General features: G+C 47.8%; 3 protein-coding genes across 3 annotated transcripts in view; 2 read left to right on the top strand and 1 right to left on the bottom strand.

Moving 5' to 3' along the window:
• CD6 (CD6 molecule) overlaps positions 1-518 on the top strand; it is an 11,437-nt gene extending 10,919 nt beyond the window's left edge. The window contains exon 12 of the mRNA XM_026650517.1: positions 421-518. Within this exon, the coding sequence (XP_026506302.1) occupies positions 421-518 (98 nt within the window). The remainder of the gene's footprint in view (positions 1-420) is intronic.
• Positions 519-31,829: 31,311 nt separating this feature from the next.
• CD5 (CD5 molecule) lies at positions 31,830-57,219 on the top strand. Its single transcript, XM_029911229.1, has 10 exons — positions 31,830-31,881; positions 47,164-47,202; positions 49,637-49,927; positions 50,332-50,385; positions 51,578-51,892; positions 53,300-53,578; positions 54,171-54,302; positions 55,315-55,368; positions 56,575-56,697; positions 57,134-57,219. Exons 1-10 carry the CDS (start codon positions 31,830-31,832, stop codon positions 57,217-57,219), a joined length of 1,425 nt encoding a protein of 474 aa, XP_029767089.1.
• Positions 57,220-62,287: 5,068 nt separating this feature from the next.
• VPS37C (VPS37C subunit of ESCRT-I) lies at positions 62,288-67,325 on the bottom strand. Its single transcript, XM_026650532.2, has 5 exons — positions 67,209-67,325; positions 64,732-64,846; positions 64,461-64,632; positions 63,884-63,966; positions 62,288-63,603 (listed from the first exon to the last, which is right to left on the bottom strand). Exons 2-5 carry the CDS (start codon positions 64,822-64,824, stop codon positions 62,860-62,862), a joined length of 1,092 nt encoding a protein of 363 aa, XP_026506317.1. The 5' UTR covers positions 64,825-64,846; positions 67,209-67,325; the 3' UTR covers positions 62,288-62,859.
• Positions 67,326-67,932: the final 607 nt, after the last annotated feature.

Below are 67,932 nucleotides of genomic sequence, written 5' to 3'. Positions count from 1 at the left end.
GGAGGGATGAGAGGTGGCTGTGGGGAGGGATGGAAGGATGAGAGGTGGCTGTGGGTGTGGAGGGAGGGAGGGAGAGGTGGCTTTGGGGAGGCAGGGAGGGAGGGAAGGAGGGATGAGAGGTGGCTGTGGGGATGCAGGGATGGAGGGATGAGAGGCGGCTGTGGGGTTGGAGGGAGGGAGGGATGAGAGGTGGCTGTGGGGATGGAGGGAGGGAGGGATGAGAGGTGGCTGTGGGGAGGGAGGGAAGGAGGGTTGAGAGGTGGCTGTGGGGATGGAAGGAGGGAGGGAGGGAGGGAGAGGTGGCTGTGGGAATGGAGGAAGGGATGAGAGGTGGCTGTGGAAGGAGGGAGGGAGAAGTGGCTGTGGGGATGGAAGGAGGCAGGGATGAACTACGGGAGTTGACGGGATCTGTTATTTCAGAGTGGCCAGCTCTCTCCCAGCCGTTGGGGAGCTGTGAGCCTGGGAGCAACGACTCGGAGGGCAGCGATTACGATGATGTCCAAGGCCTGGCGTACTAGGAAAGGGACATCACTGCAAGTCTGTGCCTCCAGCCCTCCCTCCTGCCTTCAATACAGTGACAGCAAATCAGTGGGTGATAACTGAACCTCACGTCCCTGCACTGAATGTGTTTGATTAGCACAAGGTCAGGCTTGGGGGGGAAGGTTTGTCAGCGGGTCCCAGAACCAGCCCTGGACTGACCAGCATTTCCCAGTGCAGACCCTGTGGCTCCAGAAGGGGCTACACTCCTCTACCAACTGACAGCTCTGACCCTGAGAAATCCACGGAGTCCTTCCAAGAACATCCCCTTCCCAGCCCACGTTCTCTGCTGATGCCCAGCTAGCCCTGACTACTCAGGCCCATAAGTGAACCCCCGGTGTCTGGGGGGTGTCCGGGACTCCATCCTCAGTGCTCAGGACACAGGCCAAGCTCTCCAGGATGGCTGCCAGGGTCATGGGCTCTATTCCCAGCCAGGAAAGGTGCTTGGACACATGGTGATGGGCGCAGCACAGAGACCTAGCTGGAGCCCTAGGGATGGTAAGCTGGAGGTCAGAAGTCCTAGGGGAGCAGCCAGACTGCTTGGCTCCTTTTCGGACAGTGACTTATGGGGCTGGGTTCAATCCTCGGTATGTAGATTCCCCATGGCAATAACCAGTCCCCAGTGATTAGCCTGCAGACAGGAACTGGGGTGCTCAGATTCAATGCACAGGGGGTAGCTCCTCCCCCAGGCCTCTGGCTTCATCTCCACTGGGCAGAAGCAGCTAGGAGGGGATTTTCCATAGCTGGGTTCCAGCAATGACTCTTTCCTGTCGGGGGAGTCTGTACATCACAGGCCAAGCAGACTATGAGATCCAAGCCCCTGGCTTTGAGGGGAAGCACTGTGGTTGAGGCAGTGCCTGACACTCAGGAAAGCTGGGTTGCATCCCTGGCCTTGCTGCTACCTCGCTGTTGGAGTGTGGCCAAGTCACCTCCCCCGTCCCTCAGTTTCCCTGTTGGAGATGGGGATCATGGTGCCCCGTGCGAGTCTGCATTAAAGGAACGGCATTGAGATCCTGAGATAGAAGGTGCTGTCAATGGGCAAAATATCCTCTGAAGAACTGTGGGTGATGGATGAGGCCATGGAGGATGGTTCTTCCCTCTCCCCTAAGCAAGGGGCTGCTGGCAGTGCCAGCGGATTCACAGCTACTGCCCATGCTGTACCCGCCTCCAAAGCTGTCACTGGAGAGAAGAGGCTGGCTCCAACCTTCTATGGAGGGCTAAGGCTTTTAGGGATTTTTTTTTCCCTTGGAAAGTGTAGGTGAAAATGGAAAAAAAAAAATTTTCATTGACATTTTTCCCTGAGATCTTCCTAGGTTTTCATTGAACAGAATCATTATCTTTCCCCGCATAAAACCCCAAACCTTTCAACAGAACCGGCCTCTGCTGGGGGAAAGCCCTTTTTGCACCAAAAGAAACGTGTTGACAGGAGAATTCTGAGCAGCTGTAAGAGTGAAAATGAGAGGCTCTGGGTTGCTTTCACTGGGGAACCCCGAGCGGCCGGAACTGTAAAGTTTCCCTGCCGTCACTTGTTGATCCTCCCCGCGGCCCTGCCAGGTGGCTGAGGATTACGATCTCCATTCTACACGGGGGGAAAGCAAGGCACGGCTAGATGAAATGACTTGATCAAGGCCATCCAACGAGTCAGTTGCAGCTCCTAGCCCTATGCTTGTTCCTCCAGCCCCCTGGGACACTGCTTCTGTGGTTTGCTCAGGGAGCATTTTATTTAGCTAACAATTTCCTGCAACGTGGACCTGGGACCCTGAATTGGAACCTTCCCCTCCAGGCCTGGAGTGGGGGCGGGGTGAGGGGAGAGGAGAGGAGAGCTGCATGGAAGGATGGCAATAATGAATGTATCTTCCAGGATCTGGGAGCACAAGCACTGTGTAAATAGTGGAGCAGCATGTGGCTGCCGCGTACGGCCGCTCCCTTGCTCTCCCGTGCGGCAGCACCATTGCAAGGCATGTTGTGAGATTAAAAGGCTTTGACTAGAGGGGCTGGAAGGAGAATCTTTTTATTTAAGCTTTTAAGAATGGTGGCTGTGGGGTCAGAGTAAAATTCCAGGACAGATCCCAGCTGGTGTAAACCGGTGTCTCTCCATTGGAATCCATGGGGCCAGATCCCACATGGGCAGTGTTAATTGCCATCAGTGGAGGATCTGGCCCTTAGTGTGTTTGTGAGAGAGCGAAGCCTAATTTGTAGCCAGGCTGCCTGTCAGCCTGTGATACCCTAGGGGCCTCACCATGCACAAGGCCCTGGAGCTCCTCCCAGATTCACTCTGGGTCAGACCCCTGGGCCTGTGTCACCTTTGCGTTGGGTTGTCAGATCATTACACCAGGGATTGGGGTCACAGAATGTAACTGTAACAATGCTGGTTCTGGCGGGACCCAACTGAGAGCATCAATTCAGGACAAATTGCTTAAAGCAGGGCAGTTACAGCCCAAGGCTGGGGTTTCTGTGCACACCAAGGCAAACCAAACCAGCCAAAGAGAGAAGACTTTGGTTTTATCCCACTGGCTAACCACAAGTCACACAATCAATTCCCTTAGACACTCCAGTTTCCCAGTATCACCACCAGTGCCACTCGTTATAGGGACAACTGGTTATGAAAACCAATGTCCCAGTAAAAGAAAAAAGGTTCTCTCGATCCCAAAGGACCAAGCCCCAGACCCAGGTCAATATACAAATCAGTTCTTACCCACAAATCACACTGTTGCCAATCCTTTAGAATCTAAAATCTAAAGGTTTATTCATAAAAGGAAAAAGATAGAGATGAGAGCTAGAATTGGTTAAATGGAATCAATTACATACAGTAATGGCAAAGTCTTGGTTTAGGCTTGTAGCAGTGATGGAATAAACTGCAGGCTCAAATCAAGTCTCTGGAGTACATCCACAGCTGGGATGGGTCATCAGTCCTTTGTGTAGAGCTTCCGTTTGTAGCAAAATCCCTCCAGAGGTAAGAAGCAGGATTGAAGACAAGATGGAGATGAGGCATCAGCCTTTTATATTCTTTTCCAGGTGTAAGAAAACCTCTTTGTTCTTACTGTGGAAAATTACAGCAAAAAGGAGTTTGGAGTCACATGGGCAAGTCCCTGCATACTTTGCTGAGTCACAAGGTGTATCTGCCTTCTCTCAATGGGTCAATTGTATAGCTGATGGTCCTTAATAGGCCATCAAGCAGGCTAGGCAGAGCTGACACCAACTTGTCTGGGGTGTCACCCAGAAGCATAGCTTAAATTCCAAATACAGACAATATAGAGCCAATATTCATAACTTCAACTACAAAAATGATACACACATATAGACAGCATAATCATACCCAGAAACCATAACCTCTCCATAGACCCCTTACACGACAACCTTTATACAGTATTTGCTGCAAATATATAACAGTGGTCGCAACAGTGATCTATACGGTTACATATTATGTCAATAATGTCACACCCTCATTCCTGAGCTGCGCCGTATCTGAGCAGGACTGGGCCCAGGTAAGCTCTGCCTCAGGGAAGATGCTCTTGTTTGCCATCCAATCCTCTGGGCTAACTCCACTTCCCATTGGGAACAGGGCTTGATCCATAAAAATAGCTTGTAGGCGGTAACAGAAAGGAGGTACTGTTACCCTGAAAGAGGCCCTTCAGCTCACCCAAGCACTAATTCCCTTACCACCCCCTGCCTGACAGCGAATCCAGCAGTGACTGATACCAACAAGGTCATTCTGAAGTGAATCGGTTAATACTGAGCTTGGAATAAACACCAGAGCCCACAGCTTCTCTCTGCTAATGGAGGCCAAGGCGGTCCCACTAGTGCCGCCAACTCCCAGGACTTCAGCCTCAGTCTCACAATATGTGGGGTCAGGAGCGCCGCCAGCTTTTCTGCCGCCCTAGGTGGCGGAAGGTCCCGCCCCGAAATGCTAACGCCCCCCCCCTCCCCAGAGGCGGCGGAAGGTCCCGCCGCCGAAATACCGCTGCGGTCACCGCCCCTCAAATCGTACTGCCCTAGGCGACCGCCTAAGTCGCCTAATGGGTTGCGCCGGCCCTGTGTGGGGTTTTCCTCCAAGCTCCTGGTCTCATGTGATTTTGGGGAGCATCTCAGCTTTTCTTTACAAATAAAAGTAGGTCTCTGGCCCTCATGGGTGTGGGGAAAACCTTAGAGGAATCCCAAAGGCTCAGAAAGCAGAAGGCAAAGAAAAAGAAGCCAACATTTAATAGATTAGCTTAAAAATCATGAGATCTAAAAAGAAAATCTTGTGATTATTTTTGGAGCCTGCCTCATGATGTGCTGAACACTTGGGGTTGGCCATGCTATCTCTGCCAGAGGGAGATCTCGGCTTATCAAAGTTAAGGATTAAATAGTCCTGCTCATCATTATACACATTGTAGGGATATCCACTGGAGAACAGCTACCAGCTGTTACTTAGAGGTGGCCAGATGCCAGCTCAGGTAATTGCAGCTCGGCCTTGTTAATTTCTCCCCAGTGGTTTGAGCTACAGCAGTTGAACTCCTCCTGGGTGTATAGCCAACTCTCCCTGGAGAGAGAGAGAGAAAGAAAGAGGCCAAATGTTCAAGTCCTTTCCTAAACTCTCTGATTTGATCTACTGCTTTAGCATCCTCAGGGAAGAATGATCCCTTCACAGGCAATATCCAAGCTACCAGATGTGCAGCTTTAGAGATCTGCTAGAACGGGGAAAGTTTGCAAGCAAGATACAAACCCAGTTTGCAGAGCTCACTCCCATCTCCCTTCCTCTCAGTGTTGAGTCTCTGCAAAATAAATGTAAGAAGAGACTTCACCTCAGGTATAAATGATATGTGGCATGGGGACCCAGAGAAAGGGGCTTTAACAAACATGGGCTATCCTGCCACATGGGGCGTAGATCTCGTCAATATGAACGTGCCGTTTTTATATCATCGCTTTACAACAGAACTGCATGTCAAGTCACCTAGCAGAGAAAGCCCAGGCTCCAGGGGAGTGTCCACGTGGGGCCAGACTGATATCGTACAGTACATCTCTTGCTTGTAGGACTTATGCTGAATGTCAGCCGAAGGGGCTGTCCACGAGTTGAGTATGTTCAGCTGATGTGTGGGCAGGATCTGAATCTCTCCTATTCAGAATGAAGTACAACGATGTGTGTGCAACAATGCACCACACAACTAGAATTGCATGTGGGTTTTTTTCCAGTTTTTTTTTTCTGCCAAAACATGCATTTTTCAGGGTCCAAAGCTATTCTTCAAATTCAACGGAGAGTTTCGACTGGGGAATTTTTTTTTGAATGCGTTGAAATGTTTTGTTTCACTCTTTTTGTGTTGAAACGGCATTTCCAGTGTACAGTCAGACAGTTTAAAAAAATAAAACTCAAAAAGGCTGACAAACATCTTGTGATATGGGTAGTGGGGCCTAGGGGTTGCTCCACCCCCATGATAGGGAGTGGCCCTTTAAGATTTTCGGAGGTCTAAGGCAGACAAGGACCTAAGAGATAGTGATAGAGAGAAAGTAGTGTTTGGAAGGCAGGGTTGCCGCCTCTGAGGCACAGAAAAACTGGCCACTGGCTCTGCCCCACTTCCCCAGCCTGACCTCTCAGGCTCTACTCCCCAGCAGTCTGACCATTCTGGCCCATGAACCCCTACACCCATCCCCTCCCAAGAGCCTCAGTCCTTGAGGGAGCCCCCCTACCATCCCTTCTCAGGAGCCCCTGTGTTCTACAACACTCTCCGCCAGCAGGGAGAGTCTTACCCTCTGGGTCCCATTTCCCAACCAGTCCCCAATGCCGAGAGGCCTGGCATGCTGCACACTCGCAGAATGAGACCCAGGTGCTGGCTGGGCCAGGGCATGCCCCAGCCGTGACATGCGCAGCCAATAGTTAAGACCACTGAGCACACGCCCACATGCACGCAGCAAGAAAACCAGCGCATTAGATCTTTTGACCAGTGTGACATACCAGGATACAATCCAGACTAATAAGTAGCGGTGTTACCCCTGCCCTCTAGCCTGGGGTTACAATGCTTTGCTGCGGTAGCCTCCATCTTGGACTGCTCACAAACAGCCTCCCTCATGCAAGTCACTTCCAGCTATGGCTGTGTGTATGCTGCAGCCAGCCAGTCACACCTTAGCTCTTACCAGCCTGGGTTATACTGCAGGACGACCCCCAACTCATTCACAGTCTTAGATTTCCCCCCCCAGTTATATGTCCTGTACTGCCCAACCCTCTCCTGGACAATACAGTTTATATAAGGTTCATTATTGCTTTAATAGAAATAATATGCACACATCTTGTTACACCAAATGGAGTTTCCCAAACACTTCAATTTAAACACACTGGATTAGATAAAACAATAAAACAAGTTTATTAATTACAAAGAGAGATTTTGTGAATACAAGTAATGAGACATAAAAGTCAGAAATGGTTACAAGAAAAATAAAGATGAAATGCAACTAGTGCTTAACGCAACAAATTATGTTAAATTCAAAGTAAAATTTTCTCACCTCATGCTCTCAGCTGTCTTACTGACCAAACTTCTTAGGAACTTCTCAGGACCCCTTCCCCAGTTCAATGGCTGCTTTCTTTGTCACTTCTGGTACCATGAATGCAATGGGCAGGAAGAGAGATGGGGGATGTCTTGGGGTGTTTGTCCCTCCTTTTTATAGTGTCTGTCCTGCTTTTAAAAAACATTTCCAGCTGAGCTTCAGGAGACAACGAGTCTATAGGGAAGGATGATCCCTGCTGCTTTTCCTCACCTGTTGGAGCGTCTTGTTTCCCTTCCTGCTTGATTATTCTTGTTACTGCTTAAATACAAATTAAGCAGAGCACACTGTTTGAGACAGGCTTGTTTGCCAACCTCAGTTTGGAACATGTGTTAAGAGCATCATAGAGAGGAATACTATAACTTCATGTACAATGTTGCCCCACACATTTTATGAGGACAATAATGACCAGCAAATTATGAGTTTTCAAATGATACCTCATAAGGCATACTTTGTACGAATATTGTTACAATAGTGTGTAGGGTGGGACACAGGGATACATTCTGTCACAACCAGAAACCATCAAGGCAGTAGAAAAAACAGCCAGGCTGGTCAAAAACTGGCCAAATAGCACCCCTTTTAGCAGGAAATCCTGTTACTGTTTCTTTAAGGGTCCAGGACCTTTCAGAGTAGGCGGGGCATAGCACCCCTCTCTCCCAGCCAATTGGAATGAGCTTTGGGAAGGGGACCAATATGTATGCTGCCTCTTCTCTTATACAGCAGGGGAGACACTGGTAGGAGAGGGGTGATGTGCTGGATCTCACAAGCCTGAAGGGGAAAGGGCTGACGGAAGGGCCAGCTGGAGGAGAAGCTGGCTGAGGGCCTGCACTTGACCTCAGTGAGAACCCAGCTCTAGCACGAAGGCTGGAGGAGCTCTGAGCTAAGGAGAGAGCTAATAACTGCCTGAAGTGCAGCCCAGTCACCAGAGAGGTGGACTTGAGGATGCTCCTCAGCAGCTGGCTGGGAAGAAGCTGTGTGAGGAGACAGCTCCAGGGCAGGAGCTGTGGAGCCTGCTGCCTGTGAGAGATGCTGACAACCAGGGAGACGGTAAGAGCACAATACTGATAGTAATCTATTATCACATTTACACATCAAAACATAGACAAAGTCCAACAAAAACAACAACATTCAGCAGGTAGAATTATGGGTAAGCTGATATCATTGATGCAAATTAAGCTTGGCAGGGCTGGATTCCCCCTCCTCTCTGCCCCCCGCCCCAGAGGAAGCAGTGAGTTGCTTGTAAACATTCACACTCTGATTTCCTTGCGGCAGGCATTTTCTTTGAGCTCAGCCCAAAGGTTGATATTTCTGGAAAGCTATTGGAAAAATTGGTGTGCTGTCATTAAATTATCTGATGGGGAGGAAGGGAGGAATTCACTTTCCAAAGATGTTCCTACTAGAAAAATAAAAAATGACTTATTCTAGCTTCAAACATGGCTTGCTTTAGAGATCTCACTGGAGAAAGGAAAACAATCCAAGTTGGAAGGAAATCAGCAGCTTTAAAGTTCTGAGAGTGTAAAGATAAGCTGCTTGGGACTTTTTCTTTTTCATAGATTCCAAGGCCAGAAAGGACCATTGTGATAATCTAGTCTGACCTCCTGAATAATACAGGCTATAGAAGTTCCCCAAAATGATTTCTAGAGCAGATCTGTTAGAAAAACATGCCACCTTGATTTTAAAATTGTCAGTGATGGAGAATCCACCACAGCCCTTGCTAAATTGTTCCAGTGGTTAATTACTAATTGTTAAAAATTTACATCTTATTTCCAGTCTGAATTTATTCAGCTTCAGCTTCCAGCCATCGGATCATGTTATACTTTTATCTGCTAGACTGAAGAGGCCATTATTAAATATTAGTTCCCCATGTAGATACTTGTAGACTGTAATCAAGTCACTCCTTAACTCTTTGTTAAGCTAAATAGATTGACTCAAGGACCTCAATCACTATAAGGCAGGTTTTCTAATTCTTTAATCATCCTTGTGGCTTGTCTCTGCACCTTCTCCAATTTATCAATATCCATTGAATTGTGGGCACCAGAACTGGACCCATTATTCCAGCAACAGTTGCACAGTGCCAAATACAGAGGTGAAATAACCTCACTACTCCTACTGGAGATTTTTGGTTTATGGTGGCACCATTATCTAAAGCAGTTTGGAATGCTATGAGCCAGATCCATGGCCCTTTGTCCTGCTCAGACAAGGCGAAGAAGCCAGAAACCTGCCTTAAAGGAGGAGCTAGGGATTCATGTACTGTAAGGGAAACCCCAGGTGGCAAAGAATCAGCCATGCCAGCTCCTCCCCACCTGTTCCCCATGTTAGAGGTACGAAGCGGTCTTGATAGGGATAGGAGACAGTGGGACCAGTAGCCTCTGTAGAGGACCGTTCTTACTGGCAGAGTCATCCCTAGGGTATGGCAAATCGGGGCAACCGCCCTGGGCCCCGCGCTTTGTGGGGGCCCGCGCTTTGTAAGGAGGCGGGCGGGGAGGTGAGATGGGAGATAGGCAGGTGAGTGGGGGGAGCAAGGAGGAGCCCCCCTACCAACCTCCCATTCCCCCCAGTGCCTCCTGCCTGCCTGCGGGCCCCATCAATCAGCACCTCCCCCTCCCTCCCAGCACCTACCACCAATCAGCTGTTTTGTGGTGTCTGGAGGTGCTGAGGGGGGGATGAGCAAGGACACAGTGCACTCGGGGGAGGAGGTGGAACTGGGCAGGGAAGAGGCGGGGCGGGGGTGGGGACTTGGGGGAAGGGATGGAGTGGGGGCGGGGCCTGGGCGGAGCTAGGGGGAGCACCCCCCACCAGATAGAAACTCGATGCCTATGTCCTGGGCCTCGCACCCCCGTAGGGACAGCCCTGCTTACTGGTGTCACTTAGAGCAGCCCTTAGGCTGCTCCAAACTTCACAAGGGGCTTAAACAACCCCCCACAACCAGCAGCTGGTCCCAGGATCACTGGAGCAGAAAGATGGCTTAGACTAGAGCCACCTTTTCTCATCCCCCCCACCCAATAGTGCTGTGCATAGCTCAGCCATCACCAGAGATCTGGCCTAGGATGTGCATAGCAAAGGTTGCCTGAGTTAAAGATACCATGGTTAAGGACAGAAGGCCTCTGTTCAGGGTGGACTGTTGCTAAATTGATTGATAGCACTCAGGTTGTTCCCAAGCATTTAGCCAAGGTTTTCTTTTTCCTCAAATTCCATCCCCCCACCCCATGGAAATGAAATACCAAAATGAGTGTTAATGGCAAGGAACCAGAAGATGGGTCCCAATTCAACAAACAAGGACTCGTTGCCAACACACAGCTCCATTTCTAGCCTTTCCCTTTATTAAATGCAAAGCATAGGTGCGGTATTACAGGGGAAAACATAGGCCATCAGACAGCAGAGTCACCTTTACCAGCGATGCACTGAACATTTAGCAGACGATGAAATGTGCACTGCTGGTTTTTACCTTGTCTCTATCCCCCTCCACATAGACACACAAAGCCCCCCCTCTCTCCCCAGTCATTGTGTAACCGTCACAGGATGCGGTTTCCCCTTTCACTGTCACCCGCCGGCCAGCGTGTGTAATAGCTATGCTGTGCCATGCAGAAGCTTGGTCGAGTCTGTGCCCGACTAGGGACAATAAGGAGATCCAGACTCTCATGTTGATCAGTGGACGGATCATCTTAGCACCTCCAGGGTCCAAACTAGCAAGGTGCATGGGCTGCTGAGCCCTCTCATCTCTCCCTGGGACCCATGGGAATTGAGGGCACTCAGCGCTTCAAAGGGTTAACCCCCTGGTTGGCATTGCTCTGGCTCTACCATGACTCTACAGAACTAACCCTGCCCTGGAGGGGTCCCCTCCTCCCCAGCTCCTAGGTGATCTCGCTGCACATTCCTGGAGTTAGCAACTTAGGGGCTGATCTAAAGCCCATTGAACTCAATGGGAGTCTATCCAATCAACTTCAAAAGGATTAGGATCAAGGCCTCTCAGAAGAAGCACGACAGTCAGAAATTCCCTCAGCCGTTCCTGCCATCTACAGGCCAAGCTAAGAAAAAGCAACATCCCTTTTATGCTTTCACACACTAAGGCTGAGCCTGGATTGGCATTATAACCTTAACCTCCTATCACTGCTGCTCTGCTAGGTGTGAGCTCCACTCCCCCTCCCCATCTGCCAGTGCTTTAACCCCGTGGTATCTATCTGCCCCAAGCAGGGTTGAAGAACATGGCAATAAAAAGACCAGCAGTTGACCTGATACTTGCGGAGGCTGTAAGAAATATGCCAGTGCAGCCTCAGCCCTCTGCTTGTAGCTATGCTGTTTAAAATCCTTCCAGCCCAGCTGTAGCAACCTAATCTCATTCCTTTCCAGCCTTTACTAGCAGGGGAAGAAAGCAGAATTGCAATACAATGCAGTGCACTACAGCTGCCACAATACACGTTAACACCATCTAGTGTACTGCATTATAATGGATTATGATCAAAAGCATCGCAATACACTGCAGCATAGTGCAAGCCAATGCATTGAAAAGATACATTGCACAGTAATGTGTTCTATTGCACCACATTCTAGTGTTCTAATCCAGGGCAGATGGTGTATATGTTTTCCCATATACACCATCAAACTCACTGATCCACAAGCAGGGCCGGCTCCAGGGTTTTGGTCGCCCCAAGCAGTCAAAAAAAAAAAAAAAAAAAAAAAGCCGCGATCACGATCTGCGGCGGCAATTCGGCGGAAGGTCCTTCACTCCGAGCGGGAGTAAGGGACCGTCCGCCGAATTGCCGCCGAATAGCTGGACCTGCCGCCCCTCTCCGGAGTGGCCGCCCCAAGCACCTGCTTGCCAAGCTGGTGCCTGGAGCCGGCCCTGTCTACAAGACAGTGTGCTGTAATACAGGATCCAGTACAGAAAACTGCATTACATGGCAAAGCTATGCCAACATTAAGGTTGAGTGTGTAACCTTAACTCTGACTCCCCCCACCCCACCCATGCATCTGCCACATTAGAGCATGGTCTGTATTTCCAGGATCACAGACTATTTCTCACATTGTGTGGGATTAGGGTACCTGTGGGCAAGAGCGGCACATGGAGCCTCCTGACCTCCCCCCCTCCCACCTCCCGGCTAGGTCCCGGACCTGCTGACTGCTTCCGGGGAACGCACAGCGCGGTGCTAGGACAGGCAGGCAGCCTGCCTTATCCCGCCCCGCTGCGCTGCTGACCAGGAGCTGCCCGAGGCAAGCTCGCGCCCCAACCCTGAGCCCCAGTCCCCTGCCCCAGCCCCAAACCCCCCAAAACCGGGAGCACCCTCTTGCACCCCAAACCCCACATCCCCAGCCCCACCCCAGAGCCAGCACCCCACCCCAGAACCCTCACCCCGTCTCACACCCCAACCTCCTGCCTCAACCCGCAGCCCCCTCCCGCACTCCAAATCCCTTGGGCCCACCCCACAGTCTGGAGCCCCATTCTGCACCCCAAACCCCTCATCCCCAACCCCGCCCCAGCGTTCACACCCCCAGCCAGAGCCCTCACCCCCTCCTGCACCCCAACTCCCTGCCCCAGCCCAGAACCCCATCCCATACCCTGAACCCCTCATTTCTGGCCCCACCCCAAAGCCCCAGTTAGAGACCTCACGCCCTCCCACACCCCAACCCTCTACCCCAGCCCAGTGAATGAGGGTGGGGGAAGAGTGAGAGAGGGGGAATGTAGCGAGCGGGGGCGGGGCCTCAGGGAAGCGGCAGGACCTCGGGGGAAGGGGCGGGGCTAGGATGTTCAGTTTTGTGTGACTAGAAAGTTGACAACCCTAGTGGGGTGGTCCCAATCCCGAGAGCCCCTGCACTAGGCCTTAAAAGGAAGAATGGAGAAAGATCTCCAACCCAGCTCTGTGATCGCCTGAGCAAAGCCGTCCCAGGTGTTTCATGTACCGTGTGCTGGATAATAACAGGAGAGGACTCATTGTTTCTAAAACTAAAGAGAGTCTTTATTAAGAGAACTACTTCCAAAAATGTTGCAACTGCAGCTAGCATTCCAACCATGTGGATGCAGACCCAACTTCCTGGTGTCTCATCCAAAATTCTTCCCTCCTGCAACTTGTGCTTCTCCCATCAAGTTCCACACAGGTTTACACCAGGCAGCTGTGGAGTTGCATAGATTCAAAGGCCAGAAGGGACTGTTGTCAGGGCCGGCTTTAGGAAGTGCGGGGCCCGATTCGAACAGTTTCGACAGGGCCACGGCAGGGATGACTAAAAAAAAACCCCACGTAAAAAAACACGTGGGGCTTGTACTCACTGGGCGGCGCTCCTAGTCTTCGGCGGTGGGTCCTTCACTCGCTCCGGGTCTTCGGCGGCACTGAAGGACCTGCTGCCGAAGTGCCACCAAAGACCCGGAGCGCCACCGGGTGAGTAAAAATTAAAAAGGAGCCTCTAGCCAGGGAAGGGATTCTCAGCCACTTCTCCTCCCCCCCCCCCCCCCCGGGGGCCCTCTTAGGCACGGGGCTCGATTCAGGGGAATTGGTGGAATTGGCCTAAAGCCAGCCCTGACTGTTGTGATCATCTAGTCTGACCTCCCGTATAACACAGATCTTCCCCAAAATAATCCCCAGAGCAGATCTTTTAGACAAACATCCAATTTTCATTTACAAATTGTTAGTGATGGAGAATCCACCCCGACCCTTAGCGAATTGTTCCAGTGGCTAATTACTCCCACTTTAAAATGTATTCCTTAATCGCAGTCTGAATTTGTCTAGCTTCAGCTTCCAGATATTGGATCATGTTCTATCTTTCTCTGCTCCCCTTCTGCTAAGGGGGACGGGCGTCACTTGCTGCTCTCTTTATAAGCATATAAATTAACGCCCCTTGATGCCTGTGGAGCCCCCACTGAAGACATCTACTGTACAGGAGTAGTTAGGATTAATTAGGGGTTAGAATGGAAACTGTTGTGCAGCCTTAACTATGGCAGGTGGCACGCAATGCCCCGTGATAGCAACACCGTATTCACCTTAAGGCGGTGCATGCTAATGAACTGCAGCCAAGTGCAATACAGCAAAGTACCATGCAGTGCATTAGAATCAATGACCAGCTCGCTCTCTGTCCAGGATTTTCCACCAGCCCCATCACTATGGCACCTGAGCACATAACACTACACACTCAGCAGAATACATCACAGTGCTGTAGGTCAAGGGAGCTGTTTCCACTGGAAACCTAAGCCCTGATATGGATCTCCCCTCTCCATGCCCTCAGCTCTTTTATCAGCTCCATCTGTGGGTTTCCATTTCCCTCCCCGGTGGTACCATCCCCCTGTTGTGTGTGCTGGGAGAGGAGTTCATTTCCTCTTGCTTAGACCCTTCTCCCCGTCAAGCTGTTTTGAAGCACTAACATTCACTGGGGTTGCTCTGCAGGGCGGGGACGGGGGGAGGGAAGGGGGAGGGGAAGAAGCGACGTGGGGGGTGAGTGAGGGAGACCTACCTTGACGGGACTAGTTCAAACCAGCCTTAGTGGAAAATTCACTCTCTGCCACATCCTTCAGCTGTTTACCAATGCAAAGAGGGTCTGGCAGCCCCAGAACAAAGGAGATTTTGCCCTACACCGCAAAGCTAGAGGAAGCACCAGAATAGCAACAAAGCTGAAGCAGCCTGCAGTGAAGAAAGAAAGAAAGAAAGAAAGAAAACGAATGGCAGGGTGGATGGGGTGAATAGGTAGGATGGATGGATGGACAGATGAGATCAAATGGAATGATCAGCTGGACTGGGAAGGGATGGGTGGATGAAATGAAATGGGGTGGAACGGATGGATGGATGGATGAATTGCTGGATAGGCTGAGGGTGGGTGGAAGGATGGATGAGATTAAATGGGATATGCAGTGATGTTGTAGCCATGTTGGTCCCAAGATATTAGAGAGACAAGGTGGGTGAGGTAATACCTTTCATTGGAGCAACTTCTGTAGTTGAGAGAGACAAGCTTTTGAGCTTACAAGAAGAGCTACCTCCCCCACCTTGTCTCATGAAATGGGATAGATGGGATGGGGTGGGATGGGTGGATGAGATGGGATGGATGGATGGCAAAATTCTTCCCAAACCCTTGAAATTGTGGCGCTTATTTGTGGCAAAGATTTAGAAAGATCCCAGTCTGTCAGGTGCTTAGAGGACAGAGGCTGAGACCTTATCGGTAACATAGGAGGCAAACTCTCCCTCCCCGGGCCATGCTCTGACCTTTATCGTGTACCTGTTAGTACATTTTATTGGATGATGATTTAATAGCTGTTGATCCCATACAGACACCAACACAGTCAGGTAACGTTTGTTTTGCTATCTACATAACAGTCAGCTAACTGTAATCCTAACCTTAACCCCAACCCTAACTTTGATCATGGGGCTGATTCTCCTCTCATTCACAGTGGTATAAATCAGGAGTTAAATGCTGAATCAGATGGATATACAAATAATAAAAAATACTAACAACACACAATATTTAGTTGTGGCAGAATTCCATTTTTTGTTTATAATTCTGACAGATAACATCGATGTTCATTTCTAAGCATTTTTTCTGACTTATCAATTTAAAATTTTCACACTTGCAGAAAATTATGGGGGAGGCAGACAATGGGGGGGTCACACAATAATTATTTATGACAGTAGATGTTGAGATTCAAAAAGCTAAATGTTTATAATAGGGTTGTCAATTAATCCCAGTTAACTCATGTGATTAATGCAAAACAAATTAACTAGCTTTAAAAAATAGTCGCAATTAATTGCACTGTTAAACAATAATAGAATACCAATTCAAATTTATTATAAATATTTTTGGATGTTTTTCTACATTTTCAAATATATTGATTTCAATTACAACACAGAATACATAGTGTACAGTGCTGAATTTATATTACAACAGTGCCATGCGAATGCCTGTTCTCACTTTCAGGTGACATTGTAAATAAGAAGTGGGCAGCATTATCTAATGTAAATATAAACAAACTTGTTTCTCTTAGCGATTGGCTGAACAAGAAGTAGGACTGAGTGGACTTGTAGGCTCTGAAGTTTTACATTGTTTTGTTTTTGAGTGAAGTTATGTAACAAAAATAATTCTACATTTGTAAGTAGCACTTTCACAATGGAGATTGCACTATGGTACTTGTATGAGGTGAATTGAAAAATACTATTTCTTCTTTTTTTACAGTGCAAATATTTGTCTCTTTCACCCTCCCATACCTTGTCTCTCTGTCACCATTTACAAATGAAATACGCCCCTAATAAGTTTTCAAGCAGCATTTTCTTTACTTTGCTTATCTGCCCGTTTGTTATTATCAGTTAAAATATTTTTTTCATTGGTGTGTGTGTGTGTGTGTGTGTGTGTGTGCAGTGAAACCAATGTTTACTCACATTTACCAATAAAAGTCAAAATTTTCCAAGCATAAAATCAACACACACATTTGTTAGCACCAACATCATTACGTCTCCATTTCAGAGAAGCACTGAAAGCATCATCAAACCTAAATCTCAGGCCAGATCCCCAGCTGGGGTAAACCCATATATCTTCATTGACTTTAATAGAGCTGCATTAATTTATACCAGCTGCAGATCTGGTCTCAGACTGCTCTTTGCAGAGGGAATCCAAATTCCGATGTGACTGGAATCAACTCACCAGCTCCCTCAGTCTACGTAGCTCTTCAACCCATGTCGGTTTCAGGTTCTGAAAGAGAGACATCAAGACCAAAATCTATTTTACAATTGCTCCCAGGCACCAGAAGAAATGTAGTTCCTATTTACAGTAAGGTTGCTTTTCACTCACTTTAAGGCCTCTTTATGCGGTAAGAGCAGTGTAAAGTTGCCTTAGTGTAAATGAGAATCAGGCATAAATACACCATCCACCCGAAGAAATAAAAGGCCAAGCTGATCTGCATTTCAAACCCAATTGAAAGGGACACTAACATTCAAACCCATATAAGGTAAAACCTTATCCAAACCCTGGTTAACTAGATTTCAGATCACCTAACGTTTGTATTAACTCTCCAGCTCTGAAATTCATATCCAAAGTGAATTTTGTTCACCTGGGCCCAGATCCACAAAGGTATTTAAGCTCCTAACTTCCAGTGGTTTGTGGAACTCCAAATATTCCAGGTTTCAGATGTCCCCTCAGACATTTACAGAATGGGTTGTTAAAATACTTTTGGGGCCAGAGCCCCAGCTGGTGTAAACTGGCATAACTCCATGGAAATCAATGGAGCTGGATTGTTACACCATCTGAAAATCTGGCCCAGTTCCTTACTAGGATCTTGCATTATTCCAACTACAGAAATTTAAAATATTCAGTTCATTATTCACCTTTTAGTCTGTTGGTTTAATTTTTGCTTTTCACTCTTTTGTACAATGAAAAGAGGAGGTCAGTTTTTCGTCGATTTCACTGTGCATTTGGCATAGCTAGCATCACACTGTTTAGGTTGGTTGAAAACACTGCTGGGGAAAGTTAAGGCAAAAATACCCTGTTTTCAATGAAGTGGTTTGTTTTGGGTTCTTTTTGCCTTGTGAGAACATTGCTATTAATACAGGGGTTTGCAAAACACTTATTTTGAACCAAAGCTGAATTTTGGTCTTAAACTACTTGAACTGCACAACTGAACAGGAACCTTTTCAGTGTTGACTTGAAAACTGTAACAGATCCAGCTTTCAGATGGTCCATAAAAAGGCAGTGCCATAGTTACAGGGTATAAATTCAGAAAATAAGTGTTTCCAGCATTTCTAGATGATAATTAGGGCAAACCAATAATTCAGGCGTCACTGATGCAGAGTGGAGCACAAGAAAAAAAGCAAGCAATTCTTTTGGTCTGGGCATGCTACACATGACTAGCATTGAAAATTATTAATGACTTTGAAAGGACATTTCGATTTGACCTTTTAATGCAAACATTTGCTCACTCTAGCTCAATAGATTGCTTATAATATAAAGAGTGACTGATGTACTTATAACCATCTCTAACACATGCTACTCATATCTCTAATATGCTTATGGGATCTATTAATTATTTAATTTTATAAATTATTTATGAATGTCCCCTTATTATAAAGTATGATCAAACATTAAAATGTTAGAGCTTTGCTAGCTCAAATAGTTACAAAATGAGCATATCACTTGAATTTTCAAGTAGCTACCCCAAGTGTATATAACTATCCAATAAGCAAGCAAGCAAGCAAGCAAAGTGGGGGGAGGGATAGCTCAGTGGTTTGAGCATTGGCCTGCTAAATCCAGGGTTGTGAGTTCAATCCTTGAGGGGGCCACTTAGAGATCTGGGGTGAAATCAGTACTTGGTCCTGCTAGTAAAGGTAGGGGGCTAGACCCAAAATCAGTACTTGGTCCTGCTAGTGAAGGCTGGACTCAATGACCTTTTGGGGTCCCTTCCAGTTCTGAGATAGGTATATCTCCATATATTAAATTGTGAATTACTTAGGATTTTGTCGTTAATAATGTACCCTGAACTAACAAATAAGGGATCAGAAAGGATAAACATGGTTTGATTATGTAATTAGAAAACTAAACAATTTTCTTCAGGAAGAATCACCATTCAAATTCATTTCAAATGAAAATATTTTGGCTTTTCCACAGGAATTTACATTTAGAATCCAAATGAAAATTTCCATTTCATTTTGACTTAAACTACTGTTTATGGAAATAGAAAGATTTTTATTTCCATTTCAAATTTGAAGATTTGGGGATATATTTTCCCCTTTTCTTTTCCTTTTTTATTTTTAACCCTTTTTTCCACTGGAAAAATTTGAAAATAGTAAGAGAATGAAAAGTAGTGGGAAACCTACTTTCTTAGTGTTTTCCAATTTTTTCCAGGTGGAAAATAGTAAAAAAGAAAAGGTGTGAAAAATTAACTTTCCCCCATTTTCACACACATTCTTACCCTTTACTCCTTATTACAGTGTGTGTGTGTGGGGGGGGGGGAGAATGAGGTTGGGATAAAATAGAGGGACAAAGGGGGGGGAATAACCCTGAAAACCCCAAAATTGAAAATAACCCTCTCCAAAAATTTTCTCTTTCCAAAAACTGAAGCAAAACTACATATTAAGTTGCAGCTAAATTTGAGTCAAATTGACTTTTCACAATGAATTTTTTTCAGTTTGAATCAACATATCAAAATGAAAAATTCATTTAATCTTGAAATGATTATTCAAAATAAATTCTTTCATTTTGATTTTCTCTATCAGAAAATCAAAAAAATCACATCTGAACTGACATCTTCCCGTGGAAGACGTTAATTTCAACACAACCATATTTTCTGATGGGGGAAGAGGGAGAAATTCAGCTGAAATTTTTTGATCAGGTGTTTATGTAGGCATCTAATGTGTGAAATTCACCTTTATGCAAGGCTGAAGTGGGACATTGATGTATAAGCCTTGTGCTAAAGGGTTAATTTTCCCTCACATAGGTGATGCCTACTGTGATGGGTTGGATCACAGAAACCCCCTTGGGAGCTGCCACCCGATGTGCCAAGACTACCCCTGCTTCTGTTTTCCCTGCCAGCTCAGGGCTCCAGCACCCTGTCTTGCTGAGCCAGCCACTCCTGTCTGGCTCCAACACAGACCCAGGGTCTGAATCACTTGTCCCAATGCTGCAAGTTTACCCAAAAACAGCTCACAGGAGTGTGCTTGTCTTTAGCACTCAGATGCCCAACTCCCAATGGGGTCTAAACCCAGATAAATCCGTTTTACCCTGCATAAAGCTTATGCAGGGCAAACTCATAAATTGTTCGCCCTCTATAACACTGATAGAGAGATATGCACAGCTGTTTGCTCCCCCAGGTATTAATACATACTCTGAGTAAATTACTAAATAAAAAGTGATTTTATTAAATACAGACAGTAGGATTTAAGTGGTTCAAAGTAGTAACAGACAGAACAAAGTAAGTCACAAGCAAAATAAAATAAAATGCGCAAATCTATGCCTAATCAAACTAAATACAAATAATCTCACCCTCAGAGATGCTTCAGTAAGTTTTTCTCAGACTGGACACCTTCCAGGCCTGGGCACAATTCTTTCCCCTGGTACAGCTCTTGTTCCAGCTTAGGTGTTAGCTAGGGGCTTCTCCATGATGGCTCCTCTCCCTCTCTGTTCTCTTCCACCCCTTTATATATCTTTTGCATAAGGCGGGAACTCTTTGTCCCTCTGGGTTTTCACCCTCCCTCACTGGAAAAGCACCAGGTTAAAGATGGATTCCAGTTCAGGTGACATGATCACATGTCACTGCAAGACTTCATTACTCACTTGCCAGCACACACATATACAGGAAGACTCACAGGTAAACAGCCATCTGCAGACAATGGGAGTCATCAAGATTCCAAACCATCATTAATGGCCCACACTTTACATAATTACAATAGGCCCTCAGAGTTACATTTTATATTTCTAGTTTTAGATACAAGAGTGGTACATTTATACAAATCAGATGATCATACTCAGTAGATTATGCACTTTGTAATGATACCTTACAAGAGACCTTTTGCACGGAGCATATCCCAGTTGCATTATATTCACTTATTGTCAAATTTTTATAAAACTATCCCAGTTACATTATATTCACTTATATTTTTATAAAACCATATAGACTGCACAATGTCACACCTACACTTTAGTGGGGGTAAGTTGTACTCCTTTTGAATCTTTGCAATGCACATTTCATCTGCAATCTGCAGGCTGAGACTTGTTTGCTGAAGACACTTGTGAATGAGATTCCAGCTAACAAACACATCTGAGAATTTTACCATCTGTCTGCAGAAAAATTGTGAACAGGAAAATAGGCAAAAATCATTGAAGAAGTTGTTACAAATTATTTATCCAGCTCTAATCTGGACCAATAGCCTCAATGCACAAATAAGCAAAGAAATTTTAAATGAGATATAGTTGTGCAGTCCTTACTCAGGCAAAACTCCCACTGGCTTTGATGGGCTGGTACCCAAATCAGTACAAAATTCAGAGGGTAACAGCTCAATCAGAGTAAAACGATCAAATGATCTAAACATAGTACAGAGACAAGGAGAGTGAGCTCATATCTTTTATTGGTGAAAAGGACACGCTTTTGAGCTTATGCTGAGCTCTTCTTCAGAGCTGGGAAAGGTACTTAGAGTGTCACAGCTAAATACCAGATGGGACAGATTGTTTAGCACAAGTAGTTAACACCTTGTAAGAGATCATTCAAGGTGAGGTGGGCAGTTAACACCTCTGCAGTTTTAGGACAAAGCAGGGTTAGGGGGTTACAGATTGTTATAATGAACCATAAATCCAGCGTCTTGATTGTGTCTGTGATTTTTAGTGTCCAGCAAAATTATGAATTTAAGCTTCCAATCTTGAGATTAGGCTTTTACTAAACCTAGTAAAAATTCAGAGAACAGCATTTGTGAATCAACCACCCATGCAGCCTGTTAGCAGCTCAGACCAGCACACCTGAAAATCATATTGGGTCAGGGGAGAGAATAATGCTATCAAAATAAGAATAAGGACCCTTATTCTGGACTGGGTCCAATTGAAGTCAATGGGTCCAATGTGTGGATCCAATGTGTCAGTTACACTGGTATAAAGCTAGAGTAAGGCTGTTGGCATCAGTGGACCAGATCCCCAGCTGGTGTATGTCATTGTCGCATGTCGCTCTGTTGACTTAAATGGGGCTCTGCCGATTTACACCAGCTGGGGAGTTGACCCAGTCATGCCAATCTGGCTTTACACAACTAAGCTCAGAATCAGGCCCTCCTGACCTGCACTGGTGTAAGTGAGAGCAGAGTCTAACTTATTGAGCCTGCTCGCATGAGTAAGGGCTGACAGCAGAGCCTCTCAGAAAGCAGCTAGATACAGCGTGAGTCTGGCAGTCTATTGTATGACTCCAGTTTTACACTGGATTCCATGGCGTTACCCCAGTGTAAAAGTGGTAGAACACAGGGCAAAATCAGGCCCTGGACGTTCACTCACTTGCACCAGCTTCTCATTGGTGCAAATTACTCTGGATTTACCCCAGTTACTCCCATTTTACACCAAAATAGGCAAGAGGAGAATTAGGGCCATTGTGATTAGGTGCCTGTCCGTTTTGTTATTGGATCAGGCTCTGAAGAGCACTTGGATACATCAGCATTTCTGGAACTGAACTGCCTTCTTACAAAAGCCCTGATAGATTTAGGGCCAGATCCCCAGCTGGTGCAAATTGGCATAAGTCCATTGGAGTCAGTGGGCCAGATCCCTGGCTGGCATAAATGGGTGCAGCTCCACTGATTTCGGTGGCGTTACCAGGTGTACAACTGAAGTAACACAGTATCAAACCAGCCTGGCTGTATATACATCTACCCCGTAACACCTATGGATTTCCACAGAGCTGCGTCAGTTTACACGTGCTGAGGATCTATTTTTTTTTCTTTCTCCAGCAAATACTTTCCTCTTCAGAGTAATTTAATTCTAGAACCGCCAAAGCACTGGACAAGCACGGGAACAAACCCATTGACTCTGGTGGGTAGACAAAATCACCCCAGAGGATCTATTCCCTGTCTCTCTAAGTTCTGTGACTTTGTCACTCAGCCGTGCTTGAAGAAAGAGCTGAGGGGAAAGGGGAGCAAGCGTGGGTGGGGGGAAATCTGTCCCCAATTCTGCAGGCTTTGCATCGTTAAAAACCTCTTGCAGCTTGGGTTTGTCATGAGCCACTTCCTGCGGCAGAGCAGTTGCTGCTGCAAAGAATCAATACCCGCACGCCCACCCCCCAGGCGTGCAAAAACAGCAGCATCCCCAAAGCACACTGTCGCTGCAAAATCCTTTGGGGTCAGTGGTGTTACTAACACCCATCAGTCATTAGGTGAATAGCTTAGGCATGACTGTGCAGCCAGAGCTGTGCAATAACAACCCCTCTCTGTTTAATGCTCTAAGGGCCCAATCCCAACACGTGTCGATGACCGGCACCTGCCTTTAAAGTCAAGGAAGCCCTGACTCTCTCAGGATCAGGCCCTAACTTCAGAGCAGTGTTCTATACGATCCTGATATGAAGGTGGGAGCTTTTCTCTTATTTCGCTTTTAATGGGTCAGGCTGGCGTACAAACCCTTGACTTCAATGTTGATTTACACCAGTGGGGGATCCGCCCCATGAATCCGTCTCTACTGATCACATGAAAAACAAGTCAGGATGGAACTCGGCTGTTCTCAGTGGTGGCAGATGATAGAACAAGGAGCAATGGTCTCAAGTTGCAGTGCCGAGAGGTCTTGGTTGGATATTAGGAACAACTATTTCACTAGGAGGGTGGTGAAGCACTGGAATGGGTTACCTAGGGAGGTGGTGGAATCTCTGTCCTTAGAGGTTTTTAAGGCCTGGCTTGACAAAGCCCTGGCTGGGATGATTTAGTTGGGGTTGGTCCTGCTTTGAGCAGGGGGTTGGGCTAGATGACCTCCTGAGGTCCCTTCTAACCCTGATATTCTATGATTCTATGACCCAAATAAAAAAGCATCTCCTCTATGTCCGCTGGGGATCAGCTTTTAGTATCAGCTCTTTGAGTTTCCTTCGGCCCTGATTTTCTGGGACTAATGTCCCATGGAATTATCCCCATGGGATAATTAACTCATTCATATTCCCCAGAGCTAGAACTTTCACCTCCTCCCCATTTACTGAGGCTAAAGCCCAGCCTAATAAGGTCATTTCCACCTGTCAAGGGATCTGGCTACAATTAACAATGTGATGTGCATCTGATGGGATCAGCCCATGTTTTAACTGTGCTCCCCAGTCTCCTTGCAGCCAGGCAAAAGTCTTAAGGGCCAAATTTGGAGCTGTGGCTGTGTAGAAACTGCCAGATCCCAACTTCAAAAGAGCTGAGTAAAGGGTCCCAATCCTGCAGCCTTTCCCACTGAAGTCAGTGGGCTTCAGGCTGTGGCACCGAGCCCTGTGTTGTGCTGTCTTGGATTTTTGCTGATTTGATTTGTTGGTAGGATGATTTGTGAGCAGCCGTCACCCCAGCAACCCCACTGGATTTCATTAGAGCGGCTGCAGCTGCTGCTAAATTTAGACCCAGCCAAGGAAGTGGGAGTGAAAGATTTGTTTGGAGATTTCTGCGGCTGTCATTAACTATTTCATTTATTAGGAAAAGGGGTGTGTGAGAAGGACGAGAATGACACAGCAGGCAGGCTAAGGTGCTTCATGCATTGCAGAGATCAAAGGGTTTGAGCCCAATTGTGACGGTTTTCTGTTTCTTCATAAAAGGCAATTCAGCAACAGATCACATAGAGATAGGAGCAATGCAGTGAGAACATTAGGGCAGAAAACAGCCTCTGCCTTCCCTCTAAGGATCTAACGCTGCATCCCATTGGAACATGCCACTAATTGTACAGGGATGGATCCCCAAATGGTTTAAATTGGCCGCAGCTCAATTGGGGTCAATAGGCCAGATCCCCAGCTGGTGTCAATCCAGCATAGCTCCACTGGGATCAATGGGCCAAATCCCCAGTTGATCCAAATTGACTGACGTCAATAGAGTGACACTGATTTACACTAGCTCAGTATCTGTCCCACAGAATCAATTCTGCTGTCCTTTGCATGTAAACCCCACCGAAGCTGCTTCCACCAGATCTGAGTTTGGCCCATGGGTGCTATGGCATTGTTTTACCATTCTTCCACTCTGGTGTGTGTTGTCCCTTAGGAGGGAAGAAAGAAAGATGGATTACAACATCTGCCGGACAGCTATGATAGTGATGGATGGGAATACGTACAAACACAGATAGCTCGATTTCACAAGACGGTGATCACTTTGCTTGTGTGTTACATCCCCTTCCTCTCACCCCTCATCTGTTGCTGGCTATTTAGCATGTACACTCTTAGGGGAAGGGCCTGTGTCTTCATATACGATGATGGGAAACAGACAGGCAGGGAGGTGAAACGATTGCCGGCCAGGGCCACCCGGGGAGTAAGGTGCAGGTCTCAGCCCTATTCTGGAGGGCCACTGATAAGGAGCCAGAGGGGAGTTGGGTCTCCATGGCCCATTACAGTGGCTTCATGGAGCTTCACCCATTGACCCCAAGGATCTGGCCCAGTGTGGGAGACAAGCCTGCACCAGACCCCAAGGGATTGAATTGAAGCTAACAGATCGTTCCCATCTCTAGGGCCTGGGCTACACCTAAAATGTAGGGCGACCTAGCTACGTTGCTCAGGGATTTGAAAAATTCACACCCTGAGCAACATAGTGAAGCTGACCTAAGTCCCTGTGTAGACACTGGGAGATTGACGGAAGAATTCTTCTGCCAACCTAGCTACTGCCTCTCAAGGGGGCTGGATTTACTACAGCGATGGAAAATCCCTTTCTAAGCAAGTGTCTCCAAATACAGCAGTGCTGCCGTAGCACTTGTAGTGTAGACAAACCTTAGTAGGACTCCACAGAGTTAGACGTGTTTTGAGACTTTCTCTTAACTTCAAACAAGGCCCTGAGCTCCAGGGAGATAGACACAGAAGCAGGAGGGAGTGGATCATGTTCTTGGTTGCCCTGGTGTAAACCAGGAGTAACCCTATTGACATCAGTGCAGTTAATCTGGATTTACTGTGTTCACATGGCAGTGAGAGCAGGATCTGTCCCATTTCAGCACACGTTGAAATACAGACGCTGGGCTGAACGCAGAGCAAGTTTGAAGAAAGTCTCAGGTCAGCCTAGAAGGCGTGACAGTGGGTGACACACACACCTCAGATTTGGGTTCAATTCCTGGCTCTGCCCCAGACTCCCTGTGTGACCCTGGGCAAATCACTGAGTCTCTCCGGGCCTCCATTTTCCATGTGGGGATAACAATGCTCCCTTTGTCTTGTCCAGTTAGAGTATCGGCGCTTCAGGGCAGGGACCGTCTCTTAGTGTGTATGTGTGTGCGCAGTGCCTAGGACAACAGGCCCCGGATTTCTCATGGGGTTTTTGGCACTACAGGAAATAATAACAATTGCTAATCATGTTATTAGACTCCCTGAGACAAAACCCTCCCCAGGGTAACTCCACTGACTTCAGGGAAGTTACCCCGAGGGATGGATTTGGTCCTATCCCACTTAGATTCATCCCCTCTGATACAGTATCACCTCGCAATCTGCCCCCCCCCCAGTCCAGGGGCTCACTGGAGCTGAAGGACTGGGAGAGAGGAGTGCCACAGGGAAAGCCACTCCCATGTGGGGGCAAGGCCGAGCAGCCCCCTCCCTGCTTTCAGTTGCACTTTTGTCTGTTTCCTTGGCACGGAAGCTCACGCACAATCTCAACCAGGTCTGAGGGGAGACTGCGGAGTGCAGGGGGTCTGCCTTACACCATCTCACATGCGCGTGGCCCCTGGGCTTTCATTCTGGCGGGGATGGACTGGAACGAACGCCAGCGCTGAGTGTGCAATCGGTTATAGAAGCCAGTGGGGGCGGTTGGGGCTGTAGCACCTCTGACCACGTGGCCACTTATTTAGATCCCTAATACAGGGGTGAAGGGGAACACAGCTCCCTGTCCTCTCCCTGGGCCTCCACTCTCACCCTCCTCCTTGGGCTGGTGGGGCAGGAGCTCTCCCTCCCTCTCCAGTCTGCTTTAACATCTGCCTGGACAGGGGGTTAGCTGCTAACCGCCAGCCCTAACTGACTTGTCCGAGGGCAGCAGGGGTAGATCTATCTTGTCCCGTCATTCACACTACAGAGAGCCCAGCCTAGGATCAGACCTCCCGACTGCTCCCTTCTCTCTCCATGCTGCTCATACCCAGTACGTTTAGTACAGGCTTTTTCACTCAACTCCCAGCATGGGTAAGGCCGGAGGCCGAGGTCGCCCACGGCCGTGCAGAGCGAGTCATGCACAGACGGGACGGGCAGGCTGACGGAGGGCCAAAAAGGGATGGGGATTGCTCCCAATATACCCAGGAGGTTCATGGGAGGGAGGGAGCTCTGCAGCTCCTAAGGCTTGGAGAAGGAAGGGGTCCTGCTAAGGTGGATGGGCACAGGTCGTTGTGTCTAGGCTGCAGAATTGCCCCGTGCGATGGCCCGGTCTGCAGAGCCCTAGGGAGGGAAGCGCCTGCTTTTTATCTCGTTTCTTTTTTAAAGGCGCCTCGTCTGTCCCATGCAGCAATAACAACTGCAGTCAGAGCATGGTCAGGCTGCACCGTTAACCTTCGCCCTTCTGCCTCATGCTTCTGTGGCATTGCAATAAGGCCTAGACTCTCTGCTCCGGCCCAGCTGCCCTCGGCCCAGGCAGAGCCTGGGGGCCAAAGGTGGATTTAAAGTGCATGACTGGTAAACCCTACAAAGGGTTTTAATGGGACTTAGGCACCTACCCTGCTTTGGGGCTTTTGGCAATCCCGCAGGGCACCCAGCTGCATCTTTAGGGGCCTAAATCACTTGGAAAAGCTGGCCCTCCGTCCGCTAGCTCCAGCAGCAGACTGTTCTGCGGTACTGGGCTAGCAGCTGGTGCTTTCAAACTTAAACTCCTACCAGTGAGCACCCGAGAACCCCGCCCCTGTCTGTAACCGAGCCGCAGCCATCGTCCGAGCTGTGCTCTGCGGGTTGTTCATTGAAACTGGAGGCTGAAGGTCCATGACCAAAGGAAATCGCTTCCCATCCACATAGCGGTGACACTTTTTAGCTCCCCAGACTAAACTGGAGCATCCATGTCAACCTGAGCAAAGTTACACTCTGCATAGAGCTAGATACAAAGGCAACAGGCCTTTTTCTGTGATCTTCCACCACATGTGAAATTACCCCTCGGATTTTATATTTCAGCCTTTTGTAGACCCTCTGGCTGGCCAGGCACCAATCTGGCCCTCAGTGTGGCTGCTCTAATGTATACCCAGCTGCCCACGGCTCCCAGGGCCCTTGCTGAAGCTGGGAATAGCCCGAGCACAGCTGCACCTCAGCCACACCTCCCATGCTGGAGTGGAACAACCCAGCCGCAGGACGTGTGGGGTGGGGAGACCGGAATCGGCCCGCAGTCATGAAGCAGCGGATGTAGTCAGCAACATCCGGCTTAGGTGCTCTGCAGCCATTCTACCTGGGACTAGGGCAGGGGGAGTGCTAGACAGGGACAGCCCCTCGGCGCCGGTGTATCCCAGCCCTCTATGCAGATGGCTCAAGAATCGAGCCACGAGGGATTTTCCCTGTGGCACTTCTGACACCTGTGGGGCTGGAGAGCCTGGGTCACGCCGCAGGCCAGCACTCCCTACCATTCCTGGGAACAGGATGTTTCTGGGCCTACACAGCTGCCAGGCCGGACAATCTCCTCCCTGTCCCCACCCCTGCAGGTTTTGCCCAGGCCATGGGGTGGCAGGGCCTGGCTCTGCTTTCTGAGGAGATCTGGGTAGGGGAGAGAAGTGAAAGGAGCAGAGAGGCATAAGCTCAAAATGTTATTTACCTCATTGGAACTTCTCCAAGGTGCCACTTCCCATCCGCTCTGGCCCCAGGAGCCAGAGGCACTCAGTAGGGCTGTGTCTCCTGCAGCTCCATATCAAGCTCTCTCTGTCCCCCTCCTCCAAACCCCAGCTCGTGACCTTGCCGGCTGACAGGCATGTACCACACACCCGGCCCGTGCAAGCAAACTTCCTCTTGTGTCATGGAAAATCTTTAGCTTGTCAATAGTTGTGACTGCAGGAAATGCCCGAAAGGGATGGAGCATGTGGTGAGAGCAGGGCACCCGGGACACGTATTGCTGCACTGCCACCAGGATGTCACAGGGGTGGGGGGATTGTGGGTACACCCTTGTGCCCTTCAAGGGGCCAGATTTGCAGCTGGTGTAAATCAGTGTCGCTCCATTGAAGCTTGGGGGAGGGGGGCTATGCCCATTTATACCCGATGAGGATCTGGTCCCATATGCTTGATTCTTAATCCCATGTTTACCAGTGAAAATCCAGTCCCCTGCACATGAGAAAAGCTGCTGTGCAATCAGAATCAGGCCCTATCTGTGCACACGAGATCAGAATCGGGCCCATTGGGCCCGCTCCTTCCCTGTGGTAATGGCATTGATTTCAGCCCTGCTCAGCATGCCTAGATCTCTGTATCATGGGGGAGAAGGAATTGGAGCCAGTGGCCAAGCTCCTGCTGACTCCACTGGAAGTAGGATCAGGGCGGAGGAAAGCGGGGCAAGAGGTGTGAAGGCAAAGGGAGCTAGGAGAGGAGACAATTAAAACAGACACTGCCTGGGGTCAAATCCTGCTCTCTCCAGCCAGGGCGCAATGCCCATGCCAGTCAATGAGGGGTGCCCTCTGAGAGCCTGGGACACACCCCAGTGGCCGTAGCACCCAGGAATGGATGGGCAATTCTCCCCGCAGTGGAAGTGCCAGCCGGTCGATGGGAAACGACCTCCTTTATTAACATACTTGAGCTGAATTCCAGAAAATTAATTAGGAGATGATTGATCGCCCTCCCCCCCCCTCCACTCCCCTTACAGGCAATAGCAGCTTGTGCCCTTCTCAGGGGGGTGTCTCTGGGGTGATCTGTGCCCTGGGGAGTCTGGGGGAGAATGGATCAGTCCAGCGCCTGTGTCACAGCTCAGGTCAGAACAGCTGCCCCTGGGATCGCAGTGTGAATAGGAGACCGAAGTTTGTACCTGCAGGGTGCATTCCCCCAACAACCCCATGTGAAATTAACCAGGAGACTCAGTGCAGGTCCATGGTGGACAGGACGGGCCAGAGACAATGGACAGAATCCCACTGGCCCCAACGGCCTTTGATCAAGCCCAAAGCCAGCTGCTGGCAACCTCCTCAGAGAAGCAGAGGGCTGAACAGTCCATAGAGACTGAGCTCCTGTCTGGGTCCTGGGGGGCCTTGGCAGCACGGGTGCCAGCTGGTGTAAATCAGCCATAGGTTCATTGCAGTCAAAGGGCCAGATCCCCAGCTGGGGTAAATCAGCCATAGGCTCATTGGAGTCAATGGGCCAGATCCCAGCTGGGGTAAATCAGCCATAACCTCATTGAAGTCAATGGGCCAGATCCCCAGCTGGGGTAAACCAGCCATAGCCTCATTGGAGTCAATGGGCCAGATCCCCAGTTGGGGTAAATCAGCCACAGCCTCATTGGAGTCAATGGGCCAGATCCCCGGCTGGGGGTAAATCAACACCTCTACATTGAATCAATGGGCCAGATCCGCAATGGGGTAAATCAGCCATAGCTCCATTGGAGTCCACGGCCAGAGCCTCAGCTGGTGTAAATCAACATTGCTCAATTTGTGTCAATGCTGATTTACCCCAGCGAGGACCTGGCCCCTGTGTTTAGCCCCAGGCTATAGAAATCATGGGCACATGAACCGGATTCCGCGTGAGTCTCGGATGTCTCCAGGAACTGCCCGACTTGCCTGGCTGGGGTTCACCTTCTCATTTAACGCAGGAATTCTGCATGCCTGTTTCTCAGTAACTGCCATTTGAAAGCCAGTTCCTGGCGCCAGTCGAGGTGGCGCAGGTGAGCAATACCTCAGTGACCTTTGGCGGTGCACAGGGGAGGGGACTGGTGCACACATCATCAAGATGAAGCTAAACTGCCGCCGTGCGTCGGTTGCTGCCGTGGCCCTGTGCAGATAACGGTGCTGGTTTTCATGCATGTGCCTACAGGGTCCTGTCCCCGCCAAGTGTCTCCACTGTGCAGATAACAGCGAGCCGGCGCTGAGCAGTGGGGGCGCCGTTCACTCCCCGCTCTGGGACTTTTGCTGCACTGCGCGTTTGGCTGCAAATTTCCTGCCACTGAGCAGAAAACTTTCTCACCTCAAACGGCGACCACAGGCGGAGATAAGAGAGTAAATATAGCAGGGAGAAAAAAACACACCGCCTCAGGGACAAGGGGAGGTTATTATTGAAATGGATCAGGTTATTTCTGTCGGGGCTGGGCGTTACGTAAAAACCACATCAGTATCTCCTCAGCAGTGGCTCTTCCACTGACAACAAGGGCCAGATGCTTAGCAGGGGCGATGCGGATTTACACCTTTGCAAGATGTGGAGCATAGACTCCAATAGGGTGACACTGATTTACACCAGCTGGCCCCTTTGACTCTGAGAGTGCAATGCTGATTTACACTAGCTGAGGAACTGGCTTACTGACTCCGATAGAGTAACACTGATTTACACCCGATGGGGATCTGGCCCTTTGATTCCAATGGAGCTATAGCTGATTGACGCCAGCTGGGGATCTGGCACTCTTAAATCTTTAGTCTCCCCTGTCACCCACAGCCCCTTCCTCACCCACATATCTGGGTCACCCCCTGCATTCCCTGCTCAGTGAGATCCCATCACTGCCCCTCAGTTCTGAGAGGAATTCAATCTCCATGGTGATTCAGTCTTGGGGGCTCCTACACTGATCACTCCAGTGGGACCTCAGTCCCTGACCTGGGAAGGAGTCCCCATCTCCTAGAGTGGGTGGGGGATTCTGCCCCTAGGTTTATTCAGCCCTGGGCTCTGTTGTGCCCTGCTCCCCTCCAATGGGAGCCCAGCCCCTTACTGTGGGACCCTTCCCTGATGCTCAGAGGGGAGTGTGGGCTCCATAGATACCCAGTCTACACTCGTGACACACACAGTGCTCCCCCACAGCCCCCGGCCCTGGGAATTCATGTCTCGGGCCTTGGGGATACTGGCTGTGAGGAGGCATGAGCATGAACTTCATTGCGAGACCTCTGAGCCTCTCTTGTGCTCGACAGGCTCTGTCAAGGAAGCTGGCAGGCTGGGCTTCAACTCAGCGAGCCGTGACGCAAAGAACCACAGAGGGAGGAAAAGCAGCCTCTTCCTCCCGGCCCCCTCCCCTTCCCCGTGCCAGGTAGCAGAGCCGGCTGGGGTGCAAACGCCCGCTCGCTCAGCCCTGAGCTCACAGATTCAGGCAGGGAGGAGGAGGGAGAGACCCAGCCCGATGGGAGTCCAGCAGCCAGCATTCATCTCCTTGGTCTTGGTGGGGATGTGGGGTGAGTACTCGAACTGGCCTCTGCCATTCAGGGACTCAGCGCGGCTGCCCTGATCTACAGAGGAGTCCCTGATGTGTGTGTGAGCGCCCTTCCCTCTGCAGTCAGGGCATGCGGCAATCACACATCTTCTTGCCGCGGCAGGTGTCCAGCCAGGGGAACCAGGGCAGGATAGATGAGGCCCTACTGAACTGGTGCAGAAATGCAGAGATCCCCTAGGTGGTGTGGTAGATTTCACCCTGTCCTAGTTTTGATTTTCAGGAATTTAAAACAATGGGCTAGAGCCCCAACTGTGGTAAACTGGCCTCACTCCATTGGTGTCAATGGGCCAGATCCCCAGCTGGGGTCGATCTGTCTCACTCCACTGGGGTTGATTTACACCAGATGAGGAGTTCCAAAGAACGTCTGCTGTGTCTTTGTATTTGCTGCCTCGGTCGGGCATTGTGCTTAGCTGTTTAACATCATAACGATACGTCATATTGACATGGCGCCAAAGTGTGTTTGGTGATCTACTCTTCGACATGGGCTGAAAACCAAACACAGATGGTCAAAACATCAGCCAATAAAATGAGCAGAGCCCCATAAATGACATCAGCTGCTATTTAGCACTGCGCCTTTTGAAATAAAGCAGGGCTTTAAACCATGAAGAAATATGAGGCCGAGCCTCAGCAGGTGTAAAAGGGCATTGGCTTCAATGGAGTTACAGTCGATGAGCACTGCTGGGGATCTGGCCCATTGACTGCAATGGAGCTGTGCAAAGTTACACCGCGTGAGGATCGGGTGCAAAAAGCAGTTATGCCATGGCTCCGTCTTGTGCAACTACCGGGTCCTCCATCCCTCCCGTTTGTCTATTTATCCACCAATTGCATCTTGTTGTAATCCTAGATCAGGAGCTCTCTGGGGCAGGAATTAGTCTCTCTCTCTGTTTGTTTGTTCAGCACTGAATACAACAGGCCTTGTTCACTGACTGGGCCCTGTAGCCACTTCTGCAATACAAATAAGAAGCATAACAAAATGCAAAGTGGTAATTTTGTGAGCCCTGTAAAGAGGGTGCGAGCGAGGACTCGAACTAAGGGAAAGCAGCATCAGTTCCTCTTGAGTCATTTCCAACTGGATGGGCCGAGCTCCAGTTGGTCAGGAGATTTTCGCCGAAGTGGTTTTTCCACCGGAAAATGCTGATTCGTCAAAACCGAATATTTACGCGGGAAAGGAAACGTTCTTTGGGGTGGTTGCTCAGATCCAGGATGGAATTTTTGGTCAAAGTGAGAGACAGAGCCCCACCAGGGCATAGCCAATAGCCTTCCGGTTTGGGCACTTCCCTGCAATGCGAGACAGCTGATTTCAACTCCTTTATCTGAACGAGGCAGAGCAGGGATTTAAACCGGCACCTCTCATACACTGGGTGAATACCCTAACCACTGGCTTATTCTGAGGTCTCTCTCCCTGTATTTTTTCTGAAAAAAGTTGAAAAGACCTCAGCTTTGTCCCAGTGCATCATAGGAGCTTTTTTTGAAATCTCAAACACTGTTGCAGGACAGGAAAACCATTTCCTGCCCAGCTCTGTTGCAAATGTACTGATGCACGTGTCCCAAACACAGGGCGGGCTGGCTGGTTGCCCCTCTATCTCCCTGTCTCGTCTCTCTCAGTGCACCTACAGCAGGTTTTGGACCTCTTGCCCTCGTCCCAGGGTGGGATCTTGCAATTCTTCCGCTCTTAGGCCAGGAGCTAGGAACACTGTCCTGCTTACACAAACCACTTACCATCCTGCAGGCCCCACTGGGCTTGGGGAACCTATGACCAGGTATAGTGGCCGTCTTAAACACAGGATTTTTTATTTAGCAGCTGGAACAAAGCATGAGAGAAAAAGGGATTTGAAATCAACAGCCAGCCTTCGTGCGTGTCTAATTTAGGGCTTACAAGGAGCTATTCAGGAATTCCACCTCAAATTCACACCCTACCTTATTAATCCAGAATAACTCTCACGTGTGGACAAGCCCTTACCTAAATTCTGCCATCCCACCATGGTGACCAAAGCAGGTCACGTTTCCTCAAACACCCCGCAGGCTCCCATGTCTCAATCTGGTTCCCTCGGACATCCCTTTTTAAAACCTTGCCAAGGTTTTTTTGCTCCTCAGAAGGTTTATTCCAGGGTTGGTGGGTTTTGGCCCCTCCTGGCTAAACCAATCCTGAAGGCTCAAAGGGGATCAAGCGAGAGCCACTGGAGCTAATTGCTCGGCATTGTCCAATAATGACTCTTAAGCAGCGAATGATAGTGACCATCACAAGCCACCTCCTCCTTCCTGCCTGACCCGCACAAGAAACACTCAGACCAAAATGTCCATGCAGAAAACACCATCCCAATAACCAGGCTAATATATAATTGCTACAGGGCGCGCTGTATTCACCACAGTGCCACTGGGAAACCGGCCCCCCCGTTCCCCAGACAGCCCACGGCTTGTGTCCAGATTGCACGGTCAGTCTAACTGAGGTCGTAAGCACCTTAAGGCAAGAAGCGCATATTCTGGAGGCATTGCGCGGGGCCCGCTGCACTGTCGGTGCTCAACTAATGCATAACAAACCTCCTCATTGATAACAACAGCTGAGGGACTAATCCTACTCTGGCCCAGACTGACTCGAGAAGAGGCAAATGTCTAGGTCTTTTCCATCTCTTCTCTCTCTGAGACAACCTGGCTCTAGGTCTTTATTTAGTCCCTGTTTGGGCGAAATTTCTGCTGGGCTAGCACAGCACCAGTCAGGATGTAGCCCATCGACTTCAATGGGCGTTTGGCCTGAATAGTAATTTCAGGCCTGTAATAAGCCCCCCTCACCACCTCCAACACCAGCCAAAGAAGAAGCAGGCGAGGGATTCTGGAAGAGCAAGGGAAGGGAGGAGACACAGGACTTGATAAATTAGACTGCTGTACTGAACCAGGCTCTTGGCCCAGCCAGTCTGCAGCTGAGACCTGATGCCTGGGAGGAAGGCAAGATGCTTTCCCCTACAGAACGCATCTGTCTGCCAATCACTATGGCATCTAGGCACCAAATACAAGATCTAAAGCAGGGGTTCTCAAACTTTTGTACTGGTGACCCCTTTCACACAGCAAGCCTCTGAGTGCGACCCCCCTCATACATTAAAAACACTTTTTTATATATTTAACACCATTATAAATGCTGGAGGCAAAGCAGGGTTTGGGTGGAGGCTGACAGCTCACAACCCCCCATGTAAAATCTCATGACCCCCGGAGGGGTCCCAATCCCCAGTTTGAGAACCCCTGATCTAAAGGCCTTGACATGGCTCAGGAAGGGCTGTGCCAGAAGCAGGAGTCAAACCCACGTAGACAAGGGTATACATTAGTAGGAGCATTGCCAGGAGATCGAGGGAAGTGATTATTCCCCTCTGTTCGGCACTGGTGAGGCCACATCTGGAGTATTGTGTCCAGTTTTGGGCCCCTCACTACAGAAAGGATGGGGACAAATTAGAGACAGTCCAGCGGAAGGCAATGAAAATGGTTAGGGGGCTGGGGCACATGACTTATGAGGAGAACTAGTTTTATTTAGTCTGAAGAAGAGAAGAGTGGGGGGGATGTGATAGCAGCCTTCAACTACCTGAAGCGGGGTTCCAAAGAGGGTGGAGCTTGGCTGAAGTTGCAGTGGGGGAGGTCTAGGTTGGATATTAGGAAAAACTATTTCACTAGGAGGGTGGTGAAGCACTGGAATGGGTTACCTAGGGAGCTGGTGGAATCTCCTTCCTTAGAGGTTTTTAAGGCCTGGCTTGACAAAGCCCTGGCAGGGATGATTTAGTTGGGGATTGGTCCTGCTTTGAGCAGGGGGGTGGACTAGATGACCTCCTGAGGTCTCTTCCAACCCTAATCTTCTATGATTCTATGATCAAGGAGGGATCATAGAATCATAGAGCTGTAGGGCTGGAAAGGACATTGAGACTTCATCGACTTCAGGCTCCTGCACTGTGGCAGGACCAAGTAAGCCTAGGGCTCAGTCCAGTTGCCCTCTTGCCCCCATTTATCTGATACACCTTAGGCCTCTCCCCCTCAAATTTTTCTCCCACTGGTGCTCAACTACCCTGGAGGCAGCAATCTCTTCGCATGGGGCCATACGTTGCCTGCTTTACTCACCCTAGAGGTGCCCAAAGGGGTCAGTGGGGCTCTGCGTGTGCCAGTGATGCAAATCGATTTGGGTTCCAAACCTCATCGTGTAGCTAAGCCAGTTTTGCAAAAAACCACCAGGCACATTTGCCAACCCAGGCACAAAATCTGCTCATGGCCCTGAGCGATGAGAAAGAGAAATCTAACTCTATTGGACTCACCCCTCAGAAAACTAAAATAAAAACCACAATCGCTGGCGCTGGAAGAGTTGAAATCTGCGAGGCTCCATTAATAAAACACAGTCCTGGCCATCGGAGGCCACTTTGTCCTCCCCACCACTTGTCTGTTCACGCTCCTGCTGTGTGTCATGGATCAGGGCGCCGCTGTGCTAGGCATTGTACAGACATGCATAACAAACAAAGGGCTCCTGCCTAAAGGCCTGGTCTACAGGCAGCTTTTGTACTGGTCTATCTATTTCATTTAGAGGTGTGATTTTTACCAGCACAACCCCCAGTGTGTACACAGCTATACCAGTGTCAAGTTACATTATACCAGTTTGTACTTTATTCTCCTTCTCATAAGGAAATAAGCTGCTGTATAAGCACAGTTATGCCGATATAACTATGTCCACACTAGAGGAATTGTGCCCCTTTTAACTAAACTGGCATTGTTAAAGCGATACAACTTTCTAGTGTAGACAAGGTTAAGTATTGTCTAAATCCTAGACTGTGAGCATTCTGGGGCAACGGCTGCTTTTGAATTGTTTATACTGAGCCTAGAACAATGGGGTCTTGATCCCTGACTGGGATCTGGAAGTGTTATAGCAGCCACACTCACAATAATAAATCAAGATTGGATGCCTGTCTTAAAATTACACTCTAGCTCAACCACAAGATATGAACTTGATGCAGGAATCACTGGGTGAATTCCATGGCCTCTGTTATATTGGATGATTATAATGGCCCTCTTCTGACCTTAAAATGAATGATAATGATAAAATAAATAAATAGAATCAAATAATAATAAATAATGCTGCAATTAAAATACCTGGGTTCTAGTCCCAGTTCTACCACTGGTCTGCTAGTGACATAGGGGATGTCACCGCTCCATGCCTCAGTTTCCCCATCTGTAAAATGGGGATAATGATACTGACCTCCTTTGTGAAACACTTTGAGATCTATGGATAAAAAAGCACTAGATAAGAGCTAGGAATTGCTATTATCACTTAACACTTACAGAGCATTCTGCATAGGGTGACCAGACGTCCTGATAAAATCGGGACTGTCCCGATATTTAGGCGTTTGTCCCACGTCCCGACCGATGCAATTTGTCCCAATATTTCGCACTCCGGTGTTTGTTTTTTTTCCCCTCTGCCGGCGGCACTCCGTTGGTTTTTTTTGCTCTGTCGGCGACCCCTCCCATGTGTCCCAATATTTTCTTCCTCTCATCTGGTCACCCTAATTCTGCATATCCAAAGGGCTGTGAAAACTAGTTCAACTTTTTTGCTTTCTCTGGACTTTTACCGCCTCAGCTGTCGTTCTTACAATGAAGCAGCCAAAGCTGGACACTATCCCCCAGATGGCTGCAATACTGTCATTGAAACATGCTCTGTCTTCCTCGCTGTGCCTCCTATTCTTAAACTTTGTGTCCATGGGTTTTCTGGACATTTACAAAGTATCAGGTGAGGGATCATAAAGTCAAACCAGTGTGATATTGGCATCAGACAGCAGAACCTGGGGGGGAGGGTGGGAACCTCACTGACTTAGAGCTTCCCAGAGAGGAATTTAACTAGTTGTTGGACAAAATTTGCAAAGTGATTTTTGGATGCCTTGATTTCTGGCTGACCAAAAGGGATCCGATTGCAAGAGGATGGGCGCTCAGCCCTTTCCAAAAATAAGGTTCCTTTAAGATATCTCAAATTGGCCACTCAAAATCACTAGTCGCTCCTGAAAATCTTGGCCATCAAGTTAAAAACAGTAAATCATTTCAGAGCTGCCCTTCATTGAAATAGTCCCATTCACAGATCTCTTCAGGTTAAAGTTCCTAAAGTTAGACATTTTTAAATCAGCAGGTCCAGATAACTTGCATCCAAGAGTTTAAAAGAGCTGGCTGAGGAGTTTGCTGGATGATTAATGCTAATTTTCAGTATGTCTTGGAATACAAGGAAAGTTCCAGAAGACTGGAAGAAAGCTAATGTTGTGTCCAGGGCCGGCTCCAGGCACCAGCTTGGCAAGCAGGTGCTTGGGGAGGCCACTCCGGAGAGGGGCGGCACGTCCAGCTATTCGGCGGCAATTTGGCGGACGGTCCCTCACTCCCGCTCGGAGCGAAGGACCTCCCGCCGAATTGCCGCCGCAGATCGCAATCGCGGCTTTTTTTTTTTTTTTTCCGCCGCTTGGGGCGGCAAAAACCCTGGAGCCGGCCCTGGTTGTGTCAATATTTTAATAGGATAAACGGGATGAACCGGGTAATTATAAGCCTGTCAGCATGACGTTGATCCCAAGCAAGATAATGGAGGGGCTGATACAGGACTCAGTTAATAAAGAATTAAAGGGAGGTAATATAATTAATGCCAATCAATATGGGTTTATGGAAAACAGATCTTGTCAAACTAGCTTGATATCTTTTTTTTGACGAGATTACAAGTTTGGTTGATAAAAGTAATGGGGTTGATGTAATATGCTTAGACTTCTGTAAGGCATTTGACTTGGTATCACATGACATTTTGATTAAAAATCTAGAAAGAGATCAAATTAACATGGCACGCATTAAATGGATTAAAAGCTGGCAAATGATAGGTCTCAAAATGTAACTGCAAACAGGGAATTGGCATCAAATGGATGTGTTTCTAGTGGGGTCCCACAGGATCAGTTCTTGGCCCTATGCTACTAACATTTTTATTAATGATCTGGAAGAAAATGTAAAATCATCACTGATAACATTTGCAGATGACATAAAAATCCAGGAGTGGTAAATAATGATGCAGAGCAATCTGGATCACTTGGTAAACTGGAGGCAAGCAGACAATGTTTTAATATGACTAAATGTAAATGTATACACCTGGGAACAAAGGATGTAGGCAATCCTTACAGAATGGGGGACTCTATCCTGGGAAGCAGTGACTCTGAAACAGATTTGGGGGTTATGGTGGATAATCAGCTGAATAGGAGCTCCCATGCAATGCTGTGGCCAGAGGCGTAATGCTATCCTGGGATGCTTAGCTGGGAATCTCAAATAGAAGTAGAGAGGTTATTTTTACCTCTGTATTTGGCACTGGCATGACCGCTGCTGAAATCCTGTGTCCAGTTCTGGTGTCCATAATTCAAGAAAAACGTTGATAAATTGGAGAGGGTTCAGAGAGAAGCCTCAAGAATGATTAAAGAATTAGAACCCATGCCTTATAGTGATAGATTCAAAGAGTGCAATCTATTTCACTTAACAAGAGAAGGTTAAGGGGTGAGTTGATTACAGTCTATAAGTACCTACATGAGGGACAAATATTTAATAATGAGTGTTATGTTGTCTGGGGTAGCTTGTGATTATGAGTGCCCAGTTCAGGGCAGATTGTCAAAAATAGGGCAGACACCCCAAACTGGTGGTATGTTCTATAATTAGATTTCACCAACCCAGTACCAGAGTACTATAATAGTCTTATAATGGAGTCACAGACAGTCCCCTTAGACTCTCCAGTCTATCTTGCCACCCAGGCAAGCTGGACTATGTGACAAATGGTCCCTTACACCAAAATAAATAAATAAATAAATCACAAAATATCCAGGTTACCTCCAGTCCCAAGAGACCAATCACTCACCCAGACCAATTTGTGTCCTTGATCTCACATCAAAGACAGCACTGGTAGCCAATTCTATAGTAAACTAACTAAAGGTTTATTAGCTAAGAAAAAGGAATGAGAGTTACTGAGAGGGTAAAGCAGGTGAAAATATCTGTACAGTCTATAATTCCGAATGGTGGCAGAGATGTAGTAATCTGTCAGTTTCCAAAAGTCTCTCAGGGCTACCCAGAATAACTCTGGGGATCTCCATCTTCTTGTTCACTTATTCTGCCCTGTTAGAATCTAAACAGTCCAGAGATGAAGAATTTTTCCTTGTGTCCATACTTATAGCTTCTCACAGAAACCAAGCTGTCACATGGGCTCTTTCTTTGATGCCAGAGAATGAGGAGCGCACTTAGAGTCTTTGATCGCCGATCATCACACACAGTGACCACTTGCTTCGAAATTAGCACTTTCCTGTTAAAGTTCTTCATTTGCATTCCACAAGGCTTCTTTCTCGTTTGAAGGGTTATTTATAAGACTGTCAATTAATCGTAGTTAATTCACGCGATTACCTCAAAAAAATTAATCGCGATTAATCAGTTTTAATCGCACTGTTAAACAATAGAATACCAATTGAAATTTATTAAATATTTTGGATGTTTTTCTACATTTTCATATATATTGTATTCTTTGTTGTAATTGAAATCAAAAAGTGTACAAAAACAAAACAATGTAAAACTTTAGCGCCTACAAGTCCATTCAGTCCTTCTTGTTCAGCCAATCGCTAAGACAAACAAGTTTGTTTACATTTACAGGAGATAATGCTGCCCGCTTCTTAGAATCATAGAAGATTAGGGTTGGAAGAGACCTCAGGAGGTCATCTAGTCCAACCCCCTGCTCAAAGCAGGACTAACCCCAACTAAATCATCTCAGCCAGGGCTTTGTCAAGCCGGGCCTTAAAAACCTCTAAGGATGGAGATTCCACCACCTTCCTAGGTAACCCATTCCAGTACTTCACCACCATCCTAGTGAAATAGTTTTTTCCTAATATCCAACCTAGATGTCCTCCACTGCAACTTGAGATCATTGCTCCTTGTTCTGTCATCTGCCACCACTGAGAACAGCTTAGCTCCATCCTCTTTAGAACTCCCCTTCAGGTAGTTGAAGGCTGCTATCAAATCCCCCCTCACTCTTCTCTTCTGCAAGCTAAATAAGCCCAGTTTCCTCAGCGTCTCCTCATAAGTCATGTGTCCCAGCCCCCTAATCATTTTCATTGCCCTCCGCTGGACTCTCTCCAATTTGTCCACGTCCCTTCTGTAGTGGAGGGACCAAAACTGGACACAATACTCCAGGTGTGGCCTCACCAGTGCCAAATAGAGGGGAATAATCACTTCCCTCGATCTGCTGGCAACGCTTCTACTTTTGTGCTTACATGCCAGCTATGCTAAACATTCGTTTGCCCCTTTGTGCTTCAGCTACCATTCTAGAGGACATGCTTCCATGCTGATGATGCTTGTTAAAAAAATAATGCGTTAATTAAATTTGTGACTGAACTCCTTGGGGGAGAATTGTATGTCCCCTGCTCTGCTTTACTCGCATTCTGACATATATTTCATGTTATAGCAGTCTCGGATGATGACCCAGCACATGTGGTTCATTTTAAGAACACTTTCACTGTAGATTTGACAAAATGCAAAGAAGGTACCAATGTAAGATTTCTAAAGATAGCTACAGCACTCAACCCAAGATTTAAGAATCTCAAGTGCCTTCCAAAATCTGATCAGGATGGGATGGAGCATGCTTTCAAAATCTTAAAAGAGCAACACTCCGATGCAGAAACTACAGAACCCGAACCACCAAAAAAGAAAATCAACCTTCTGCTGGTGGCATCTGACTCAGATAATGAAAATGAACATGCATCGGCCCACACTGCTTTGGATCTTAGAACCCATCATCAGCATGGACACATGTGCCCTAGAACGGTGGTTGAAGCATGAAGGGACATATGAATCTTTAGCATATCTGGCATGTAAATATCTTGCGACGCTGGCTACGACAGTGCCATAAGAACACCTGTTCTCACTCTCAGGTGACATTGTAAACAAGAAGCGGGCAGCATTATCTCCTGCACATGTAAACAAACTTGTTTGTCTGAGCGATTGTCTGGCTGAACAAGAAGTAGGACTGAGTGGATTTGCAGACTCTCAAATTTTACATTGTTTTATTTTTGAATGCAGTTTATTTTGTACATAATTCTATATTTGTAAATTCAACTTTCATGATAAAGAGATTGCACTACAGTACTTGAGTTAAGTGAATTGCAAAATACTATTTCTTTTGTTTTTTTACAGTGCAAATATTCGTAATCAAAAATAAATATAAAGTGAGCACTGCACACTTTGTATTCTGTGTTGTAATTGAAATATATTTGAAAATGTAGAAAACATCCAAAAATATTTAAATAAATGGTATTCTATTATTAACAGTGCGATTAATCGTGATCTCGCGATTAATCGTGATTAATTTTTTTAATCGCTTGACAGCCCTAGTTATTTAGTTACAGCGACGCACAAAATGTAAATGTTTGCCATTGCATTATAACAGGATACAGATAAGTGATAACAATGCACGCAGCATCCCATTCGTTTTCATGACATTCAAACACCAAAGACATTCTTATACATTTAACAATCACTTTGATCTATACACAAGTTTCAAAGTAGCAGCCGTGTTAGTCTGTATCTGCAAAAAGAACAGGAGTACTTGTGGCACCTTAGAGACTAACAAATTTATTTCAGCATAAGCTTTCGTGGGCTACAGCTCACTTCTTCAGATGCATAGAGTGAAACACACCGGCCTAGCTTCCTGTTCTGCATTTGTAAGTGTTCAGTGAAGCCTGGGGCTTTGGCAAGCACTGGCACCTGGTCTGCCAGCATCACAATGGGGTCTTCAATCTAGCAGAGAAAGGTAGAACATGATCCAACGGCTGGAAGTTGAAGCTAGACAAATTCAGACTGGAAATAAGGTGTCAATTTTTAATGTTGAGGGTAGTTAGCCAGTGGAACAACTTACCAAGGGTTGTGGTGGATTTCTCCATAGCTGACAGTTTTTAAATCAAGATACGATGTTTTTCTAACAGATCTGTTCTAGGAATTATTTTATAAGGCCTGAGTTGTACAGGAGGTCAGACTAGCTGATCACCAGTGAATCTATAAAGTCACGCTAGTGCAGACGGCCTGCCCAAGACCCCATATCCTATTTACATTCTGTGTTAAGGATACTATTGGCCAGATCTTCAGCTGAGGTAAACTGATGTAGCCCCATTGACTCTAATGGAGCTAGGGCCTATTTACACCAGCTGGGGTTCTGATCCATTGATTCCAATGGAGTTATGCTGATTTGCACCAGCTGGAGATCTGGGTCCAAGTATTTAAAAATATCCCAAAATTCAAAATTCAGGTGAGACATGAGCGGGAAAGTGCATAGAAACATGGCCCCTTCCTCACGGTGTCTTTAAATCACCGCAGATTGTCCTTGCACCAGTCCTGTGAGCATTGCACAGCTGTGGAAGAGTGAGCGGAGGGCAACATCAGCAGGCTTGCCTGCGCTGACTCTGTATTCCTGGCAATGACAATGGTGCAGGAGGCAGGAAAGGCTAAGCTGGATTTCCAGATCCCGCAGGGAGCGTGTGGCGCTTACAGTGGTTAGAATTATCTGCTGTGGATTTGCGAATTGAGCACGTCGTATCTAGACTCACAGGTGGGAATCAGTGTGGAACACCATGATCTCTTTGGAACAGACTGACTAGAACCACCATTTAAATACTAGCAGCAGTGTCTTCCACAGAGGCTTTAACTTAGCATCACCCAACGGAAGGGGGAGTGACTAACTGATGTGCCAACAGGGAAAGCCGTTAAGCATGTTACACATTTAATTAAACTGAAGGCCAGATGCTCAGCTGGTGTAAATTGATGTAGCTGCGTTAACATCAAATAGAGCTAGATTGATTTACACCATCTAGGGCTTTGGCCCTGAGTCTTTATATCAATAGCAAAAATCTTGAGTTACAGTCAAGCTGGGGAAAGGAAGGCTAGGATGCACAAGAGATCAAAGCATATCCTTCCTCCAGAAATCTGAAATGCTAACAGACTAGCTCACAGCAGTTAGGAGTGAGGTCTAGTAGTGATTTTTTAATGTGCATCCAAACAGAAATTACCTGTGAATTCAACCAGTCAAAACGATCGGTCCTAAATACTAATGCGGATTTACACCGGCTGTGGATTAGGTACAAACAGCCATTCTGTATAATGGATCCATCTTTTCCTGATACCTTGTCCTCTACCCCATCCCTCCCCTGTTTGTCTATCCACTGATTGCATCTTGTTACAATTCTAGATTGTATACAAGGATCATAATAATAACAAAAAATTCACAAGAGCCAAGAGCCTGGGGATATTTGCTTATAAAAATACATGACAATATTCTACCGTGCTGGGCCCAACGGCTACAGCTTACCCTGGTGGCACTGTCAGGCCTTCATTGCAGAATACAGAGCTGGTTTTGATAAGGGTTCAAAAGCACAGGTTTACTCTGAAAAGTGACCATATAGATATAATGGGCCAGATCCCCACCTGGTGTAAATTGGCCATAGCTCAATGGGAATCAACAAGTCAATGCACCCAATCCCCAGCTGATGTAGATCACCCTATTGATCTCAATAATGGACTAGTATCTTCTTATTCCACAGCCTTTCTCTGGCCCCATGTCCTTTTCCCCTAAGTAACCCATGAGACCGGAGCCCATCCGCGCATGTGAGACACTCTGACCATTCTTTCCAGCATGCATTGTCTTACATTAGATCAGAGTCAGACTCCTCTCCCCGAGCCTGATCTCCTCCCCCACTTCCATGAGCTCCTGGCGCACCACCACCAGCTGTACTAACCCAGCGAAGTCTGTGTGCTCTGCAGATGTCCTTACTTCGCTGCCCACTCCCTCCTCAAGATCACAGCTGGGGAGGGCTTCCTGGTGATTTTCCAGAAAGAGCCCTTGGGGTAGGAATCCACCTGCAATGCACAGCTTCCCACCAGCTTCAGTAGCACACAGCGAGGCAGAGAACGCATTTAGTTTTGCTACAGCCTCACCATCCTTCTTGCAGCTACCCCTGCACCCAGCCTTTGGTGATCGCTGAAGGTGCTGGAGCTGCTACCATCTCACTCCGAATGCTTTCAAGCAAGCTGGGCCAAAGTTCCTTTAAAATGGGGTTTACAGATGTGAATATGATCCCACTGGGGTGCTGGCAGGGCTTGCACCCAAGGTCTTCAGCACTAAGGACACGAGCTGCAGGAGTGAATCCTCCCCCTAGAAGCAGGGCCAGATTCATAAAGGTCTGTAGGCCAGCCATTGGCAGGGCATGTGTCACACACACTGAGAGGCAGGGTGGGCTAGTGGATAGGGCCCCAGATGGAGACTCAGGAGACCTGATGTGACACTTCCCGGGGGTTTCCAGGGTTGTGAGGTTGCAGTCTCTCATTGGAGTCTGTCTGCTGAGCTGGAATTGATATGCAAACTAGATACAATCAATTTAGCATTGAGTAAGGACTGGGAATGGCTGAGCCATTACAAACATTGAATCTATCTCCCCTTGTAAGTATTCTCACACTTCTTATCAAACTGTCTGTACTGGGCTATCTTGATTATCACTTCAAAAGTTTTTTTTCTCTTACTTAATTGGCCTCTCAGAGTTGGTAAGACAACTCCCACCTGTTCATGCTCTCTGTATGTGTGTTTATATGTCTCCTCAATATATGTTCCATTCTATATGCATCCGAAGAAGTGGGCTGTAGCCCACGAAAGCTTATGTTCTAATAAATTTGTTAGTCTCTAAGGTGCCACAAGTACTCCTGTTCTTTTTGCGGATACAGACTAACACGGCTGCTACTCTGAAAAGAATTCACACAGCCGCTGTTCCCAAAGGAACAGTATCCTGTAGCTTCCCAGTTACACTTCAGCTCACCGCTCGGCTCAACTCACAACACGTCGATACGTTTATAGGGGAATCAAGGATAAGTGTATTTAACAAGGAACAGAGGTTCAAGTCATAGCAAGTAAGTAGAAATATTGGAAACAATTGGTTACGTGCCAAATAAAACCACCTCCTGTTGTCCAGGCCTAGACTTAACTAACAAGACACTTTTCTGGCTCATGAAGTTTAGCTCACCCAAAGTCTTTCTCCCAGCACCTAACAACCAGGCCAACTAAACAAGCATGCTGGAGGCTTCTCTCCTAGGTGATGGATAACGGGGGTACTTCTGTACTCCCAGATAGAGTTCCAACAATCCAGTGTCTTCGCTTGTAAATGGGGAACCCCCCTGCTGCTTGTTATTTCCAGTCTAGAATCAACCCTGGAGACTTTGCCATCTCTTGATTAGCATTCGACTCAGACTGTAACTAGTTCATTGTGAAGCAAACAGTACCCAATTTGCATATAGCCAGACAGCTAGATAAGCGTCTCCTGCTGGAAAGAAAGTTGTATGTCACCTTTTGGTGACCACCCCCAACTCACAAACCCGAAGAGCCTAATTTTTAGAATATATACACAGGGCCTTACGTATTATCCACACCTACATTTCACAGTGGTGATGCTGATCAGCATGACACAAGCTTTCAGCAGAGCCCTTACATAACGCCCTTTGAGACCAGACCCAGGGGATTCCTGGAACCCTTATGCACCCCTGTGCCCTCTCCCAGTGGGCATCAAGAGGTCGCTGCCTCACACTTGGATTCTATCCCCAGCTCTGACCTACTGCGTGACCTTGGGCAAGTCCTTTCCCCTCTCGTGCCTCAGTTTCCCCTCCCACTCTTTGCCTGTCTTGTCTCTCTAAGCATTTCGGGGGCAGAGACTGTCCCTCACTATGTGTTTGTTCCATGCACCACAGGGCACCAGTCTCCATTGGGACTTGAGGTGCTTTTGTAATATAAATAATAATAATTAAACAGTGGATCAGAAAAGGCTCCAGACATGGAAGCAGCGGCAGCTCTATCACTCAGGACATTTAAAACATGCTTGATATAGGGATTAATTCTGTACTGGCCTCATTGGGCCCTAAGAAATCCTTTGCTGAGGCCTGATAGTCTGTGCTTAGCTCCATTGCGAGATGGTGTGATGGTTTTATTGAAGGATAGTGAAGGCTCTTCCAAAAATGTTGCAGGGATGGACAGAAGATGCAGAGGATGCTTCTAGCAGGAAATGTCCCTCAGTGGGAGCACAGTTTAGAACCAGGTGTCAAGGGTCCCTGGCCAAGGGGAATGGCGCAGCATTAGCTGCCTGGTTCCTAATGAGAAGTAGGTTTGAACTGAAGTCATGGCTGCCCTGCCCACCTCACTTTTCCTGACAGTCTTTTCTCTTTGCAGTGACCTCCTGCCACGGTGGGGAAGGCCAGAACTTTGCAGGTCAGTGCATCTGTTGAAGCCTCTTTCAAGCCATGTTGATCTTGGATATAAAATAGGGTTACCATACGTCCTCTTTTTCCCAGACATGTCCGGCTTTTCAGCACTCAAACCCCCGTCCGGGGGGAATTGCCAAAAAGCCGAACATGTCCGGGAAAATGGTGGCTCTGTTCCTCCCCTGACTCTTCGGCTCTGTTTAAGAGCCGGGCTGCCCGAGCACTACCGGCTTCGGGCAGCCCCCATGCCTCCGGACCCTGCGCCGCCGGAGCCCGGGAGGGGAAGTGCCCGGCTGGGGGCGCAGGGTCCGGAGGCAAGGGGGCTGCCCGAAGCCCAAGCGCTACCGGCTTCACGGTTTGCTGGGCAGCCTCCAGACCCTGCGCCCCCGGCTGGGCGCTTCCCCTCCCGGGCTCCAGCTGCGCTGGGCAAGCGCCGGCCGGGGGCGCAGGGTCTGGGGGCTGCCCGGCAAACCGTGAAGCCGGTAGCGCTCGGGCAGCCCTTTCCCCGTGGCTGGGAGTGGGAGGGAGGAGGGGGCGGAGTTAGAGCGGGGAAGGGGCGGACTTGGGGCGGGGCTGGGGTGGGGAAATGGGCGGGGCCAGGGCCCATGGAGGGTCCTCTTTTTTTATTTAATAGATATGGTAACCCTAATATAAAATAAAATCCCATCAGGCAGCCGTCAGTTACTTAGCTTGTCAGCAACCGGCTTAGTGTTCTGCGGCACCATGAGAGAGACTTATGCTGGGTTCCCGGCCCTGGTGTGGACATGTCCCCAGGATGTCTTTGCAGCAACGGTTAGCCAACCAGGCACAGCTCCCCCCTCGTAGTCCTGGGACGACTCGGACCCTGAGAAATCTTTGCGGGGGATTGAGTCAAGCAACCCAGGCTCCGATGACTATACTTACCCCTCAACACCTCTGGGGCACAGAAGCCTCAGCTACAGAAGGGAAGTTTTGCAAAAATTTCCCACCATTGCAAACAGCATCACTGAGGTTAGCGATGCTGGGAGCCCTAATGCAGACATACTGCTAACTGCCACCGGGCTTTTAGCATCATGTCTTCTATCGCTGATCACCCCAAGGCTAATCCACCTGGCAGCCCATCTATCCCAAGGCTCCCAGTGTTTTAACATCATGGAGCTGCAACAGTGTCAGCGACATTGCTCTAGTATAGACCAGCTAGACAGGCAGGCTTTCTCCCCATGCATACTAGTGTGTCTACACACTCAGAGACACACACACGCACTACTACACATCTGAGAGTCACACAAACAAACGAGCACCATTTCCTTCCTGCTCTGCTTCGCAAAACACCTGCTGACATTTCAGACAGCACTGGAGCAAAGGGAACTAACAGGAGACAGAGTGAGCTGAAGGCTGACTTCACTGCAGAAAAGGTGGGGGTTTACATGGGGATAATTAACATGCATTCACTAGCCTACTATAAAATCTTAGTGGAGACAAGGCACCTGTAGCTTTTACAAGGGTCAGGTCAGCACTAGAGCTCTGGGAATAATTTTTTTTTTGGGGGGGGGGGGAGGGTTGGTGAATAGTTAATTTGCAGAAAAGTGCATTTTTCAAGGCACCAGAACTATTCACAAATTTGGGTTAAATTTGGTAAATAGTGTTGGCTGAAAAAAAATGAATTTTTTTTTTAAATGTCGAAACAGTCCATTTTAGCCATTTCAAAATGATGTTTCCTTTCAAATTGTTTGTGGTGTTTTGTAGCCGTGTTGGTCCCAGGATATTAGAGAGACAAGGTGGGGGAGGTAATAGCTTTTATTGGATCGACTTGTGTTGGTGAAAGAGACAAACATTCAAGCTCACACAGAGCTCTTCCTAAAGTCTGAAGCTCTGTGTAAGCTCGAAAGCTTGTCTCTCTCTCTCACCAACAGAAGATGGTCCAAGAAAAGATATTACCTTCCCCCCCTTGTTGCATTTCAAAGTTTAGCTAAATTTAAAAACAAAGGGTGAAAAACACTGAAAGGAAAATTAAAAAAAAATTCATTTGGGATCAAATGAAACATTTAGTTTAACCTGATATGAAAAAAAACTAAAACAAATGTCATTTGGGGTAAAAAAAAAAATGTTTTGATTGACCTGAAAAGATTTGTTGTTGTTTCGTTTCAGAAAAAAAAAATTGTTTCAGTTCAAACCAAACTGATTTTTTTCCTGAATGTTTCAGTTCAGCCCACAAACTGAAAAATCGATTATTTGCTCAGCCTCAATCAGTCTTGCATATTTAAAAACTACAGTGCCCTGTCTCCACTGGAATTGTACAGCAGGGGAGCTAACGTGTACTAGTTATCCTGCCATAAAACACACACTTTTCTGAGGCAGAGAAGACAAAGCTAAAGAGAGGGAGACAGACACAAGGGGAGAGAGAGGAGAGATTTCCTAAACACTGCTCTTCTCTCTAACGTGCTGTTTTACTTTCTCAGCAGTGTGGCGCACAAGACTCACAGGTTCTGGCTGCAGATGTTCAGGCCTGCTGGAGGTTAACCGTATGGGCCGCTGGGAGAGAGTTTGTAGCAGTGTTTGGAACCAGATGGTCACAGAAATAGTCTGTGCAGAGCTGGGCTGTGGCTCCCCCTCCAGTGAGGTTCTCAAAATAGACTCAGAACAGAAACACATGGAAAGTATGAAGCCGGACTGCCCGGGGAATGGGGCTGACCTGAGGAACTGCCGCTGGGAGAAATCCAACTGCACGCAGGTTCTGACCGTGATTTGCAAAGGTAGGTCTCGTCTTCCCCTTTGTGGTGTATTGAGGACTGTATTGGAATTACAAGTTACCACTAAGAGCAGAGGAACAGATGTTCTTGGTCCTGCTTACAATCAGATTCAGGCAGAAAAGAGTCAGCTTAAAGCAAGGTGGGTGAGTTGTGTCTCGCTACCTTAGGGAGCGGCCTGTGTTCTCTCTGTGTGTTCTTAAGTTTTCATATGCTATTGTTCTGAATTCTAAGAAATAACGTAGAATTACACTGCAACCTTCCAGCAAGGGAATTTATCTTTTTTATTTAATTTCTCTCTGTGTCTATTCAGTGAACATAACACCCTTCCTGACTGCCTCCCGTAGAACTTTTGCCTGGGGCTGGGTCTGCAACCCACTAAAACATTTTGGACATCCTTATCATTTCAGAACCGGAAAAAACCACCACTGCGCCACCACCACCAACTACACCAGAACCCACTGGTAAGGAAACTCCACAAACCCAGGTTCACCAAATCCATTCAGATCCACATTCACTCTTCTGATAGAAATGGTTGCAAGTTACCATAGTTATAGGTTATCATTAGCAGAGATGATGCAAGAAATGAAAGGAGTCCCTTGGTGAAATTAACATCTAGCAAATCAAAGCAAATGCTTCTTTGCACAGTGAGACATCTACCCATGGAACTCACTGCTGCAGGAAGCCATCTGTGTATGGGTTTTTAAGAGGGACAGATGATCTTATGATGGATAATAACATTTGTAGGGAGGCCAGCTAAAACGTGATAATTGTATCTCATACTTCAGGGGCATAAACAGATCCATCCTGGGGCTGGAATATAATTCCCCTTTCCCACCCCAATGAACAGCACTGCACATTGGGCAAGCTGGATTATGGGGGTTTCACCTGGCTTTGAAGCATCAGGTACAGGCTGCTAGTGGAAACACAATACTGGACTAGGTGGACAGCTGTCTGAACTGGTGCAGCAGGAGGCAGGATACTGAACTCCATGGATCAATGGTCTAATCTAGTATGGCATTGGCAGGGGGTGAGATATGAGACAAAATGGTCTGTTATGGTAAAGCAGGGGAGGGAGCAGTAATTAGATCTAGTATGGCAAATTCTATGTTACTCTGATTATTACATAGATAGATCTGTATGGTGATGATAGATAGTTCCATTACATTTTCAATTTAATGGGCATTTGGGTGATTTAATTTCAATTATTGATGAAAACTCTGCTCAGGAACTGAACTACCCCACAGGGTCACAGCAGCCCCCTAGGGCTGAGCAGATGCGGGCTGGAAAACACCCCTAACAGTTGTTCCCATTGTGTCAGGAGTAGACGAGAAGCTGGAATAAGGAAGGTGGTGGGGAGGGATATGCTATCAATGCAGGTACGTGCCCCCAGTGGGATTTCACTTACCCACTGGGCCCGAGCTGTCTCCTAACAATCACCCACAGCTCACCACAGCTGGAGCCTACCAGGCTACACCTATCAAATGACTAGGGAGAGAAAATACCAAAATACTCCCCTGGTTAATATGACCAAAAAAAAGCAGCAGAAAGGCATCCCCGGGCCTTTATCGCAGGCAATGTGGGTAAGTTATGTGCCATGGTGTAGAGAAGGTGTCACTGTCCGTAACAATCCCCTTCTCTTTGTCCTTCTCCCAGGCCCACCCAGGTTGAACCTGGTAGATGGGAGGTTCCACTGCTCAGGGATTGTGGAGCTCTACATGGGAGGCCACTCAGGAACGGTCCAATCAAGTCCAGAAAACGAGATGGAGCTGGCTCGCTGGGTTTGCCCGAAGGTGGGCTGCGGTGATGCCTTAGAGTGGAAAGAGTGGCCTTTCTTCATGAAAAATGAAAGTCAGCGTCTACCTGTCCATTGGGAGATGGTGGCATCATGTAGAAGTGACTCTATCCCAGACTGTTTCAAGAGAACCAGGAACTCTCAGGACAAAACCCCAGCCTCTGTCATCTGCTCCGGTGAGTGAGTCCATCTTAGGACAGCCAAGTCAAGTTCCTTTTTGCTTTCCTCTCCTGCCATGTTTCACCTTTATTCCTGTGCACTCTAAAGAGGCCAATCCATCCCAGTAGCCCAGTTGTTGCACGAGGTGGGCAGAGGGGACTCACTCCACTGGCAGCCTGCATGGCCGTGAACCTAGTGTCAGATTGTGGTACAACATTTCTAGAATAGCAAGGAAACTCCTCAAAAATATACCCCTCTCTTCTATCTCCACACCTACTTCTGGCCTCTGCTGCCTGTAACTGCCAGCAATTTTGACCCTCAGCTCTTCTTTTCCTCCCTCATCCCTTAGTCTGCAAATCTAAAAGTGTCAAGATTGGCATCACTTTTCCGCACAACAGCATCATCTGCATTAGCCTCAGAAATGCCGACTGTCAGTCAAAATTATTACCGAGTTTATTTCTAGTAACAACTACTTCTGACCGAGAATTTTCAGACTCTTGGGTTGAGAACAGTGCAAGCCAATGCAACGCAACACCGTACAAATGCAATGCTATAGGTTAAAATGCAATACAATGCAAATATAATATAAATACTCTGCAGCACAACACATGGAAATGCAATGTCATTGAAACACAGTACCATAGATAGCATCCATTGCAATGCAAGGCCATATGATACAATACAGTGCAATTAATATCCCATATGATGCAGTACAATACTGCTTTACTAATACTCTGTACTTCTCTAGCCGCTTGTAGATGAGGATTTCCAAGCACTGTTCACACATTAATCATTAACCCTTATAATTTCCCTATGAGTCATGATTATCGTCCCCATTTTACAGGAGGCAAAAACGTGGACTTGCCCCGGATCACACAGTGAGTCAGGATTAGAACTCGGAGCACCTGCCACCCCAGCCTGGGGTCTAACCAACACTGGAATAGATAGGAATTTAGTGCAGTACCACGGGCTGTGAAATGCAGCAGTGAATGGGGTGGTTTTCATGGCCACGTACACCACATAAAACACTATTAACTAGCAGCATTAGGTATCAAATGCACTGGAATCCCATCAGGCTGCCCATTGTTATGAATTATTTGTATAACAGCAGCACCTGAAGGCCTCATATGAGATCAGGATCCCATCATGCTAGGCGCTGTATAGACACATCATGAGAGACAGCTCCGGCCCCCAAGAGCTTCCATTCTCACTGCACAGGACAAAGGGTGGGAGGGGACACGGAAGTGAAGTACCTTGTCCACAATCACCCAAGAGTTTAGCGGCAGGGATGGGAACAGAATCCAGGTCTCCTGAGTGTCAGGCTAGTGTTCTACCCACTAGGCCACATAGCCTATAGTCAGCTGGGTCATTCAGACATCCACTGGCCATGGAGTCTCACCAATCCCTGCTTGTCTCCTCCCCAGGTTTCCAGCCAAGGATAATGCAAAGCCTTGGGGACAGCCAGAGCCCCTGCGAAGGGGTCATGGAGGTGTTCCATAAGGGGAAATGGGAAGTTCTGTGCGATTCCAGTCCATGGAGGAAATCTAGAGGGCAGCAGGTGTGCCAAGAGCTGCAGTGCGGGAACCTCTCCTTGAGCGTCCAAGTCCAAGGTGCCAAGACACGGGGAGTGTCCTGCAGCCAAGAGCACCTCCAGCAGTGTCCCACTTTCCAAAGAACAACCTGCTCCAAAACCAGAGTCACGTGTAAGCCAACAGGTTCTCTTGTGTTTTAGAGCAGCGCTTGTCCCTCACAGGGTGGGACCACTTTACATCAGGAAACAGGCCGGTGATGACCCTTTGGCTAGGTCATCCATAGGGATGGAACACAGGATCTCTGGAGCTCACATGAGCTGCTACTCTTAGGCTAAAGAACTAATGCCTTTAGCCTGGTGGCAGTAGCAGACTCATAAATCTTTTACGTGGACCAGCCACTCAAAGGGGACAAAGACCCACATGTGGCTGATGCACTAAGGAAATGGGGAGGAAGAGAAATTTGCCTGATCTACAATCAACCTTTGCAAATTGCTGGGGTTGGAAATTGGGTAGAAGGTGGTGTTTGAGGGCAGAAGATGTGAGTTGAGTGAGGTTTGCGATCTAGATTGGGAGTTTGGGAAGGGCTTGACATGGGGATTTTGGGTTGTAACTGAGTATTTGGGGTGGAGTGGAGGGATTGGGGTTTAAGGTGGGACTCTTCTGAGGATCACCAGAGGCTGGCTAAGCTGTCAAACCTGTCCGAAGCACTGGCATGTCTCTGAAGATATGGGAATTAATTAGTAACTGCAGCTCCTTTTCCCAGGCCAGAATTTCAAGCCACGCTCAGCTGGAGTGGGAGCAGGAACCATTGTGAGCATCCTCCTGGCTCTGATCCTCCTTGGAGTTCTCATCGTTATCTGTGGACCTCCCGCCTACAAGAAACTACAGAAGAAATGTACGTGACAAACTCTTGCTGTAGGTGTGAGACCACTGATCCTGTTGCCCTTAGACATGCTATGGTATGACTCCCTCAGCTTCACTCCTCCAAGGAGTCTGGGGCAAGTTCTCATCTCACTCACACAGCTGGGAGTCTCTAGCTCCTATGTCTATTCCCGTCTTCTTCTCTCCCTCTCCTAGTCTCTCTCTCTCTTCCTTTTGCTCTGCTGCTGGCTGTCTTCCCCTGTCCTCTCCTTCTTTCGGCCTCTTTCCCACTCCATCACCTCTGGAGCAGTGGCATCACAGAGCTACATTGGCTGATGCATTGCTCTTAAACAAAAGGAGTTTTATATGTTGTTCCCTTTGAGGATTCAGGAGACACACACACATTTCTCCTGTTGATCTTGTACAGCAGTTTTTGGAAGGTGAGTTCCTGAGGCAGAGGGGTTTGGAGCTGTCCCTTTCCCACTCTTTGAAACACACCACAAATGCCTCTCCTCGGGATCCATAATTGTCTAGTCCACACAATGCAGGCAAAATAAGAAAGGAGTTCAGAATGGAAAAGCCTCTTGAGTCACCCAGTGTTGTGTATTTCACAGGCTCCTGAGAGGCTTAAACATGGAAATGACACAAAGGAACAGCCAGGCCCTGTCTTATCCAAATGATTTCTAGCACTTCAAGTGCCTAGCCAGGAAGCAGAGGGGTTATTTGATGTGGCTCATGGGGCTAGGTGGAGACAAAAGGGAAATTAAGGCAGAACATTCAGAAAACTCTGCTCCTGACAGTGAGATCAATCAGGATGGGGAACGGTCTCCAAGGAAAACCCCATTGCTGGAGCTGTGTGAAATCCAAACGGACAAAGCACTAGAAAATGCATCATAGGGACAACCCTGGGACAAGCTGATCTAATGGGGCTCTCCAGCCCCTAGTGCCTGTGATTCTGTGATGTGTATAAAATGACAGACAGGTCTGTGCCCATCTAACTTCACCCTTCCCTCCTCCACCCCACTTTCCTCTCCCTCTCCTTGCAGACGCCAAGAAGCAGCAGCGCCAGTGGATAGGCCCAACTGGATTACAGCAAAACGGTAAGGAGCAAGCACAAGACAGAGGCAGGTCTCTGCAGGTCACCCCTAACACTCTCATCTCTTCAGCTTCCTCTGAAGCATCTGATGCACTGCTGCGGTCAGTTTGATCTCAGACACACAGGCCCCCTGGGCTCCGCAGCTCAGCAACAGGATGGCTACTGTTCAGCCTGAGGGTTAAGTGGTTTACAGCCAACAACCACCCCAGGTGCTGAGGTTTCCCTCTGGTCCCACCATGTCACCACCTTCATTCAGGCTGTCTGAATGATCTCAGGGCCAGAAAACAGCCCAGGTACAAGATGTGTCTGAAGTGGAAAATATGGCTGAGGGCTCAGGAACATCATGTGTGACAGGGCTCTGGGACAAAAGATCCTATCCCTTGAAATGTTACTAAGTATCCCAGAACACTGTATAGAAAAGGATCGTACACCCACCTCTGAAATGCAGCCATCTCTGGGGTGGAACACAGCAGCATTGTACAGCTTTAAGGAGGCGCAGTGAAGGATAATCTCTCCCATTGAAACTGCTGGGAATTTTAAGCAGGGAGAATGTCATTACCCAGCTTAAACGACATGGAGATGTTAATGACCACATGTGGTCAGGACTGGAGCTTTATACCTCAACCAAAAGGCAGCACCTCCAGCAACACAACACCCCCTCCTCACCAGACTAGTGGCCAGTTTCATATTTGCTCAGAAGGAAGAACGCCCCCTATTGATCACTTCTTGCAGGACTGTAATTCTTAGCACCACGCATGACTCACCGCTATCACTTCGCGTAGTGCAGCATCCCATCCTGGGCCCATGCTGACTCAATGGTTCTTTAGTGACTCAGATGGGATAGTTGAGTCACACTCCAATTCCAGTGGCACAGTACACACTTCCACCGCGTTCCCGCGCTGGTTCAGTTCTTACTCAGCCCCGCTGACTCACAAACGCTGGCCTGTCTGGGTTTGGGAGGTGCTACCGGCAGTTGGTGAATGTGGGTGAGGAGTTTCAACCACGACTTTGGGGGGAAATGTTGAAAGAAGACTCAGTATGTTGGTTAAACAATAAGACAATTCTGCAGCTCAAAAGGAGAGGGAGTAGGGATGGTCTAGGTACACTTAATCCTGCCTCTGCGTGGGGGGACTGGAGTAGATTCTTACATTGCTATGATTCTACCTTAAAGATGCAGTGACTAACAATTCTCCATTGTGCTGCCATCTAGTTTCATTCCACCGCAACAGCACTGTCACTCTCAGGCCCCGTCAGGAAGGTCAAGGCGCACAGGGCGAGGACAACGACTATTCTCAGACCCCTAAGAAGAACTCCTACCTTTCGGCTTATCCAGGTAAGAGACAGCACAGTGTATAGTGACCAGGTGTGGGACAGCAAGAACAAGGGAGCAGGGAAGGGAGACAGTCAGGCCTGCTTTGCAGAAATGGACTACAGTGTTTCCCTAGAATAGAGTGGGAATCACTCTATAGGGGTTCTTCTTCTGGCTCTTCCACTCTGTTGCTTCAGGCAGATCAGTTAAACTTTCTGTGCCTCAGTTTCCCCATCTGTAAATGAGGGGGAATAACCACCTTTGTGATAGCTGGCTGAAAGTCACTTATGTGAATGCATGATGTAGTTGTTACCTCTTATGATTTCTGCATGACTTAAGAGGTACTGTGGATGGAGGACCTGATATTCATTCCTACATCCCTGGAACTCCTCACAGAGGTCATTAGCACCTTGATCTCTGGCTGCATAGTGAAGAGAGTGATGGTTTCTTCCTTTTACAGCTCTGGAAGGGGCGATCAGGTCTTCCAACCCTCCAGACAACTCCTCCGACAGTGACTATGACTTGCATTCTGCTCGGCGACTTTAGCCTCTTTCCCCCAGGTAAGCCATTCCCTAACCTTGGCACTGTATCGCCAGGCTGAGCCATTCCCAAATCATGTCATCATCAAACCCAAGGAGGGGAGGGGAGACACGAGAGCTGAATCAATCGCTGTATTTGCGCTTCTCAAACTCTGGCAGATGTTAAGTGATTTTCTACGTGGTTCGTTTTCTTGCCCTGCAGACAGAGGTGGGCATCTGGCGACTGGAAAAACTGACAGAAGAGAAGAAAAAAAATACCTGAGACGATCCTGCACTGGAATCATTTCCGTGTTACTACATGCAGCTGTAAAGGCTTTTCCCACACTGCCAGAGACATGAGATGGGGGAGTCAGTGCAGCCCCAAATTACACATCCCTTTCCATGCATAGGGGCAAAGAGAATCAGAATGCCTGCCTTCTTTTCCCCCCAGTGACCTTTGGCAAGTCACTTAGGCCCAACATGTCAAAAGCATCCCTAATTGTGCATGTCTCTATTTTTTGGTGTACAGCTTCAGACCCACCGGGCCTAATTTTCAGCAGTATTGAGCACTCACAGCTCCAGCTGAAGTCAATGGGCTTGTGTGTTTCATGCTAGGCATCTAAAATTTGGGGCACCCATGATCAGGGGATTTAATTTTTACATGTTGGTCATTAACCTCTGTATTCTATTCTATTCGGGTTCTTGTATTATGCCCATCACTATGGTATGTGAGCACCTTCCTATGACAAATTCATCTAGCATTCATTGCTTGTGGTTTCTTCTCCATTCCTCTCACTGGGAGGAAATTTGTGTGTGTGTTTAAGTTGATTTGTTGTTTGTTAAGGGCAAGCAAGTGTAAGAATTCTCATAGACTCATAGACTTTAAGGTCAGAAGGGACCATTATGATCATCTAGTCTGACCTCCCGCATGATGCAGGCCACAAAAGCTGACCACCCACTCCTGGAATAATTCTTTCCCTTGACTCAGCTGTTGAAGTCCCCAGATCGTGATTTAAAGACTTCAAGTCGCAGAGAATCCTCCAGCAAGTGACCCCTGCCCCATGCTGCGGAGGAAGGCGAAAAACCTCCAGGGCCTCTGCCAATCTACCCTGGAGGAAAATTCCTTCCCGACCCCAAATATGGCGATCAGCAGAACCCCGAGCATGCGGGCAAGATTCTCCAGCCAGACCCGCATTGACCATTGATACTAATTACCAGCGATGGCACGTTATTGACCTATTGACTAAAATCACGTTATCCCATCAAACCATCCCCTCCATAAACTTATCAAGCTTAATCTTAAAGCCAGAGAGGTCTTTCGCCCCCACTGTTTCCCTCGGAAGGCTGTTCCAGAACTTCACCCCTCTGACGGTTAGAAACCGTCGTCTAATTTCAAGCCTAAACTTCCCGACGGCCAGTTTATATCCAAATTGTGTTTTACATTTGGGCTGTGAAGTGGTGATATTTGTTTACCTAAGATATGTCTACATAACAAGCTGTAGTGTAGATCCTTCCAACATTAATGGAAGATTTTTTTCCATTGATGCAGTTAATCCACCTCTCCGAGAGGCAGTAGCTAGGTCAATAGAAGAATTCTTTCATCGACCTAGCTACGTCTACAGTGGGGGTTAGGTCAACCTAACTATGGTGTTTGGGGTGCAAAATTTTTCTCAGCCCTGAGCAATGTAGCTAGGTTGATCTAATTATTAAGTGTATACCAGGCCTTAGTCCCTGGAGGAGTGGATTGCAGAGTCTCCATGCCTGCTCTCCCACTCTAAATCAGTCGAATACTTCACTATCTTCCAAGGATATTGTGAAGCTAACTTAATTAACGTCTGTGAGGTGCTCAGATACCAGAGTAATAAGCACCATGGAAAAGATTATGAATAAACTGTCTTCTTACATCACTTAGGAAGCTGTGATGATGCATGTTTGGCTCAGCAGATGGCTGAAGTACCCCAGGAGTACAATATCCTGTGGTAATGTGTGGGGGTGTGCGTGGCTAGGTTTGTGAAGAGAAGGCATATGTAAGATCGAGGCAAGCTGGATGTGTGATGAGAGTGGGAGGAGCTAATGTTTAACACAAACATGACTGAGATATTTAATAAGCAATAACAGTTGTAATAAAACTTTTTTTCTAGTAGTTATGCTTCTTTTTTTCAATACAACAGAATGAGCAATACCCTTCGGGGGGGGGGACGGGGGGGACTGAGGCACTAGACTGGAGTTCAGGAGACTTGGCTTCATCATGGTTCTGCCACAAACTCTCTGGGTGACTGTGGGCTAGCCACTTATTCTCTCTAGGCCTCAGTTCCCCATCTGTAAAATGGGGATGATAATACTCTATAAATAGACAAGAGAAGTAAGCCCTCTGGAGCCTCTTACTTGGTGCATCTCCAGTGCCTAGCACAATTCAGGCACTATTGTAAAACAAATTAAGAAGAAGATTTTCCTAAAACCTGGTTCTGAAGTGACATGGCAAAAAGGCATTGTCGAGCTCCATGCTTATTTCTTACAGCGAATTTCATATCAGTTCTCTCAGATGACATGAGAAAAGATGTTTCTACTAAGTGCCACAAGCTCAGCCTGTAATCTGACAGTTAAGCTGGGATTTTACTGACTTGCATAACGCTGACAATAAATAAAGATTCAGCACCTGGAACTTAGCTGACATGTGTGCTGATGATGCCAGACCCAGAATAGAATTTAAGTAACTCTTCCAAAGCTGCATGGGGGCTAAGGAGTCAAAAAGACTAAAGCCTTATTTGTCACTGAAATCAACAGATCCAACTCTGACTACACACAGGGAGCAGGCCTGTGAAGTAAGGCAGTAACATTTTTATGTAGTCACTTATCACAGCAAAATTATGCTTTAATATATTTAATCTAAAAGGAGACTCAGTCTCATCCAGAGACCACTGTAATGAATGCAGTATAAGTTCCTAGAAAAATAAGATAGATACTTGCAGATTTTTTAGACTACTCCTGAAATATACTTCACACCCTACCCCACACTGTGGTGCTATTAAATATATGGTGACACCATGCAGAAAATTTACCAAACCAATTCTGGCCTGCGTTGTGCAGGAGGTCAGACTAGACGATCATAATGGTCCCTTCTGCCCTTAAAGTCTATGACTCTAAGTTTCTGCTTCTGTCTCCTTCCCTATGACTAAAGAACATTTGTGTGAAAACAGATTATCACATCTGATTCTGAGTTAATCCAACCATTCTTTGTTTTAACTCACTGTCCTGTAATTTCATTATCTCCTCAGCAGCCAGCTGTTATGTCACAAACAGGCATATGATGTTACTTGTGAAATAAACAACAAAACCCAGCTATGCTCTTCTTACCCAGACAAAATGAAGAAAAAGCTCACTCCTTACATCTGTTTGAAACATATGAGTTTGTGCTATTGTTGCTGTTTCCAGTAGATAAAGAAACAGTGAGCAAGGGGGAACACACAGAGAACTTATATTTCCATTAATTTAGGGAACTAGTTAGAAAAACTTCACAAAACCAATACCAGAAGATCAATGACTAATTCTCTTTCACAGAATGCTCTTCACAGTGAAGGTCACACCATGCATTCTGGGCGCTAAAGAACTGCTCAGCTGGTGCTGTAGATGGAACAGACCAAACAATATGGAGATGACAGGACCCGCCCTTTAAAAAAAAAATTTTTTTTTAAACTTTGGCAATAGTCTTTGCTGGGTTTGTAATTGTGACTGGGTGTGTGTAACCATGGAGAGGAAATTACCCTCTCATTCAAGCTGAGAGAGAGGGTCCGTTCAGGTCAGCTTTGAGACACCCAAAGCTGCAGAAATGAGGGTTGAGGAGGTCAGTATTAAACCAAGACAGAAAGGGAATGAGACAAAGGAATGAGGCGCAGGAAGGGAAAATGGAGGATAGAAACTACAGTGCACAGAAGAGGAAGGTAAAGGAGAAATGCTCCTGAAGCATGAGATCAATTGGCCCCTGGAGAAGAGGATTGCACAAATGGGCGCCTAGGGTAGGTTGCAGACTGAAAGGCAGGAAGGATGATGCATAGAGAATTTGGCAGCGAGAGACAGAAGAGGAAAGATTATATGGACATGATCAAAGGGAAATCAATGGAAGGATGCTGAGTTGGCAAAAAACCAAAATCAATAAAAAATTTCAACCAGGCACCACTTCATGTCCCAAAACAATCACAGCTGCAACCCTGTGTGCAATTAATCAAGTTTTATTACTCTAATTAATCACAGATAGGGAACCGTTTCCATCAAATTCCAAAAGCATTCAACCTGGTCTAGTCCATTAGTCATCTATCTTTATAAATAACTTACAGGCAAGCAAACAGAATTTGGTAGGTAAGTGCGGAGCAAAGCAAAATACCATTTATGTTCAGAATCCTTCATTCTCTCTGTTGGGTCCATTGTTTCCTCAGGTCAACATAGGAGGAAGGGGGGGGGGGTAAATGCAAGGGATACTAGATGCTTCGTGATCCAGTGTACCTTCAACCCTACCGCAGGTCACTAGAGAGGAGGAAGAGGCATTGCAGGAGGCCTTACATGCCTCAGTGTTTCACTGAACCATTACCAAAGTTTGGATAGTAGTGTTGTTTTCCACCATCAATCAGCAAATAAGGCTTAGTCACCCAGATTTCTATAGGTCAAGGCACATGCTGCCTTGCCTCCAAATTACTAGCAGCTCCAGAAGCATCACGCCAACCCATTTTATCTCCATGGTAGAACTGATATTCCACATATCGAATCCCAGGGATATTTCATGACCCTGATGCCTTCTCTGTGATAATCCACATCCTGCAAAGGAGGCCTGTCTCATAGCTAAAAGGGGCCAGTGCTAAAGAGGCCTTTCCCTACGAGTAGGCTGGAAACAGCTGAAGTGGATAGACAGTGGCAGCACTGGACAGACCTTTGCTTTGCAGTAAAATTGTAGTGGTAAGGAAACGTTGGCCCTGCAATGTGCTGGGAATGGCAGGACTGGAGCTGGTTTTGGAGTTATGCTACAGTGACATGGGGCATATCAAGGGCTGACCTATCCCAACGTGCTAGCTACTCGCTTCTCATTGACAAGATAAATTATGCATTGATTCTAAATCTGGCTGACTCTGCTAATCTAGTTTCCAAGTGAGTTCCCTGGGAAGCAATATGAGCATTTCTGGTCAAATACTGTTCGAGATTCTCACTCCATCTCTCACACACCTGTGTGTTTAGAATTCTTTTGGTATATATCCATATACACACAGGCATCTCACACACAGATCCTCAGCTGGTGTAAATCAGTGCATGTTTTGCCCATTTATAGTAGCAGAGAATCTGGCCCACTATTTGTATTTTCTAACATGGCTTCGAATGATCAATCAGTACAAGTAGCCACTGAAGAATGCCAGCAGTCATCACACGGTATTATTCATTAACCAAAACCTAAAATAGTGCAATCCTCGGATGTGCTGTTATAGTGTCACTTTGTCTTACATCTCATGCTGCTAGCGTGTATATGACGCCAGAACCACACCTCTCATCATACATAATCCTTATACATGTATGGGTCTGAGGACAACACTCCCAGCTCTTTCTTCTTTCGCTTTTTTCTCAGCAAGTATTGATATCTCAGACCATGACACAGGAGAGGATGATGAAGCAAGCTCTCCAGAAGTACTGACTAGTATCCAGGCCAAGCAGGGCCTCGAGGTGGTGGATATCCAAAGGGAGAATGTGAAGCTGGGGGATACGGAGGCTGGGATGGAATTGGGAAACTAGGTAGCGGTGGCTGGGTTGGGTATGGACACTGTGGTCTTCCGCCTCCTGGTGGGAAATATGGAGGCTGGGGAGGCTGGGGGTACCCTAGTCCAGATGGAGCTCTGGGCTGGGATTGAGGGTAACCTGAGGCAGGTGGTGGACCTCTGCATGGAGACCAAGGGTACCCTGGGGCCGAAGATGAGCCTCTTGTCTGAGGCTGGGAGTATCCTGGTGTCGAGCCTCCAGGTGGGTATCCAGGAGCTGGTTTATAGGGAAATGTGGGTTGGGTGCTTGGCTGAGAGGAGGTGAGGGGTCCCATTATAACTGGTGCTCCAGAGAAAGGAGCAGGTTGGAGAGCTCCATGGGCTGTAGGGCCTACAGGCATGCATGGGGCTGGACTATAGGGCAAAGGGAAGGATGGTGTTCCTGATAGGAAGGGCTGTGGCTGCTGCTCGTCAGCAGGCCCAGGAGTTATGTGAGGAGCAGGAGGCTGGTGGTTAAAATGAGAGTCACTGGCTGGTTCCTGTGAAGCTTCAGACTTCCTCAGTATCTCTTGGAGCTTTTCCACTCTGACCCGTCGCAGGTGGGACAACTTCCTCATGGAGGAAAACTGCTCAAGAAATATCTCCAGTGGCACTTCGCCCTCCAGGAACTTCTCAGCCATAGTCTGAAAGACAAGACACCACTGATACCATTGCTGCCCCCTCCAATGTTCTCTCCCAGCTCCAGCTCAGACCCCATGTTCTCAGACATGGCCTAGATCACATGGAAACAATTAAACCACTCAACCGTAAAGGAGTGATAATCCCAATCTTTAGGACAATGGCTTCAATCTATGGGAGATAATCTCCAATTTAGGGTGCTGGTTAGGGAGGATAATTTCAAGTTTTCAGGGAGATTGCCATTAGTCAATTTTATTTTAATTTGGACTTAAATCTTAGAATCACCTCAGATTCCTCTTCGATCCTCTGGCCCTCCACCTGCAGAAGATTTAACAGGGTCCCAGGCTGCATCGCCGCAGAGAATTTCTCTGGGGAGGAAAAATGCAATGATCAAAACGTGACATACAGAAACTAGGCAAAATTACCATGTTTCCAGCTCTCTCAGAGACAATACTAGGCACCTATCCCAAAGCTCTATGCTCTGACTCATGATCCCAGCAAAGCATAAAGAAGTAGAAACTACGTCACCTTCCTGCCCCATGCCACCAAGACTCTGTTAAACCCCTCACATTCACAATGGGAACCTTTGCTGCCTTGGGAAGTTTGAATATAGGAAGAAAACCGAAGGAGAAACCAACATTGTGCAGTCTCTTTTGAGTAGGGAATCATCTCTATTCTGTCCAGGTCAGTCTGAACAAACACCAGGAGAAGACAGATTCAGAATACAGACCCCCTGTACAGAAAGAGAGCTCCTCAGTCTGCTGAGCAGGAATGGGGGGAGAGGGGGGAGAGATGGGGAAGAAGCCCTGGTTACAGACAACCTGACTGCACTGGGAGGGTGAGTGGTTTGAGAGACATGTACCAAGTTTTGCCTTCTGCTCCTGGCACTGTTCTGCCAGCTTCTGCAGCTTCTGGTATCTGTCGGAAAGGTTTGTGCGGCCAGTTTCCAGCGGCGTCTGGAACTCCAGGTTCTGCTCTGCCAGGCTTCGGTTTGTGGCCAAGGCCATCTCCCTTTCCAGCTGTAGTTCCTGGACCTGAGAGGGGAGATCAAAAGCCACAGCCAATGAGGAGCAGCACCTCCTATCTGCATCCACACACTTTCCTCACCCTGCAGCATGCATGTTAATGTTTACCTCTGTTGATTCCAGTGCCAGACGCTCGATCTCCTCAGAATTCTCCTGCAGCTCCTGGAGCTCCTTCACAGATAGGTCCCTTAATGTCTCCATTTTCACTGGGGAATGTGAATTCCTAAGAGATGAGGAGTGTAAATGGACAATTACTAGGTTTCACAAAGCCAGCTGCACATTGACAATATATAGATATTAATCCCATGACAGACTTAACAAGGGGCTTTGATAAAAGATGTCAACCAACAGTGGTGGGGGGGGTTCTGTCACACTACAGACAACGGAGAGTCTAAGGACAGAGAGAAAAAGAAAACACAGCAGATCTAGCCATTTTGATTTTGGCAACTGTCTTTCCATTTTAGGGAGACAAGGTGAGTGAGGTAATATCTTTTTTTGGACCAACGTCTGTTGGCGAGAGAGGTAAGCTCGAAGGCTTGTCACTCTCACCAAGAGAAGTTGGTCCAATAAAAGATATTATCCATCTACCTTGTCTCTCTAATATCCTGGGACAAACACGGCTACAACAACATTGCATTTCCATTTCAGGGACAAAAGAGGGAGGTGATTCCTCCTCTGTGCCAGGACAAAGGCATTTAAGAGTGGAGAAAAACACCTTCTCAGCCATATCAAATAGTGTGGCTATATCAACCCAATTCTTAAATAACTTCACTAGCTGGCCATTTATTTCAGGATTCTGCTCAATATGATCCCCCTTTGTTTTTAAAACCAATCGTCTATCTCTGGACACACTTCCCTGCTCATTTTCATGCTAATCCTCTACACATCACCTGATGTAAATGCTTTCCACTCTGGCACTCCTGCCACCTGGAAAAGCCTTCCTGTATCTCCCTACCTTTTCAAATTATGTCTGACAATAAGTTTTTATCTTCTTGCCTATGTCACACTGAATTTCTCTTTCCTTTCTTTTCCCTTTATGAATAAATACTTTCATCTTTTCCATGCAATGGGCTCTCACACCTTTGTAAATCAGGATTAACTCTACTGAGGTCAGTGGAATAAACCCTTTGCAGCACTCTTTTCCATCATTTATATATGCTCTGGCTGTCTTGTGCCATTTAGCTTTGTTATACAGTAAGGTCACATTTTGTCAGAAAAGTGCTATACACAGTAACTGTGAACAAAATAAAAACTAAACAGGAAAAAAAAAGAGAGGTACATTCCTGCAGAGGTGCGAAAAGGGACCAATGAGACAACTAGTGCAGATTTTAACCTAGTACTAGCTGCGGCTGTCTGTTCTACCCCTGGTTCAAGTGAAACATCTCATAGATTCTGCCTCTGGAGATGTTGCATCAGTCTCACAACCAAACCCATCTAATAATCATGTTGTGAAACCAGAAGGCATATGTGCATCAGCAAATTTTGCCATCACGCTGTAGACTCTGAAACAAACTCAGTGCTCTTACCTGTCCCACGAGCCACACTCACAAGATGAATGATACAGGGCAGTGAGAACCAGGGCAGCTGGAACCCCTACCCCCTGCTTCAGTGTATCTATAATCTCCTAGAGAACAAAAGCAATTCTAATGGTATGGCCACACCTATATCAGAATAATTTCAATAGAGGATGTTCACTGGTAGAACTGGCTTCTGCTGAAGAGGCCCTAGAATCAGAAGCCTGGAAAGCACAGTATGAAAGGGATGGGGGGGGGGGGGGGCTATTTATTAAGCCCTTTGATGAGTAGCAATATTATTTCTCAGCTGATAAAGACCATTCATTAGTAATAGTGAAAGCAAGTGGTTTATGGGGCAGCCCATGGGGTCAGATTCACAGAGCGTGTTGGCATGAGTCACCCACACAGGCCAGGTCTGGGCGGGTTTGTGCAAGTCACATGCATGGGGCCCTGGGTGCAATGGCACATGTCACTCACCCAGCCACAGGAATAGGAGTGTTGGCACTTTAGGCTGGTGTTAGGCACATTGGGTACAGCCCACTCCCAGGTGGGCAGAGCATGGTGTGAGCCTTGAACACAGGGTGCAGCTGGGTGTGTTGGCATAATTCACCCACACGGGGACTGCACTGGACACTGATGCAAGTCACCCGCACGAGGACAGGCCAGCGCTGGGCACACCGGGGGCGAGTTACCCACCCTAATAGCACTGCCCCGGGAGTGTTGGTGCGAGAGCAGGGTGGGGTGTGGGCAGAGACAGTCAGGGGGCCTCGCAGCGTAACAGCCTCTCCCTTCCCCCCACCGCCGGCGAAGGGCACGTGCTGGGCTGGACAGTTGGGGCTGATGCACGTGCCACGCCAGCTGGGGAGGGGGAGAGAGATCGGCGTGCGAGAGGGGAAGGCGGGGCGCATGGAACGTCGGTGCATCGTCGCGCGCACAGTCCATCAAGCCTCCCACCCCTGTCGCCAGCTGAGGGCAGGAGAGGAAGAAAGCCAATCCCCACTGTTCTCGCGAGACCGAGACCGGGAAGGGGTTAAGCGATAAGGAGCCGATAATCAGTAAGAAATTACTCACCTGTGAGCAGCCGGGGAACCTCCAGTGCCACACACTTCCGGGTTCCGGTCCTCGTCCGGAAGTGAGCCTTACCATTGCTGTGGAGGTGGGGGGGGGAGAAGATGATCCACTGGGAGAATGGTACGCTCCGGCAGTTGACCCGGTGTAGAGCGCTTTCAGCCGCGCGCCATCTTTGTTCCACAGTGAGGCTGCGGAAGGGGCGGGGAGGGAGGCATCCTAGCGCTCTCCCACAGCAGGGGGCGGGGCTGGGCCTCAAGCTGCTGTCACTAAGCGCCCCTCCCCCCGACAGCCCGTGCCCTGCGTGGGATGCGGGGCACCCCCAGGATGGGGGGGAGGGTAAATCCTAGACCTGGCCCAGCTCTGACCAGGGCTAATACCACCCATGGCCACAACAGGCCGAATCCCTCCAGGGCTCGGCTGCCACCATTAGCCGTGTGGGGGCAGAGCCAGTGCTGGGTTTACAATGGCGCCAGTGTAGGGTGACCAGACATAGGGTTACCATATGTGGAGTGTCCCAAAAGAGGACACTCCACGGGGCCCCGGCTCCGCCCCCCGCCCAAACTCCGCCCCCTCCCCCAAAGTCCCCGCCCCAACTCCGCCCCCTCCCCTGCTTCCCGCGAAAATTTGATTCGCGGGAAGCAGGCAGCAGGTAAGCGGGGGGGGGAGGAGAGGGAGGTGAGGCGGCGCGGGCCAGCCCCTGGCCGAGCACCCCCCGGCCGCCCAG

The sequence above is a fragment of the Terrapene carolina genome, unplaced genomic scaffold, assembly GCF_002925995.2.
Source record: "Terrapene carolina triunguis isolate 2854851 unplaced genomic scaffold, T_m_triunguis-2.0 Scaffold90, whole genome shotgun sequence".
Lineage (NCBI taxonomy): Eukaryota > Metazoa > Chordata > Testudines > Emydidae > Terrapene > Terrapene triunguis.
The sequence above is the reverse complement of the archived record's forward strand: the minus strand, read 5'-3'. Positions and strand labels throughout refer to the sequence as shown.

What these genes read in the sequence shown, in the direction of transcription:
- VPS37C (XM_026650532.2), bottom strand. Translation starts at nt 64,824, where the DNA reads ATGGAGACATTAAGGGACCTATCTGTGAAGGAGCTCCAGGAGCTGCAG. An exon ending in TGGCACTGGAATCAACAGAG is followed by an intron (nt 64,633 to 64,731) that starts GTAAACATTAAC and finishes CTCCCCTCTCAG; the next exon opens with GTCCAGGAACTACAGCTGGA. An exon ending in GGATCGAAGAGGAATCTGAG is followed by an intron (nt 63,604 to 63,883) that starts GTGATTCTAAGA and finishes CTTGTCTTTCAG; the next exon opens with ACTATGGCTGAGAAGTTCCT.
- CD5 (XM_029911229.1), top strand. Translation starts at nt 31,830, where the DNA reads ATGGGAGTCCAGCAGCCAGCATTCATCTCCTTGGTCTTGGTGGGGATG. An exon ending in AGCCTCTGTCATCTGCTCCG is followed by an intron (nt 51,893 to 53,299) that starts GTGAGTGAGTCC and finishes TCTCCTCCCCAG; the next exon opens with GTTTCCAGCCAAGGATAATG. An exon ending in AACTGGATTACAGCAAAACG is followed by an intron (nt 55,369 to 56,574) that starts GTAAGGAGCAAG and finishes GCTGCCATCTAG; the next exon opens with TTTCATTCCACCGCAACAGC.